Below are 72,089 nucleotides of genomic sequence, written 5' to 3' on the forward strand. Positions count from 1 at the left end.
ACTAAAGCCTAAAAGTTAAAAAGACTAAAACTATGGCACACTAAAGTATTATTCCTAAGAACTAAAATATCTTTTTGGAGGTATCCAATGTAGTGACCTAGGTATGTAGTGGAAAATAAGGAAAAATTAACTAAAAATTTACCTAAACAACTTTGTATTGCATTATTTGTTAGATACATGTGAGAAAAATGTGTTAAGAGGAGTCTAAAAAACTCATACAATCTAAGTTTGTCTTGTAGGGAAGTATTTGAGTTAAGTTCAAATAAGTTTGAACTCCCTTCAAGATCAAAAATAGAAGATTCAACACCATGAGATGTATCCAACAAACCATACAAACCAAAAGTTGGGTGCTTTATAAAGACAACAAAAGTAGAAAGAGTTTTAAAGAAAGAAGGCTTATCTACCCTGGGCACCACCAAGGAAGTAGCACAAGAAGTGGTACTAAGTGAAGTCCACTTCTTCTTCACTAAATCTTGAAGTTGAGATTCTTTTTCTTTAAAAGGACTCATTTTTGAATCTCCACTTCATGACTAGTGGCAACGTGAGAGAAAGAGTTAAGGTCTTGATGAATGAAAAGAGTCTTTAAATCATTTTCAATGGTAAAGTGACTCTCTTTAAGCATAAGCCCTTTGGAAGAAACATTATCCTCCTTACTCTTCTCTAAGAGTATTGTTTGTTGTTTTTCATTTTCTAACCACTCTTGAACTTTCCCTATACTTTTCTTTATTTTTCTTTCTTTTCTATTTTCTTTTCTTTTTCTTTTCTTCTAAGTTCTACCTCTCTTGTTGTATTTTCTTCCTCATGCATACTCCTAGGTCCTCTAACTTCTTTTCTTATTTGAGATCTAGTTGGAACAATCCTAGGTTTGGATCCACTAGTTTCTACTAACTTTGTAAGTAAATTTCTTATTTCCTCGTTATTCTTTGCATTTTCTTTTTATCTTTTTCTAATGTCTTCCTCTCTTTTTATGTTTTCCTCTTCTTTTTTTCTTATGTACTCCTTCAACTCTCTAATCTCATCTCTAACACTAGACCTAGTACTACAAGAATTATAACCATGTACACTAGAGTGATCACTCATCTTTGATCAAGAAAAGGTTTTCACAAATATGTTGTAAAAAGATTGGTACAAAATGTTTTCACAAAGAGTGAGTATGGTAAAAAAAGGTTTTTCACAAAAGGTTTTCAAGGTGGAAGATTGGTATGAAAAGGCCTAAGTGTACAAAGTGAACTATCAAGGGAGGTGGACTACTAAGAATCACTTAAAAACTAAGCCTTTTCAAGTAAAAATCACTAAGCCTTTTCACACTTTTCTCACAAAAACAATTTTCACAATACTAAGGTGTGTGATGTGCACGCCCCCCCTAGTAGGCAAATGAAGCCTTCTAAACGAAAACATATAAACAAAGTAAAGTCCTAGGCAAATATACTACCAAAGCTTTAAAGCATGCAAAGTAAAGCACTTAAAGCATATGCTAGTCGGTTTCCTAGGTGAAGGTTTTCAAATCACCTTCAAACTATACGAAACTACCACAAAAAATGAAGAGGTTTAAAATGGCCACTTACAACCCAAAATGAAAGAAAGCAAAGGCCAAATACAAAAAAGCCGAAATTAAAACAAGAAAGAATCAAGTAAGAAAAAGAAATTTTTGAATCTCCAAGTCTTCAAATCTCCACCCACTTCACAATGAACACCCAAGGTTAGCCTTTCAATGGTGTTTGCACTCTTTAATTTGGTGTGATCCTCCAAAGCTCCTTGAACTCAAATCGGACAGTCCCTCCACTCAATCCACCAAGAAAGTGTGTGGTGTTTAGAAGATTTCCTCACCTAGGTCAAGAAGAAACCAAAACCCAAAAGTACAAGAGGCCAAGAAATAAAAAATAAAAAGGCACAATTAAAAAGGCTAAACTCAAGTGGAATTTGATAAGACAAACTTAAGAGTAGAAAGAAGACACAAAACTAAAATTAAGGCACATTAAGAAAGGTAAGCACACAAGAGAATAAGTCCTAGAATGACACTAGAATGGAATTTATCAAATAGGCTTAAAAGAAAAATGATGCACTTAACATGTTTGATTTATTGTCTCATTCAGCCATTAAGCATTGTCCAATGGTCCAAAAATTAACTCCAAGTGCTAAGGTATGAAAATTGGTCTAAACTCCACAAGTCTAGCAAAGATTCCCTTTTTCTTTTGTCTGATTCTTTTTTTTTTTGTTGATTGTCTTGTTTCTCTTGTTTCTTTTTAGGCTTGGATAGGTCTCAGATTTTATGTCCAAAGGTCCAGCCACAATATTTTTTTTTATTTTGTACTCTTCCGTTGCTTGGGTTTTACACTTGTGTCTTGATAGTTTGATGAGCAAATCCTTGGAGTATTCTTTTAGAAACTTATAATCGCTTAATGAGACAAGTTTGAGTGTTTTCTTAAGGGTTTTAATGTGCAATGTCCAGCAATAAGAATATGCACATAAAAGCCATTTTCATACTCAAAACATCAAACAACATGTAGGCATGTAAGTGCACTAGGAGTTACACAAAGTTGGCCAAAAATTTCAAAAGAAGAATGTGCAAAGAATGTAATCACACATGATATTTTAGGAATGTAGAACATGCTAGAACTAATTAGCATGCATGATTGACTCTCTAAAGCACATATAAGTTCACGGCCAATTCATCAAACATATGGCATGCATGTCATATTTTTCTCATTTCAATGGTTAAGCATAAAAAATTGGAATTTCTTTTCAAGGTAGTTAAAAGAGACAAGCTTATGACAAAGCCGGATGGATTAAAAAAAATAAAAAGCATTAATATATCATGAAGCCCAAAATTTCCGGCAACTCAAAAATTTAAAGAAAAAGGCAATAACCTAAATAAGAAAGCCTAAAATGCCAAGATGATTCACAAGGAAGATATGGTATGAATCAATACAAGAAAGGATATTTATGGATCATCAAAATATGGAAATTATGATGATTCATTTAAGCACACTTAGAAGAAATTTAAGGAAGACATGACATGACCGAATATATTTAGAGATAAAGAGAATGTTACCCTTGAAGAACCAAGGCTCTAGATACCACACGATGGCATCCTTGCTAGCATGGATGTGAGATGATGAACAAGGAAGGACACTTTTGCTCCAAGGATCAAGTTATTCAAGGTGGCACAAGGTTTTAGGGAGGATGATGATGGAATGGAAAGGTTTGGAGGTTGGGTAGAAGGTGTTTGATGAAAGGCTTGAGAATGGTACTCTAGGGTTGGCTCACTTCATGGTGATGAAGGTCACTTCTAGGGTTTTTTCTCTCAAGGTGGAGATGGGAGGGTGGTGGCCAAAAATAGCCAAGGGGGACTAAGGAAAATATAAAGTCTCAAAGGCTCACTCTATATTCAATTTCCAAAGTATTTACAAGGTGTGGTGCCTAGGATATTTATAGGAGTGGGAGGCATCTAGGGTTACATTGGCCGAAATTTACAATGCCAAATGCACACCAAATGAAACCCAAATTAACCCTAGATGCAACTTGGTGGCCAAGGATGGAATCTTTGGGTTTAGTTAGGCTACATCTAGGTGCATGATAAGACCATGCAACCTTTGCCCTCCACTTGGGCCTAAGCCTTTCTAAGTCAAAAAATAGGTCCAAACACCACCAAAAAATGAGTCTAGCTCCCTAATTAAATACCTTATCCCAAAATTAAAAACCTATGATCTAAAGAACCCCATAATACAAGGGTAAAATGGGAAATTTAAAGATAAGGACAAAATAGGAATAAATTTTATGCTAATAAAAATGTGGGAGCTAAGGCCCAAAAGTAGGCCCACTCCTCTTAGGGTTTTCAAAACTAACCCATTATTCTTGCCTCTTTCAAAATGTCACCTTTTAGTCTTCTTGGCCTTAGTGTGATTCCATCAACAAGGTCATTATATCTAAAAGATTTATCGTCTACTAAAGAAAAATGTTTCATATAACAATAGTGATTAAGGCTCTTGCATTTTCCTTTTCAATATAGTTTCATTTAAGTATAAGCAGTAGGTAAAACTAGTCAGTGTATTAAATATATATTAAACAAGGTTTGCATCAGCGTCTGAAAGTTGATTTCACTAAGAGATTCTGGATGGACGAAGTTTTTCACAAACATTTAATCAGTAAAGAAGATATGCGTCTGAGAATAGGAATTAGCAGTGCAAGTTGTTTTATACTGGTTCACTTAGACTGAGCTACATCCAGTCTTCTTCAACTAAAGGGTTCCACTAAATATACAATTAAGTACATAGTATTATTGACCACTTCTGGCCCTGAGTATTCTCGACCACTCCTGGCTCGTTTGCTTCACTCACCAACGCTAGTATTCTTAAACCACTTCTAGTTCTCCAAATATTCTTGACCACTCCTGGCCCGTTGGCTTCACTCACCAACACTAGTATTCTTAAACCACTTCTGGTTCTCCAAGTATTCTTGACCACTCCTGGCCCGTTGGCTTCACTCACCAACGCTAGTATTCTTAAACGACTTTTGGTTCTCCAAGTATTCTCGACCACTCATGGCCCGTTGGCTTCACTCACCAACGCTAGTATTCTTAAACCACTTCTAGTTCTCCAAGTATTCTTGACCACTCCTGGCCCATTGGCTTCACTCACCAACGTTAGTATTCTCTTATCAGCCACTTCTGGCTAGTAGTGAGTATTCTTTGACAATCCCCTTCGAGCTTTACAAGTATTCTTTTCCTAGCCTCTTCAAGCTTTACAAATGTCAACTAGGCAAGTTTGGTTTGAGTGTTTAGGTTACTCTCACAGAGAGGATATAAAGGTTTCTACACTCACTAAGGTATTTAACCTTAGTCTTTACAATGATTGAGTATTTGGTTTACTCTCATGGAGAGGATACATAAGTTGATACACTCACTACAGTTTGTTCCTAAGAAGCACATATTTGGAACTCTGTAGTTTACAAAGAGGAATACATTAAGGTACATTTGACTTTATACGCTCTATCTTTGGTTTCATTATTTCATGGGCTTGAGATCACTTTGTTGAGAATGCATGGCCAACGACCAGCTTGAAAAGCCAACCTTTCAAGGTTTGAGGTAGTGATATATATATAGTCTTGTAGAATCTTCCTGTTGCAAGAGTCCATTGAAGCGGATATAGTGTTCAGGACTAGTTCAATCTACTCATTTAATGCTTGAGTTCTTGTATTAAATGTTGCTTCCTGTGATAGACCTTGCGTGAAGTCTTCTTCGTCTTGTTAGCAGCTGTGTCTGACTTTAGCAAAGACCTAGGAGCCTTTTTGTCCTTTTCTGGTCTCATAACTTGTAGAGTGTTGTCCTTTTCTGAAAAAGTGACACACTTTTTCTGACACATGCATGTTTCCTATTTTGACTCGTTTCTCTTCTCCTTTTTTCTTTCCCTTAACATTGAGAACTTCTTGTATGATTGTGGATGATGTCTGGGTCTTTTTCTGAGATCTGATTCTATTCTTCGTGATAATTTTCGTCTGCGTCTGTTCATTTCATGTGCTTCTCACGTTTTGGATCTTCGTTTGAGCATTGATGCAATGACTTCTCCATTAGTCTAGTCAACTCTGTAGATAGACTTTGTTTCCTAGAGTGTCTTTCGTCTTACGTGTTGTTGACTTTCTTCTTATCTTTGTCTCATGCTTGATCCATTTCTTGATGTTGCCCTGGAGGTTGCTCTTGAAACACATCTTTCTAATATTGGACTCATAGTCGTTTGGTGCACACATTGTACTCTATCTATTCAATTAGCTTGAATTGTCTGGCATTAAGATATCTTTGTACTTTCATGGTATTATAGCTATAGAGGCACTGTCCTTTGCTGACTGGTAGGTGTACTTGCTCTGAAACACGTAGCTTTGATTTGTGGATAAGCACTAGTCCATTTTTCTTTTCTTTCTTCTTCTGTTTTGATGACTTCATGTGTTCTTCTAAGAGTGTGAATGCTAGGTAGTTCATCTCGTTTGTGTCTTCAGACGCAATCCAGTATTCTTGATTTTCATCTATGTATTCGAGTCTCCGTCTGGTCAGCTGTGTAAGTTCTTGACTCCGTCTAGGATGCTTTGACTTAGTTTTTTCCATCGTCGATATTTGTCTCATTCAAAATCTTGTTGGGAATTGCTTTCGTCTTCGTCTGACTTAACAATCCCTCATAGGTTAGAGTTAAGGTATCCCACATCTGCTTGGCACTCTTGAAGTTGTGTACTTTGGTGTACTCTTCCTCAGTCAGAGCACACATGAGTGCATTTCGAGCTTTGGAGTTCAGCACGAATCTTTGCTTTTGTTCATCATTCCAACGTGCTTTAGGTATCTCCCTACTAGCCTCATCAAGTGGAATGTAATTTCCTTATTCTACGACATCCCACATGTCTATATGGCATGCATCAAAGAATTCAATCATTCTTTGTTTCCAGTAGTCGTAGTTTATTCCTTTAAAGAGAGGTGGGTGATTCATCCTCTATCCTTTGTTTTCCATTGATCGTTCCCCTGTAGTGTTAAATGTTCAACCCTAGGGGTCAAGTTCTGATACCAATTGAAGTTAGCGAAAAAACACACAGAACGGAAGGTTGAATGTGTTTGTGTGTGTGAGAACGAAGGAATTTTAAAAATATTTTCACAAAGGGACTCTTTTTTGTCTAATGAGAATATTACTTTAAACACTTAGAGATGGTGCAAGGTTGGCTCAGAAAAAAAAAATTTCGTCTGAGGGTTTATCGTCTGCTTGAAGAGAAAGTTTCTTATGAGAAAAATATTCTTTTAGATAACGAGTTGAACATGTTTTTCGTCTGAAAATTGTTGCTGTAAAAGGGATTTAACAATGGATGAAATTTTCAATATGATATATAAGCTAACCAAAAATTGCGTTTGAAAAAAAGATAAGAAGTGTTGTAGACACCCAATTTCGTCCGGGGGCATACAGCAAGGACATAGACCTCTGTTACGAAGGGAAGGAGCTCCCGAAGCATGCCGACAAGAAGACAGGACTTCAGGGGGCACAAATTAAATATTTTTTGGCCCGGAACGGGCCGTTCCGAGGACTAGAACGGGCCGTTCTGAGGCCCCCAAAAAGGCTAGTAACCCTAATTTGGAACGGGCTATTCTGAAATTGGAACGGGCCGTTCCAAGATTGGAACAGGCCGTTCCAAACTCCTCACAAAAGGGCCAAATGCTTAATTGGAACGGGGCCGGAACGGGCCGTTCCTAAAATGGAACGGGCCGTTCCGAAACCGGAACGGGCCGTTCTTAAGTCTGGAACGGTCCGTTCCAAGGCCGTTCTAGACCAGTCAAATGAGCTTAATGTGTACCCCCAGAACGGGCCATTCTGGTTCCCTGGAACGGGCCGTTCTGGTTTCAGAACGGGCCGTTCCAGGGCCCAAATTAACACATAACGGCCATATCCAGAACGGCCGTTCCGATTTTGGAACAGGCCGTTCTGGACCCCCTGCTTGAAACCTATAAATAGAGAGCTTGGGCACATTTCTGAGGGAGTCCAAATTTCGTCCAGAGCTCGAAATTTCTCTATTTTTCTCTCTTTTTCTTCCTTTTTCTCTCTCTTGTATTTCTTGAGATTTTGTGAGGCATTGTAGTGTGAAAGGTTGCCACAAAGCACCTATATTTGCCATATTTGAAGATCTAACAAAGCTTGCTACGAGGTATTTCATTTAATCTTCTTCTCTTTCTTTTACTTCTTATTTTTTTATTATAAACGCAATCATGTAGATATTTTAGGGTTAATCGTATAATTTAATTTTTCAATATGTAAATAATCATCAATAAAAGGGGATATAATATTTAAGTTATTATTTCTTATCACATTAACTTCATCATAGGGTACCGATTTAGGGCGTTGTAAGGGTGCTTAATACCTTCCTTACACGTAACCGACCCCCGAACCCAATTCTGGTTATCAAGGCCATTATTGGATCTTTTAAAAATCTTTTCTTTTTCCAATGTTTTGAGTAAAACATTGGTGGCGACTCCATAGAACCTATTTTCAAAACCATTGATTAAGGATTAGTCTGGTATCCGGGCATTCCTTAATTGATGAGATCTTTAAAAGGATGTCTAAACCATAGGTCGCAAGATCGAAAATTTTCGGGTTGCGACAAGTGCAAAGAGTGTTATACTGGTTCGCTCGACCTGAGCTACGTCCAGTCTCCTTCAATTGAAGGGTTCCACTAATCAAAATAGATTACATGTATTCTCAACCACTTCTGGTTCGTCAACTTCACTCGTTAACGCTAGTATTCTTAAACCACTTCTAGTTCCCCAAGTATTCTCAACCACTCCTGGTTCATCAACTTCACTCGTCGACACTAGTATTCTTAAACCACATCTGGTTTTCTAAGTATTCTTTCACTAGCCTCTTCAGGCTTTACAACGACAGATGTTTTGAGTCTGTATGCGTCTCTCACAGAGAGGATAGTATGGTTTCTACACTCGCTAAAGTATTCAACCTTAGTTTTACAAGTGATGGAGGACCATCCTTGGAGCTTCATATGGGACCCATCAATAGGTCCATGGCTAGGGGATTGGAAGAGGATAGAGAGCTAACAACCTATAGACATACTTCTTGTGGTTAAAGGATATTGATCAATCTCCTAAGCCTTATTAGCATAGAATTTATCTTTTATCCCTATTTTTACCTTGTCTTTATTTTTCCCATTTTTACCCTTGTATTTTGGGTATCTTAGACATAGGATTTATTTTACTTGTATTTCCCATTTTACCCTTATATTTCGGGGTGTTTTAGTCATAGGATTTAATTTCACTTGTATTTCCTATTTTACCCTTGTATTATGGGGTGCCTTAGATTATAGGATTTTATTTTTGGACTAAGGTATTCTATTAAGGTGAGAAATAGGCCTAGACATATTTTTTGGAGAACATTGATCTATTTTTGGACTTGGAAAGGCTTAGGCCCAAGTGGAGGGCACCTAGGTTGCATGGTTTTATCATGCACCTTGTTGTAGCTTATCCAAACCCAAAGATTCCATCCTTGGCCACCAAGTAGCATCTAGGGTTAATTTGGGTTTCATTTGAAATGCATTTGGCATGCAAATTTCGGCCATACACTTCCAAATGCAACCCTAGATGCTCCCTCCCCTATAAATACACTAAACCATGCAACTTGTAAATACTTTGGAATATATGAATTTGAGTGAGCATTTTTTTGTCTCAAATCCTCTCCTTAGTCACCTAGGTCATCACGGCCTAGACCACCCTTCTCCTCCCTTGAGTGAGTTTAGGGTTTATTGAGTGGCCTTCATCCCCACTTGGTGAAGTGAGCCAACCTAGAACCACCTAGACACATTTCCCTTCCACTTCCTCCTATTCACCCACCATAAACACCTTATGCCCATCATCCTTATTTCTCCACCCTTGAATGAACATCCACCATTGAGGTCATCACCTTGGCCTTAGCAAGGAGTCTCTCTCCCACCTTGGACGTCTTGGTCTCTCCCATGGTGGAAAGAGTCCATCAACAAGGATATGTGTTTAGAGTATGTATATAACTCTTACAGAGAGAATAGGATAGTTTCAACACTCACTAAGATAAGCTATCTTAGATCTACACAGATATACAAGACTATACAAGAAGAGATATGGGTTTGGTTTGATGTTTGCTTTTGCTTATTGCTCATTGATTCTCTTCTATCTTCTTCTCTTGTTTTGTCTTGATATTTATAGCCTCGTGGTAAATTTTCCCGTTGTTTGAATTTGAAAGTGTTCGTTGGAGCGGAGCTTCCCCGTTGGTGCAGATAGCAGTTCGTTCATGGCTATGTAGATCTTTCATTTAATGCATTTGATCTTGCATTAAATGTTTTCTTTTCAAATTTGTGTTACGTGAAGTCCTTTATGTAGTTTGTTTACTTTTATATCTGACTTCAATCATAACCTAGGTATGTCTGTCTTTTTTCCGTTATTGTAGCTGCAGAGGCATTGTCTTTTTCTAAAAAGTAGATGTACTTGCTCTGACACACGCAACTTTGACTTGTGGATTCGCGTTTTCCTATTTTCCTTAATATTTTTCACACTTTTGATGACTTTGTGTGCTCTTCTATGAGTGTAAACGATATGTGATATTCTTCATTATGAATAGTGGACTTTAGACGCTTTTCAATATTCTTTTTCTACGTCTAGAATTTAAGTATTCGTCTAAGAGATAAACTTTGACTTTTCCTTTCATGTGATCAGTCGTGAAGATGGAAGACCTTATTGGTTCCGTCTGGAATGCTTCTTCGTCTTTATGTTATCCAACGACTGATACTTTTCATGACCTTTGATGGGTAGAGCGCTTCGTCTTGTATGTATTGTATTTTCGTCTAGCTCTTCATCGTCTGATGTTTTGTGCAGCTCACACAGGCTACGCATGTGTAATGATGCGTACTTTGCTCTTCAAATTTGTCTGTCCTTATATTTATCTGAAACACTAACACACATGTTATAAATAACAATATGCATTATATTTGTCATGTACAAAACCTTGTTGGAAATTTCTTAGTCTAACTTAACAGGATCCTCTAAAATTTGGTAGTTAGGTTCTTAAACCTATTTCATATTTACAAAATTCAATCATAAGCTCCACATAATTCCCTTATGTACCCATGGAGAAAATGAAAGGAAAGAAAAAAAATGAATTTTGAGGAAATAACTCAGTCACTCAAATTATATTTATTTGTTAAGGTGATTAATCTTAATTCCTTATCCTTTTTAAATTAATGATGTTCTTATTAAGAAAATATATAGAAAGATATGGTAAAACCTTAGTAGTTACACACATGTTTGAAAAACGGTATGCGGTACATTTTTAATCTAATTCATGAGTATCTCGTTACTTGGACATTATAGTTTCTTTGTTGGTACCCTATTAGCATAGACATCAAAGAAACAGGCCAAGTACATCGACAAAGAAACCCTACCAAGATTCTAGTAAGAACGTTTGACGCTTTCTATGGAGTTTAAGATATTCTTATGTGACTATTCATTACTTAAGCTTCTAAGCTTGATTCTGCCAAATATCGAGTCTAAGTTTATTCATTATTTAAGCTTTTGGGCTTAATTTTGTTGACGGTCATGTCTGAGTCTATTCACTACTTAGCTTTTGAGCTTCATTTCACTAAAGTGCAAAAAATAGTTTTAAAATCAAGGATTTAAAATTGTTAATAGGAAACCGATTTTAAAAGTGACGCGGTGGCTGATCAATGTCGTACCTGATCAAACGAAAAGAGATTTTTATAGTACTAGGAAGTGATGGAATCATGCTTTGGAGTGCAAGAGGTGACATACTCAAAGAACCAAGAGGAGTTGGCTAGACATGAAGGTTTGGGCCAGTCAGGGCCCAATGGGCCTGATGGGCCTAGGAAGGCCCAAGTTGAACTTTTCATGGGCCATATTTTGTTATAGCTATTTTCATATGTTTTGTATACATCATGTTAGTATAGGTATCATATAATTTGGTCTTGTATTTTGGACCACATAGAGTAGCATTTTAGGTTTTAGGCTTGTTGGGCCTAGTTTTGGGTTTCATGGGCCTTTGGGCTTTTGGTACCCAATATTGGGCTCATTTTCATTCTTGTAATTTTTCCTTTCCATTGTATTTGTTTGACCATTGTATTTAGGTCATTAGATTAGGAAAATACAAGAAATACTAAAGTAGGTTAACTAGGTTTAATTAGGTTTAATTTGGAAGCCATTTAAGTTACATTTGAGTCACATGTTTTGCACCAATTGGTGGCTGAACATGTGACACTCAAATTAACCCTAAATGACTCTCAAATCAGACCTAGATGCACATTAGGTACCTAAACTCACGGCCACACCCATGTGCACCAAAATTTGAATTCAAATTTCCAATTTGAATTCAAATTTTAGGCGCCAACTTGTGTAGCTTAGTCTAGGCGCCAAAACCGTCCCTACTTAAGTGTTTCTCCTACACATTGTAATCACTTTTGATTATATGAGAATTTCTGAACAATTACTTCAGCTAATTCCCTCAAGAGTCACCGAAAATTCCAAGAGAGAAAACCTAAGAGAATGCCTTCAAAATCCCTAGGAAAACCTAGTTTTCCTTCCCTTTGAAGTGTGCAATCCTTTGAGTTCATGAGCTTGGATACTTCCTTCTTCCATTTCCGCAGATTGTTCTTCATCTTCACGAGTTCTTCAAGTGTGTTTCTATCTCCATTGAAGAAGATCCGAGCCTAGAAGGAGTTTAGGAAGAGTTTGAGCTTCACTCCTACTACTCACCTCCATCATTTTTGGTATCAAGAGCAAGGTTCTTCAAGGAGATAAGTTTTGCTTCATCCTTTTTGTGTCCGTGTTCTTCTTGTGTCTTTGTGTGTTCTTGTGTTTGTCTTTTTTGAGTTTCAAAATTCGGATCTATATTTTGATGTTATTGAGTTCATAGATCCATTGTTGATTGTCTTGATTTTTCTTCCATAATCAACTTGTTAGGAACTATTTGCTTTGTGCTAATTTTGAGTTTATTTTGAGTCTCTCCATTCCTTGTATGTGTCCGTGATTGGACCTCATGCATTGCATTTAGATTTTGGTTTTGAATCTATGTTTTGTCTTAGAAGTTTGTGTTTAGTCCTTATATGTTGCAAATTCCTTGAATAGCATGTTTAACCTAGTGTTATTTTGAATTTTGTGTCTACATTGTTGATTCGGTCATACTTCATTTGTGCCTACCTATATGTGCTTTTTCTTTTACCTTATTGTGTTCATGATTTGCTATTAGTCCTAGCAAGTTTCCTTAGAGTTAGGTTTCCATTGTGTTCTTAAGTTTTCAAATCACTTTCCATTGAAAATCTTATAAAAAAATTTTGACTCAAAATTTCAAGTGCTTAATTCTACTTCTAGTGCACTCTTTCTTGTGGATTCAATTTTAAAAAAATTAGAGGCTGAAAACAGAGATTAAACATAGCCTAAAACAAAAGAAAAGACCTAAAGTTCAAAAGAAAAAGAGTTCAAAAGGAATCCAAACCAAAACCTAAAGACTAGTGCACTAGTTTCTCAAGTTTACTTGAATTTTGACCTAATTTTTGGTTAACTTGTAGTCTCGGTTTCTATAGCTTGGAATCTTAGAAAAATTTGAAACAAAAGGCAAACACCTTCTCTGGAGTCTTAATTTGAGACTAGAAAAATAAATAATTAAAAAAAAATTATAAGACATTTTAAATTGAAAAAGCCGTGAGGTGTTCATTGATAAAAATTCATTTGATTCCTTGTTATTTGTTTTGACTACTATTTGTTCTATACTTATCCAATTGCTTTCAAATTTTTTTTGTTTTGTTCATCTACTCTAGTACCTATCTAGGAACATTCCTAACTGAGTGCTAGCTTTATTTGGAGTCTTATTTTCCAGTTTTACTTGTTGAACCTCTTTGAGTCTTGTCATATATACATATTACTCTTAACTTTTGGTATAAGCTTTCCAAATTGTGCTTTATTGCTTGTCTAGTTTTCTTTCAATAATTTCCCTGTGCTGGAAGTGGCCTCAAATCCTTGCTCAAGGATCAAGCATTGCTCAACAAAGAGTAGGAAAAGTTTGGACACTAAGACCTAAAAATTTGACCTAATTTAGTGACCAAAACTTCTCCTAAACTTCCTTCACTTGAGTGACCATTCCTTTCACCTTGTGAGGCAGCCACCATTAACCTCTTTGTTGTGTTTATTTTGCAGGTCCAGTAGCATCATATTGAAGGATTAGTGGCGGATTAAACACTTGATTAAGTGTTGGAAAATTTGCACAACAATCCGTCACTAGTTGGTCACCAAAACCGCCATTTATTGCTTTCTAGGCTAGTTTAAATTTTGCAATCTCTTTTGTATTTTAAAATCAATTTGTAAAGCTTGGAGGGAGTATTAAGAAGCTGGTCAGGTATATCTAAATCCTTGTTAGCATCCTCACGTGTAGTGCTAGTGGAAGTGGCTTGGAAATTTCATATGTTTCAAGCTTCCACTTAGGGAACCCGACTAGTTACTTATCTTGCTTCCTTTAAGTTCTTTGTCTTTTAATTGCTTTATTTTGCTGCCTTGAAACGTCTAGACTTGTGTAGTTTTACTTGCTCACGTTTAGTTTAGTCTCAAAAACAACACAAATTGTGAAAAAGCATTCAAAATTTTTGTGAAAAGTTTTGGGGAATTGGAAGTACCACAAAGGAGTTTAGTGATTTCCACTTGAAAAGGCTTGGTTATTAAGTGGCTCTTTGTAGCTCACCTCCCTTGATAGTGCAACTTGTACACTTAGACTTCCAAGTGTTATTTTCATTCCTAGAAAATACCAAAAACATTTTATAACTTTTTGCATAGCATATAAAATCTTATTGCTTAATCATGAGTCAACATTCTCAAAGTAGTAGTGACTTTGAATCTCCTAAAAGTTTTAAAAGAATTGTCAAGGAGGTTGAGGCACTAAAACTTTGGAAGCATGATGAAATACTTCAAAAACAAAAAGAAAAACTTGAAAAGGAAGTACAAATCATGGCTTTAGAACAAGAGATTCAAAAGATTAAGCAACGAGAAGAAAAACTTTTGAAAAGATTAAATAAAAATAAAAAAGGTTCTTCTAGGAGCTCAACCAAATGCTCCAATGATTCTCAAAGTCAAAATAATGATGGTAGTATACAAATGGATGCTTACTATCAACCCCCACCTAGGAGAGTCATTAAAGAACACAAAGTGAGGGAATCAAGGGTTGATCTCCCTTACTTTCATGGAAAAGAAGATGTGGATGCCTACTTGGATTGGGAAATGAAAGTGGAGCAAATCTTCACTTGTCACCAAGTAGGTGAAGAAAGAAAAGTTCCCTTGGCCACCTTAGCTTTCCAAGGACAAGCTATGTATTGGTGGAAACCCTTAGAGAGAGAGAGAAGACTTCACAATGACCCTCCAATCACTTATTGGAATGAGTTGAGGAGTGCTATGAGAAGAAGGCACATACCTTCTTATTATAGTAGGGAGCTTATGGATAAGCTCCAAAGACTCCAACAAAAGAATATGAGTGTTGAGGAGTATAGACAAAAGATGGAGTTGTATCTCATGAGGGCTGGCATAAGGGAAGAGGAAAGATTGACCATTGCTAGGTTTTTGAGTGGTCTAAATTTTGACATAAGAGATAGAGTTGAGTTACTCCCTTATAGGGACCTTGATGATTTGGTCCAACTTTGTATAAGGGTGGAACAACAAAATTTAAGGAAAAATTCTTTAAAAGGAAAAACTCAAGCTAACTCTTATATCAAGAATGACTACAAGAGGGAGGGTCAATATGACTCTTCTAAAAGCTCTAGTAAAAGTCAAGAAAAATAAAAAGAAAATGATAAAAATGTTGTCACTTCTAGTAGTAAAACTAGTGACATCAAATGCTTTAAATGTCTTGGGAGAGGCCATATAGCTTCTCAATGTCCAACTAAAAAGGTCATGATTTTGAGAGGACAAGACATTTATAGTAGTCTTGATGAATCTAGTTCTACCACTTCAAGTGGTAGTGAGACTAGTGAGGAAGATCCTAAAATTGAAAAGTTATATCCTGTGGATGGTGATCTTCTTATGATCAAAAGGCTTCTTGGAAGCCAACCTTGTCCCACTTCACTATCTCAAAGAGAGAACATCTTTCATACAAGATGTTTGGTTTCTAAAAGAACTTGTTCTCTCATTGTTGATAGTGGTTCATGTTCTAATTGTTGTAGTACAAGGTTGGTTAACAAGTTAGCCCTTACCACCATTCCTCACCCTCACCCTTATAAACTTCATTGGCTCAATGAAGGTGAGGAATTGGAGGTGAATCAACAAGTGAAGGTCAAGTTTTCTATAGGGGATTACAAAGACAAAGTTTTATGTGATGTGATCCCTATGGAAGCTTGTCATATTTTGCTTGGTAGGCCATGGAAATTTGATAAACAAACTATACATGATGGCCTCACTAACAAAATATCCTTCACTCATAAAAATAAGGAAATTGTTTTTAATCCTTTAACACCATCCCAAGTGTTTGAGGATCAAAAGCAAATGAAAAAGAAAAGAAACAAAGAAAAGAAAGAAGGAAAGAGTGTGGATAAAGGGGACTCCACTAAGACCTTTATGACAAAAGAGAGTTATTTTATGACCAAACAAGACTTGAAAAGAACTCTCTTTATTCACAAAAGTCTTGACTCTTATCCTAATGCTGCCACTTATCTTAAAGTTGAGAATGAGGAACAAAATGAATTTCAAGTAAAGAATTCTTCTCAACTTCGAGATATAGTGAAGAAGGAGTGGACTATACCTAGTGTTACTCCTTATACTACTTCCTTGAAGGTGCACAAGGAAGGAAGTATTTCTTTAGATTTCATAAAGCACCCAATTTTCGGTTTACATTGTTTAGTAGATATAACTTGTAATAATCTATATTCTATGTTTGATCTTATGGGAAGTTCTTATTTTTTTGAACTTAATATGTTTCCTTCCCTACAAGACAAAAATAGATTATATGACTATGAGTATCTAATAAACAATCAAATCCAAAATTGTTTAGGACATTTTTTAGTAGTATTTTCTTTATATTTTAGGAAAAGCCTAGGATACCATTTAGAGTACTTTAGGCAAGATATTGTAGTGTTTAAAAATCAGTCTTTTCATTGTCTTAGTCATAGTGTTCTTATATTTTTAGGTTTTACTTCTAGGTTATGCTTAGAAGAGGAGCCTATTTCTAGAGAGTCTAATATTTTATCTTTCTTTGTTAGGTTAGATACTAGGACTCCTCTTAGGATCCATGATCTTTTATCTTATCATGTTACTTCTTATTCCTTGCATGTTTTATATGTAGGTGTTAATTTTTCTTCTTCCATTCATCCTCGAGATTTGGGGACAAATCCTTTTCAAGAGGGAGGGGATGATGGAATCATGCTTTGGAGTGCAAGAGGTGACATACTCAAAGAACCAAGAGGAGTTGGCTAGACATGAAGGTTTGGGTCAGTCAGGGCCCAATGGGCCCGATGGGCCCGATGGGCCTAGGAAGGCCCAAGTTGAACTTTTCATGGGCCATATTTTGTTATAGCTATTTTCATATGTTTTGTATACATCATGTTAGTATAGGTATCATATAATTTGGTCTTGTATTTTGGACCACATAGAGTAGCATTTTAGGTTTTAGGCTTGTTGGGCCTAGTTTTGGGCTGCATGGGCCTTTGGGCTTTTGGTACCCAATATTGGGCTCATTTTCATTCTTGTAATTTTTCCTTTCCATTGTATTTGTTTGACCATTGTATTTAGGTCATTAGATTAGGAAAATACAAGAAATACTAAAGTAGGTTAACTAGGTTAAATTAGGTTTAATTTGGAAGCCATTTAAGTTACATTTGAGTCACATGTTTTGCACCAATTGGTGGCTGAACATGTGACACTCAAATTAACCCTAAATGACTCTCAAATCAGACCTAGATGCACATTAGGTACCTAAACTCACGGCCACACCCATGTGCACCAAAATTTGAATTCAAATTTTAGGCGCCAACTTGTGTAGCTTAGTCTAGGCGCCAAAACCGTCCCTACTTAAGTGTTTCTCCTACACATTGTAATCACTTTTGATTATATGAGAATTTCTGAACAATTACTTCAGCTAATTCCCTCAAGAGTCACCGAAAATTCCAAGAGAGAAAACCTAAGAGAATGCCTTCAAAATCCCTAGGAAAACCTAGTTTTCCTTCCCTTTGAAGTGTGCAATCCTTTGAGTTCATGAGCTTGGATACTTCCTTCTTCCATTTCCGCAGATTGTTCTTCATCTTCACGAGTTCTTCAAGTGTGTTTCTATCTCCATTGAAGAATATCCGAGCCTAGGAGGAGTTTAGGAAGAGTTTGAGCTTCACTCCTACTACTCACCTCCATCAGGAAGTCACTCCTAGGTCGTCTCTGAAGGAGCAAAAAACCACCAAGCAAAGTTTCTCTTGATGGAAACAAACACATGAAGGGGGGGTTCAGATTCGAATAAAATGAAACAGTAAGCAATAAAATAGTAAATTCTCCAAGTCAGTTACAACACCCATATCATTGGCTCACAAATTTATCTTTTACTGATCTAAACCTTGGTTCAGTTTTTAGTAATCACTAAGTGTTATTACCATTATTGAACGCATACAAATGGAGCATCAACATACATTCCTATATCTATTCACGGGATTAAGCAAACCATGAGCAGAGTCATTCAGTCCAGTGAATAAGAAACCATAAAGCATGGAGACAAATTGTACTAGTTAACAACGATTAGAACACAAGACACATTAAAATGAATAGACCTCAATGGTGCATTTAAACTAATTTCGAGAGTGTTACAGATTAGCCTTTCATGGAGGGAAGAAACAGAATAAGAAAATGAAAGAAGAAGAAGAATAACAAGCTAAACAAGTTGCAGCAAAGCCAAGCAAAAGTACAATATAAAAATGGTGTCTTTGTATAACTCGTCCAGGAACTAAAAGGAGGGTGGCAGCTGTCCCCATTGAATGTCCCCTTATTTGACCTAAAAACCTAATATTCCTTTTGTCCCCTCCAAAATTCAAATACAAAAATCTAAAAAATTGGGTTGGCCTAGTGCTAGCTCAACTGGCTCAAACAAGCAACAAAAAACGAAATTACAAAATAAAATAAAATTTAGTTTATGCTCAAATAGGTCCACTTGGCAGTGCTCCTAGTCAATTAAGTGCTTCCAAATTCTCTACAAATGATTATGAGATTAATTAGGCTAATAAATCCAATTAAATGCAATTCAGAATTAATAACTCAATAAACCTCAAAACAATAAAATATGGCAAGAGAGAACAATTAGGAATTAAAAATATTTAATAGGAGCTTACAAAGGTAAGACAATTCATTAAAATTATGATTCATCAGTGGTATTTTTGTAAATAATGGTATTACTTTTGAAATCGGTTCCTCTATAATCGATCTTAAAAGTTTCTACGAAATTGATTATTTGTTTAGTCAAATGGGTGCCTGTACACCCAATTTTATAAATATTTTCTAAATCGGTTTTTTAAATAACCAATTTAGAAAGGTATTCCAAGAGAACCCTTTTTGGCACATTCTCAACCCATTCTGTTTTGTGCATTCTTCCATTTTTACCTCTTGCGGTTTTTGACCTGCTTTCCCTCTTCATGACCCATTTTTTCTTCTCCATTACCTACTGCCACCATTTTCTATTGCCTCCACTCGCCTTTGCCGCCATTCCCAACCTGTGTATTAGCTCCCATTCGTCACCGTTGCCATTCTTCTCTATTTTGCGCCATGGCATTCCCCATCGGTGGTGTTGTTCTTCTTTATTTTCTTCGCTCACCATCACTAACATTCCTGTTTTCCGCTATCACTCTTCTTTGTCATCGTTGTCGCTCCTGTTCTCATTCGTGCGTTGTCATCTCTCACATTTGTCTTCATAAAGTATGTGATCTATTACCATATTGTGTTGCTATTTTTGTTGTTCCTAATCAATTTTGTAGTTTTATTGTTTATGTGTCTCATATTATGTTTTCTGAATATGTAAAATCCTATGATGCACGGATACGATACGCGTATCGGATACGATACGTATCCGATACAGCGATACGTCAAATTTTGAAAATATAGGATACGATACGTTTAGGATACGTATTAAAAATAAATAAATTAACATATATAAAATAATAATTGCAAATAAATATCATTCAAAAATTAAAATTAAGAATACATTTTTTTCTTTTTAATTTTTAAACATTACTAAAAAAATTATAAATCATTTTTTTATTGTCGAGAAATAGGAATAGTATCAATTTCATCCCCTCCTTGACCATCATCTGTAAATAAGACAGCTTCCATTTCTGGTTCATCAAGAGATAATGACGCCACTTCAAGATTTTCAACACCATCAAAGCTACCCCATGCATCTCCACCAATGTCCCACATTCTAGTACTCCCTTACATATATTCTTCACTTTTCCTAGATAAGAGTCGCAAATTAGTATGTACATAAACCAAGTCTTCTGCTCTTTTAGGATTCAACTTATTTCTTTTCAAGGAGTGAATGAAGGAATAAGTACTCCAATTCCTTTCGCAACAAGATGAAGAACTAGGTTGTACAAGAAGCTTTAAAGAAAGCTTTTGAAGGAGAGGGGCAGAAGAACCATGCATTACCCACCAGGATTTAGCATCTAATGTCCATCTATCTTCAATTGAGTCAAAAGAAGCAAAATTATGAGCTTTTGATGAAAAATCAGCATATTCAAGAGAAACCTTTCTTCTTTCTTCAGCTGTAGTGAAAAGCTTTTTTAAACATTTATTTCTTTCCATAGAAATTTCTTCATCCTCATGTGGGGAAATTCTATTTTGAGCCTCTTGAAGCCATTCATCACTGTAGTACCTGTGAATAGATAAAAAAATTAATAAATAAAAAAAATTAGTAACTATCAAATTATTTATAAATAAATACTAAAAATAAATAAATATTTAATAAGCTAATTTTACCTAGGATTCAAAGAGTGAGTCATGCAGTGGAGAGGGGTGCAACTCTTAGTCCACCTATCAATTAGTATAGAATAAACAACTTCATAAAATGTTGATGTATCATTTAACTCTTTTCCTTCATATCTATATATAGACTTCTTTACTTTTTCTATCATACTATCCCACATCTCATAGACCAAATGAAGCGTGGGACTATCTGTGTCACAAGCTCTAAGCATACTATAAATAGGCTCGGTGAAATTAAGAATATATGTAATTTTGTCCCACCACACATCATTCAAAATAAATTCTTTTGCAGCTTGGGCCTTACCCACATCATCTTCTCTATAAGAATTCCATTCTTCACTAATAACCATCGATTGCAAAGCACCTTTCAAAAGTTTAAATCTCTTTAACATCACTAGAATAGATGCAAAGCGTGTTTCAGCTATAGCAAGCAATTTTAGAGGTGAAAAGTGATTAAAAATTGCCAATCTCATTGAGTGATTCATGATAAAGTTCCTAACAAAAGAAACATCATCAACAACTTGAGTAATCCAATTACATTCAGCATAAGCTACCTTATTCCTTTCAATGTTTTTGGCAGCACATATATTCTTCAACGCAAGGTTCAATGTGTGAACAACACAAGGAGTCCAAAAAATTTTAGGAAAAGAAATTTCAACAATCATGCCAGCACCTTTGCATACAGGAGCATTATCTGTTATAATTTGAACAACATTTTGTTCTCCTACTTCTTTTATAACTTCTATCATCTTATCAGCCATATAATGTTTGTTTTTAATCTCATCAGAAGCATTAATAGCTTTTAAAAATATTGGACCCCCTTCACTTGTAGCCATAAAATTAATTAAAGGTCTTCTTTGGACATCTGTCCATCCATCAGATACTATGCTAACACCTTTTGCATTCCAAGTCGATTTAATAGGTTTAAGCAACCTCTCAACATGTGCCTTCTCTTGTTGTAAGAGAGTTGTCCTCAAGGCATTGTATCCAGGAGGGAGAAAACCATTAAGCATGTGATTTGCAGCAAATGAATAAGAATTCACATAATAGGGATTTCTAGCAAGGTTGAAGGGCAATCCAGAGGAATAAAACATTCTAGCAATAAGAGCTTTGAGATTATCTCTATTTTCTAAATTAAATGCTTTCTCTAAAGGACCAACTTTTCTCTTTTTCAATAAAGAACTCTGATGCATTTTCTCTGTAGGCAATGGGACATGCTTAGCTTTCACTTTATTTTCAGCCAATTCAACAATTGATTTCAATTCAACCAAATATTGATCATTTACACTTGCACACACAGAAATTCCAGTTCCATAAATCCTCAACAAATGAGCTTTAACTCTTGAATAAGAACTTCTATAAACCTTTTGACAAAAATTACAAGACCAACTCTTATTTCCTCCCCCTTCTGAATTTTTATCTAATATGCTAACATAACACCAAAGAGGAGCATGATCATCTTGTACAACATCATCAGAAACGAACTTACTTGGAATTTTAGAATTGATATTAGAATCAGAACCAGAAGCATTTGCTGTTGACATTATAAATAAATAATTTTTATGCTTCTGCAAAAAAAAAAGTATATCTATGTTAAATTGCTAATTGTTAAATGAATTATACAACTTAAAAATTTTAATCACTCTAAATCATACAAATATAAACTATAAAAAAAGTATATCTATGTTAAATTTCTAATTGTTACAATTTTTTTATACATTTTACTATTTTAGAGATGCTAAAAAAGAATTAATTTTTTTTAATTATTATTAATTTACAATTTACATAAAGTTAAATTTTTTTTAAATAAATCATAAAATTAAATGAAAAAAATAATAAGTAATTATTTTAAATGTTTAAAGTTGCAAGAATAATTATATTTTTAATAATTATAAAATCATCATAAAATTATAATTTTATATTAATCCTTTTTACAATTTAAATAAGAAGAAAATAAAAGACACGTTGCAGAGGACTCGCTCATTTTATATTAACCCTTACTCACTCACTGCGGGGAAGACATGCTTTTTAGTTTTTACAATTTTATATTAACCCTTTTTACATAAGGCCCTTATCATTTAAAAAAGAAAAAGTTCAGTTCCCCAATGCCTCCGCAAAAGACATACACGTTGCAGAGGACTCACTCACTGTCCAACGTCCAGCCCCTTCTCACTCACTGCGGCTGCGGGGAAGAATAATGAAGAAACTCACTTCGCGAAGACGAGACTCACTGCCCAGCCCCTTCTCACTGACTGCGGGGAAGAATAATGAAGAAACGGAGTTACCTGGATGAGTGGGTCTGGTGCTCACTGCTTGGAAACTCTGTTGTTTGACTGGGTCTGGCGCTCGGAAACTCTGGTGTTTGGCAGCGCAACACATCAACACATCTCTGTATTCTTCGTCTCAAATTTCTTAATTTTTCTGCTTATTTATGGTTGATTTTTTATCAATCGAATCGTAGAACATTAAATCTGCAAAAATGTTTTTTCTTTTTTTCTTTTTTTAACAAAATCATTCTAGATACGTTTGAGATACGTATCCTAGGCGTATCAAAACGTATCCGTATCATATTCGTATCCGATACGGATACGGGATAGAAATTGGCGTATCTGTGCTTCCGAGGTAAAATCCCTAAACCCTAAACATGCTGCTTTGGATATGTTTTCTAACTCTGTATTTTCATTCTTAATGGCATGTTAATAATTTTTGTGTGATATTTTAACCCCTTGATTGCATGCAGTACCTTGGGTTGGAAGGATGCCACCAAAATCAGATAAACAGGAGTGGAAGCATGTTAGTGTATTTGGTGGGTTTGATAAGGGAAGTGGTACAAAAAGATGGAAATGTAATCATATATTTGATTTCATAGGGGTTGTTTATCTAAATTGTATAACATTGTTTTAACTACTCATAATTTTTGTAAATGAATTTTTCCAAAGAGGTAATTAAGTTAGGAATCATAACTAGTTAATTACTGTAATTGGAGTTCTTTTTTGTTTGGGTGGATTTAAGGAAACACAGGATACCTCTCTTTGGGATAAATGTTTCAATTTAATATCTATGTTTCTTACTGGTATGGCTATTCTAATGGTCTTATACGAGTAGGATTTGGGGAAGACTGGACAAAGATTTTAAGCTTGGGTGTTAGTATAATTGAAAAGTTCTTGGTTGGTTACTTCCTATTTAATCTACTATGTATGTTACTAATTCTTTGTAGTGGCTAAGCACATGGTTACTGTACTATTTCTGAATTTTGAGTTGTATATCGGTTGTGAAACCCTTGTACCAATATAATATATTTTTGTTTTTTCTATCCCAAAAAAATGTAACTAAGGTGATGAACTTCGCAAGGAGGTAGTTCAGATAGCAAGAAATACTAGTAAAATCATTATCTTTTATCAATTTTCTGCAGATATATACTTTTACATCGTAGAATAGGTATTTAGAATCCTTGACAGTTGGCATGATTATCCCTATTTTGACCATTTCTCCTTATTGTATTGAGTTTAGGTCTTGCAACCTTTGAGAAAACCAATCTTGTAGTTTATGTCTTTTCTCTTTATTACAATGACCATTTCAAGGTCAATCTAGGAATGGCTGAATAGTTTAATAAGTTTGTTTCCTTTCTCCTCTACCCCAATGTCTTAATGTTATACACTAAAAAGAAATATTGGAGTAAGAGTTGTTTATGAATGCAACAACTCCTTTAAAGGCATAGTTTATGCAGAATTAGTCTAAAAATTATTGGTTTAAATTTTATGTTAATTGGTGATCAAGGTTAGAAAATATGTTTTGTTAACAATAAGGTTATGTTAACAAGTAGAAAAGGTTATGTTAGAAAAGTGTTACCAAAAATAATATATGCATGATGTGAGATTTATGGAAAAGTGTATATCATATATTGATGGAGGGCCACCCTTGGAGCTTCATGTTGGACCCATTACTAGGTCCATGGCTAGGAGAATGGAGGAAGATGAAGGAGATACCATGCCTAGAACCATACTCATCATGAGTGTGGAGTATTGATCCATCTCCTAGGCCCATTTTGAGTAGTATAGGATTTTATTGCTTTATTTCCTTTTTAACCCTTGTATTTTGGGGTACTTCAGATAATAGAATTTTATTATGTATTTTCATTTAGCCTTTGTATTATGGGGCAAATTAGTTTAGGATTTATTTTAGGGCTTAAACCTTGACTTGTGAGGTTAAAGTCCATTTTTTTTGTATTTTTTAGGTCAAAGGGTATTTTGGTCTTTTGGTAGGAAGGAACCCACACATCATCTAGGGTTCATTTAGGATGCATTTGGCTTGCATTTGGGCTGCATTACATGGCCATTCAACCCTAAATTCAACCCTAGATGTCTTCCACCCCTATAAATACCCTTAGCCTAGCACCTTGTACGCACTTTGGATTATATGAATTTGAGAGAACATTTTGCCTCAAATCCTTTCCTTAGTCACTTGGTCTCCACGGCCTACCTCTCCTATCTCCTCCCTAGAGTGAGTTTAGGGTTCCCTTGAGTGGCCTTCACCTTCACTTGGTGAAAAGAGCCAACTAGAACACCCAAAAACACCATTCTCCCTTCATTTCTCCTATTCGCCCAAGCCTCCACCATTCACGCCCACCATCATTTTACCTCACCCTTGAAGGAACGTCCACCCTCTAAGGTCACCATCTTGGCCTTGGCAAGGAGCTCCTCTTCACCATTGACGTTTTGATCACCCCCTTGGTGGAAGGAGTCCATCATATATGGAGAGCAACGTAGGTGGCAATGACATATGCTTTAGAAAATCTTCATTTTAAATAGCCAAATTTATTGCACACTTCTACACCAATTCTGAAGTTAAAGATGTAATATCCCTCTGTCCCTCCCTAATCCCATAGATAATAAATAAATAATTAACAAAGTTTGCACAAAATTTAATCGTCAATTCTACATCACTTAATTATAACCTTGTAGAAAAATCATTATTGACTACCATAAATGCAAATAGTAATCATGAAACTTAACTAAACAATGTTAAAAGATTTAGGAATTACTATTAATCAATAAATATTATTTTGTAAATAGCAATTATCCATAAGGTAAACTAGTTACTATAAGGCAAAACACCTAATTTGTTCCCTTATAATAATTAATAGTTTTAATTTCGTCCTTCTATAATTTTTTGTTTCAATTTGGTCCCCAATAATTTAAAAAATGTCAATGTGGGACTTTCTGTCCAAATTTTACAAACGGTGTCAAATGTAGATGACATGGATGCCACGTAGATTCATACGTGGCAAGTTTCCATAATCCTTCTTTAATGAACCTAGAACGGCCCGTTATGAAACCGGAACGGGCCGTTCTAATCCCACTTGTTGTGTGTTAATTTTGTAACTGAAACGGCCCATTCCAGATGCAAATGTAACACACAATGAGTGAATCAGAACAGGGGATTTTGGTTTAAGAACGACCCGTTCTGGATTCAGAACGGGCCGTTCTGGAACGCCAACCAGGATTGATGTTTAAATTTAAGTGTTACATTTCAACAAAATGTAGCAATGTGGTTTAAAGATTAAAAACAAAAATTCATAACATAACATAAATTCAAATATTAAAATATGCACCAGAGTTGATCTTTTCATCCTTATTTTTCATCATTGCCCATATAAATAATAAATCAATTAGGTGTAGTTTACCATCTGAGCCGCCACGACCTAGAACAGTAGATGTAATAAACTTATGCATAATTTTAATGGTAGCATAACGAATGTAGATGAATTGCATTAACCAACCTCCCATTGTGTATGACATGTTACAACTCCCCAAAACATGTATGAATTAAATGATCTTGGATTTTTTTCCCTTATGGTTTGAAATCCAAAGATACCATTAAATTCCTCCAAATTGAGACGATACTCTATATTAAAAAGTTTAAAGAAAATCAATCCTGGTTCACAATTTTCCCCAGTTAAAATTAAAATATGGAGAGAACTAAGATATTCAAGAACAATCCTTGGATCTGGAACGACCCATTCTGAAACCAAAACGACCCGTTCCTCTTGCATTCTTTGTGTGTTTTTTTTAATCTGGAACGGCCCATTCTAGATGCAAAATTAACACACAGGGAATGCAAGCGAAACGGACCATTCTGGTTTCAGAATGGGCCGTTCCAGGTCATTAAAAAAGGGGGAGAGGAGGCATGCCACCTATGCATCTACGTGGCATCCGCGTCATCACCTTTAACGTCGTTTGTGGAATTTGGACAGAAAGTCCCACATTGACATTTTTTAAATTATTGGAGACTAAATTGAAATAAAAAATCATTGAGTGACGAAATTGAAACTATTAATTATTATAAGGGACCAAATTAGGTGTTTTGCCTTACTATAACTTGTTAATTGCCACAATTGCATATTATTATAAAGGAAAGATTTAACATTAAAGTGACCACCAAATTACTATAACTTTCTAGTTGCAATAATGCCTTAAATCTGACAGCACTTGTTGTAATTACTTAGAGAATTAATGATCTTAGATGACTACATAGATATTTGCTAGTTTATGTAATTACCAAAATTAGAAATTAGAAATTAAAATGTAATTTAGGCTAAGTTAGTTTAAAGAAATTAAATACCAAGTTAGTTAAGAATTAAAAAATAAAATTTGTAAGTTTCCTTATAAATTAGTAATTCAAGCTAAGTTAGCATAAATCAGCACCATAATCAGAAATTTAGGTAATTGTTTAGTCTATAATAGATAGTATAGTATAAGTTAGATAAAAATACTAAGTTAGTAATTTAGGACAAGTTAGTTAAAAATTGCTTAGTTAACTTGTGTAAGACAAAATTTAAAATTAATTAAAATTTTAACTAACAAATAAAAATTTTAATTATTTTTTGTTTTTTAAAATATAAATTACCAAATTTGGATAACTTGATCTATAGTAAGTTAGTTAAAAATGACTAATTTATCATAACTTAATCTTTTTTACTAAGTTATATGGAGGACCATCCATGGAGCTTCATGTGAGACCCATCACTAAGCCAATGGCTAGGAGAGTGGAAGAGGATAGGGAAGTCAAAACCTTAGAAGACATGCTTCTCAAGATTAAAATACACTAATCACTCTCCTAAGCTTTGATAGCCTAGAATTTATCTCTATGCCTATTTTTCCCTTATCTTTGATTTTCCATTTTTACCCTTGTATTTTGGGGTATCTTAGACATAGGATCTATTTTACTTGTATTTCCAATTTCACCCTTGTATTTTGGGGTATTTTAGTCATAGGATTTATTTTCTTTTATATTTTCCATTTTACCATTGTATTATAGGGTGCTTTAGATCATAGGTTTTTATTTTTGGGCTAAGGTATTTGATTAGGGTGGGAACAAAACCTAGACATATTTTTTGTGGCTCTTGGACCTATTTTTGGTGTTAGAAAGGCTTAGGCCCAAGTGGAGGGCAAAGGTTGCATGGTCTTATCATGCACCTAGATGTAGCCTAACTAATCTCAAAGATTCCATCCTTGGCCACCAAGCTGCATCTAGGGTTCATTTGCATTTCATTTGGTGTGCATTTGGCTTGTGAATTTCGTCCATGCACTCTCCAAATGCAACCCTAGATGCCTCCCACTCCTATAAATACCCTAGGTTATGCATCATGTAAATACTTTGGAATATATGAATTTGAGTGAGCATTTTTGCCTCAAATCCTCTCCTTAGTCACTAGGTCTACACGGCCTACCTCTCCTATCTCCTCCTTAGAGTGAGTTTAGGGTTACCTTGAGTGGCCTTCATCTCCACTTGGTGAAGAGAGCCAACTAGAACACCCAAAAACACCATCCTCCCAACCTTTCTCCTATTCGCCCAAGACTCCACCTTTCACGCCCACCATCACTTAGCCTCACCCTTGAAGGAACGTCCACCCTCTAAGGTCACCATCTTGGCCTTGGAAAGGAGCTCCTCTTCACCATTGAACGTATGATCATCCCCTTGGTGGAAGGAGTCCATCAAGTTATCACTAGTGTAGCCACTCATTCTTGCACTAATGAGATATAATTTTTGGACTATGTTAGCTGGCTTCTAAGTTGTGTGCTGACAATTTAGGATTGCATCATTTTTTTTTAAAAATATCATGATCTTCAATCTAATAGCACATTAGTTAAGCATATGGATAATTGTATATGTTGCTTTGAGTTGAAATGACTTTCTTAAAACACTAGGGGTCTTTCTATGAATACTTATCTCATTAAAATACTAAGGGTTTTCTATGCATACTAAGTTATAGTGATGGAATTATGCCTAGGAAGGCAAGGGGTGACATCTTGAAGGAACTAAGAGGAATGGGCTAGACATGAAGATTTGGGCTAGTCAAAGCCCAATGGGCCCGATGGGCTTGGAAGGCCCAAGTTGATCCTCATATGGGCCACACCTTGAGTTACTCATTTTCTTCTATTCTGTATACATTATATTAGTATAGGTTTCATATATTTTGGTCTTATATTTTGGACCACATAGTGATGGAATCACACTAAGGCCAAGAAGACCAAGAGGTGATATTTTGAAAGAGGCAAGAAGAATGGGTTAGTTTTGAAAACTATAAGAGGAGTGGGCCTACTTTTGGGCCTTAGCTCCTACATTTTTATTAGCATAAAATTTATTCCTATTTTGCCCTTATCTTTAAATTTTCCATTTTCACCCTTGTATTTTGGGTATCTTAGACATAGGATTTCTTTTACTTGTATTTCCATTTTTACCCTTGTATTTTGGGGTATCTTAGTCATAGGATTTATTTTCTTTTGTATTTCCCATTTTACCTTTATATTATAGGGTGCTTTAGATCATAGGTTTTTAATTTTAGGCTAAGGTATTTAATTAGGGAGCTAGACGCATTTTTTGGTGGTGTTTGGGCCTATTTTTGGACTTAGAAAAGCTTAGGCCCAAGTGGAGGGAAAAGTTTGCATGGTCTTATCCTGCACCTAGATGTAGCCTAACTAAACCCAAAGATTCTATCCTTGGCCACCAAGTTGCATCTAGGGTTAATTTAGGTTTCATTTGGTGTGCATTTGGCATTGTAAATTTCAGCCAATACAACCCTAAATGCAACCCTAGATGTCTCCCACTCCTATAAATACCCTAGGGACCACACCTTGTAAATACTTTGGAAATAAATATAGAGTGATCCTTTTTTGCCTTTATATTTTCCTTAGTCTCTCTTGGTCATTTTCGGCCAAGAACCCTACCTATCTCCACTTTGAGTAAAAACCCTAGGAGTGGCCTTCATCTACCTTTGGAGTGAGCCAAACCCTAGAGTACCTCTCAAGCATTCCATCAAACACCTTATATCCAACCTCCATTTTCATCCTTTCCTCCATCAAAGAGTCAATCTTGAAGAACTTGATCCAAGGATTCAAGGGTTCCTTCACATTGGTCATCATCTCTCCACCAATACTAGTAAGGATGTCATCATGTGGTATCTAGAGCCAAAAGTTCTTCAAGGGTAATTTCTAGTTTATTTTCAATTCCGGTCATGTCTTTGTGTCTTCTTGATTGTCTAAAATGTTGTGCTAAAATGGATCATCATCTTCCCATATCTTCATGATCCATATTTCTTCTTTCATGTGTTGATTCATGCTACATTCATTCCTGTGAATCATTTTGGTGTTTTAGGCTTCTTTGCTTAAGTTTCTACCATTTTCTTTTTAAGTTTAAGTTGCTGGAAATTTTGGGCTGCATGTGAAACATTGATGAAATGATATATTTTTCTTTTTAATCCATCCAGTTTTGTCATTAACTTGTCTCTTTTAAACCCACCTTGAAAGAATTCCAAGTATTCATGCTTAAACATGGAAATGAGTAAAATATGACATGCATGCCACTTATTTGATGAAATGGTCATGAGTCCTTGATGTGCTTTAGAGAGTCAATCATGCATGCTAATTAGTTTTAACATGTTCTACATTCCTAAAATATCATGTGTGATTAATTTCTTTGCACATATTTGATCAAAAATTTTCGGCCACTTTGTGTATTCCTTTGTGCACTTGACATGCATATGTATTGTTTAATGTTTGAGTATGAAAATGACTTTCATGTGCATATTCTTGTTGTTGGACATTCAATATTAAAAACCTTAAGAAAACACTCAAACTTGTCTCATTAAGCCTTTGTAAGTGACTAAGATAATACTCCAAAAAGTTGCTAACCCAATCAACTTTGACAAGTGTAAAACCCAAGCAAAAGAGAACTATAAATTCAAAAAAAAAAAAAAAGAGAGAGAGAGAATTGGCTGGACTTTTTGGACCTCAAAACCATGACCTAGTGAAGTATAAATAAAAAAAAAGGAACAAAAGAAACCAAGGACAAAAGAAAAAGGGAACCCTTGCTAGACTTGTTGAGTTTTGGACCAAATTTCATACCTTAGCACTTGGAGTTATTTTTGGACTATTGGACAAAGATTAATGGCCAAATGAGACATTAAATCAAACATGTTAAGTGCATCATTTTTCCTTTAAGCCTACTTCATAAATTCTATTATAGTGCCATTCTTAGACTTATTCTTTTGTGTGCTTGCGTTTCTTTATATGCCTTAATTTTAGTTTTGTGTCTTCTTTCTACTCTTAAGTTTTTCTCATCAATTCCACTTGAGTTTAGCCTTTTTAATTATGCCTTTTTAATTATGCCTTTTTAATTATGCCTTTTTATTTTTTATTTATTGGCCTCTTATACTCTTAGGTTTTGGTTTCTTCTTGACCTAGGTGAGGAAAGCTTCTAAACACCACACACTCTCTTGGTGGATTGAGTGGAGGGGCTGTCCGATTTGAGTTCAAGGAGCTTTGGAGAATTACACCAAATCAAAGAGTGCAAACACCATTGAAAGGCTAACCTTGGGTGTTCCATGTGAAGGGGTGGAGAATTGAAGACTTGAAGAGTTGCAACTTTCTTTCTTACTCGTTCTTTCTTGTTAAACTTTCGGCCTTTTTGTATTTTGGGCCTTTATTTTCATTCATTTTGGTTTATAATTGGCCATTTTTAAACCTCTTCATATTAGGGTAACCCGAGTAGTGCTTGTGGGAGTGGCTTGAATACCACCAAGGTCACTTCAAGCTCCCACCCTAGGGAATCTGACTAGCATATGCTTTAAGTTGTTTTTCTTTGCATGTTTTATAGCTTTAGTAGTATAATTTCTTGGGTTTTCTTTATCTTACTTGTTCTTTTTAGAAGGCTACAAGTTGCCTACTAGGGGGCCGTGCACACATACACTTAACTTTGTGCAAAAGAAAAAATTGTTTTGTAAGAAAAGTGTGAAAGGACTTAGTGATTTCTACTTGAAAAGGCTTGGTTTTTAAGTGATTCTTAGTAGTCCACCTCCCTTGATAGTTCACTTTGTGCACTTAAACCTTTTTACACCAATCTTACACCTTAAAACTTTTTGTGAAAACTTTTTCATCACTCACTCTTTGTGAAAACTTTTTCATCACTCACTCTTTGTGAAAACCTTTTGAACTCTATTTTTGAAAACCTTTTCTTGATCAAAGATGAGTGATCATTCTAGTGTACATGGTCATAATTCATATAGTAATAGACTTAGTGTTAGGGATGAGATTAGGGAATTGAAGGAGTACATAAGAAAAAAAAAGAAAAGGAAAACATAAAGAGAGAGGGAGACATTAGAAAAAGAAAAAAAAAAGAAAATGCAAAGAATAATAAGGAAATAAGGAATTTACTTGCCAATTTGGTAGAAACTAGTGGATCCCAACCTAGGATTGTTCCAACTAGATCTCAAAAAGGCAAAGAAGTTAGAGTTCCTAGGAGTATGCATGAGGAAGAAAATACAACAAGAGAGGAGGAACTTAGAAGAAAAGAAAATAGAAAAGAAAGAAAAAATGAAGAAAAGTATAGAGAAAGTTAAAAAGTGGTTAGAAAATGAAAAACAAATAATACTCTTAGAGAAGAGTAAGGAGGATAATGTTTCTTCCAAAGGGCTTATGCTTCAAGAAAGTCACTTTACTATTGAAAATAATTTAAAAAAGACTTTCTTCATTCATCAAGACCTTAATTCTTTCTCTTACGTTGCCACTAGTCATGAAGTGGAGATTCAAACACAAGTCCTTTTTAAAGAAAAAGAATCTCAACTTCAAGATTTAGTGAAGAAGAAGTGGACTTCACTTAGTACCACCTCTTGTGCTACTTCCTTGGTGGTGCCCAAGGTAGATAAGCCTTCTTTCTTTAAGACTCTTTCTACTTTAGTTGTCTTCATAAAGCACCCAACTTTTGGTTTGTATGATTTGTTGGATACATCTCATGGTGTTGTATCTTCTATTTTTGATCTTGAAGGAAGTTCAAACTTATTTGAACTTACCTTAGATACTTCCCTACAAGACAAACTTAGATTATATGAGTTTTCTAGACTCCTCTTAACACCTTTTTCTCATATGTATCTAACAGATAATGCAATACAAAGTTGTTTAGGTAATTTTTTTAATTGTTTTCTTTATTTTCCAATACATACCTAGGTCACTACATTGGATACCTCTAACAAGATATTTTAGTTCTTAGGAATAATTCTTTAGTGTGCTATAGTTTTAGTCTTTATAACTTTTTAGGCTTTAGTTATACACCTAGACTTCATCATGGGGAGGATCCTATCCTCAGCATTAGAGACTCTAGTCCTTTTAGTTTAGAAAATCTTTTTAGCATTTTTTGTGGAACTCTTATTAGGATGAACTTTCCATCTATATCATATACTACTGCCTCTTATGCTTATTTTTATGTTTTTGTTGGTCATGACGTCCACCATGAAGAACCTCTTGATTTGAGATCAAATCCTTTTCAAGAGGGAAGGAATGATGGAATCACACTAAGGCCAAGAAGACTAAGATGTGATATTTTGAAAGAGGCAACAGGAATGGGTTAGTTTTGAAAACCCAAAGAGGAATGGGTCTACTTTTGGGCCTTAGCTCCTACGTTTTTATTAGCATAAAATTTATTCCTATTTTGCCCTTATCTTTAAATTTCCCATTTTCACCCTTGTATTTTGGGTATCTTAGATATAGGATTTATTTTACTTGTATTTCCATTTTTACCCTTGTATTTTGGGGTATCTTAGTCATAAGATTTATTTTCTTTTGTATTTCCCATTTTACCCTTGTATTATGGGATGCTTTAGATCATAGGTTTTTAATTTTAGGCTAAGGTATTTAATTAGGGAGCTAGACACATTTTTTTAGGGGTGTTTGGACCTATTTTTGGACTTAAAAAGGCTGAGGCCCAAGTGGAGGGAAAAGGTTGCATGGTCTTATCATGCACCTAGATGTAGCCTAACTAAACCCAAGGATTCCATCCTTGGCCACCAAGTTGCATCTAGGGTTGATTTGGGTTTCATTTGGTGTGCATTTGGCATTGTAAATTTCAGCCAATACAACCCTAAATGCAACCCTGGATGCCTCACACTCCTATAAATACCCTAGGCACCACACCTTGTAAATACTTTGGAAATTAATATAGAGTGAGCCTTTTGTTCCTTTATATTTTCCTTAGTCTCTCTTGGTCATTTTCGGCCAAGAACCCTACCTATCTTCACCTTGAGTAAAAACCCTAGGAGTGGCCTTCATCTACCTTGGAGTGAGCCAAACCCTAGAGTACCTCTCAAGCATTCCATCAAACACCTTATATCTAACCTCCATTTTCATCCTTTCCTCCATCAAAGATGTCAATCTTGAAGAACTTGATCCAAGGAGTCAAGGGTTCCTTCACATTGGTCATCATTTCTCCACCAGTGCTAGTAAGGATGCCATCACATAGGGTAGCATTTTGAACCATAGGCTTATTGGGCCTAGTTTTGGGTTTCCTGGGCCTTTGGGATTTTGGTACCCAATATTGGGCTCATTTTCATTCTTGTAATTTTTCCTTTCCATTGTATTTGCTTGGCCATTGTATTTAGGCCTTTAAAATGGGAATTTACAAGGAATAAGTATTAGGCATAAATCATAGAAATCTAATTACATTTAGAAGTAATTAGAGTTGCATTTGAGTGACATGTTTTGCCAAAGTTGGCTGCACATGTGATCACTCAAATGAACCCTAAATTACACTTAAATGTAATTAAGGTTTATAGAAGGAGGGGTTACACACGGGAAGCCAAAGTGGACGTTCAAAATTTGAATTCAAATTTTGGCACCACTTTTGTGTCTTAGGAGTTGGCGCCACTTTCTTGATTTCTATGCCTATATATGCTTAGTTCCTTCCATTGTGTAATGACTTTGACATATATGAGAATTTCTGAAAATATTTCAGCCTTGTTCTCTCCCTCAAAGTCACCTAGAGCTCATAGTTTTACCCTTAGGAACCCTAGTTTCTAAGCTTGGCCGTGAGCACTCTTTTTGGAGTTCTTGCTTGGATGCTTCCATCCTAGCTTAAGCTTCTCTCAATTTTGATTCATCTTCACTCTTCAAATCCGAATTTGCTCATCAAGGAAGAAGATCTGATTTCTTGGAGGAGAATAAGGAAGCCAATCTCTTCACTTCACTTATCTCACTCCATCATTTTTGGTATCAAGAGCAAGGTTATCTTCCTTGAGTTAAGTGTTTCTTGTCTACTGATTGGATTCTGCATTTTTGTGTTTGAATTTGTCACACTTTGAGTTTCCTTTGTGGATCTAAATTTTTTGAAAACAATTCTTGATAGATCCAAAGGTTTGATTGCTTTTCACTTCAATCCGCAATCACCTTGAGTATAAGAATCAACTTGTGCTAAATTTTGTTTGATTTGAGTCTTTTTCATTTTGTGTTGAATTGATTCGGTCATCTTCATTCAATTTCATGTGTTTCTTTTGAATTTTGAATCTAAAGTTTGTATTAGTTCATTTTTATTCTTTATCATGTCAAATATATTCAAGATGTGCTTGGTTGATCTTGTGCTGAAAAAATTTTGAGAAATTTTTTTAAGTTTGGCCGAGACTTATTTTTGTTCATGAGTGCTTTTATTTTTACATAATTGAGTTCATATTCATCATTAGATCATTGGTGAATTCTTTAGAGTTAGGTTTCTATGATGTCTTGTTGAGTTTTCAAATTGAAATTTTCTTCCATAAATGTCATTGAAATTTTGTGATCTAAAAGTATAACTCATTGATCTAGTGATTTACTTTGGTTAATTTCAACAAATTTTGGCAAATTTGAGTTTCTAGAAACAGAGGAAAAACAGAGACATTTGATCTCAATTTGAATTAAAAAAAACAAAAAGAATAAAAAAAAAACCAAAGCATGAACTAGAACACTAGAATTTGAGTTCTACTTGAAGTTGTTTAAATTTTGTTGATCCGGTTGTTTGATTTAATTGATGCACTTATTGTATTTGTAAAAGGAAAATCTTTCTCTGAGTTTGTGATTCAAATTTTAAAAAAAATATCAAAGAAAATTACAAAAGCCGAGAAGCATATTAAAAAAAAATAAAAATTACAATACATTAATTTGTGGATCAAGCAACTTGCCTCAAATTCTTGTTTGTCTTTTAAAGTCTTTTGGTTTTTTTAATCTACTCTAGAGACTTTCTAAGAACATTCTTAATTGAGTGCTAGCATTCAATTGGAGTCTTAATTTCTAGTTTTATTTTTATGGCTTTCTTTGAGTCTTGTCATTATACACCTATTCTTTTGTTTGGTATAAGCTTGTTAATTGAACTTTTGTTTCTTGTCAAGTTTTCTTTCAAAATTTCCAGTGCTGGAAGTAGCATCAAATCCTTGCAAGAAATCCAAACATTGACTCAACAAGACTAGAAAAGAAGGGTTGCCAAGTCTAAGGCCAATGCACTTGAAAATTTGACCAAATTTGTAACCTAAACTTCTAAATCTCCATTCACAAGAGTGACCATTCCTACCATCATTGTGAGAAGCCTATTTTTTTTGGAATTATTGTGTTCATTGTGCAGGTTACAAGAAGGAACAAAGATCTCAAGATTAGAGACGGATTAGAGTTACAAAATTGTTGCTGGAAAATTGGTCACTAAATCCATCTCTAAAGTTGTCTCCATTTCTGTCTCTAAATTCTGTTTTAGGCTAGTTTAATTTTCTTGCATTTTCTTTGATTCCAATCAATTGGTAATAGCTTGGAGGGAGTATTAAGAAGCTGGTCAGGTATATCTCAAACCTTTTAGATCACTCACGTGTAGATCTAGTGGAAGTGGCTTGAAAATTTCATATGATTTCAAGCTTCCACTTAGGAAATCGACTAGCTTGTTAATCTTTGATCTTTGCTATTGTTTAATTATCTTTAATTGCTGTATTTTGGTTGATTCGACTAGCTTGTGTAAATTTTTTTAATTTCTCACGTTTAGACAGAGTCAAGAAAAACTTTTGAAAATCATAAAGCATTAAAATTTTTGTGAAAAGTTTTGTGGAATTGAGATTACCATAAGGAGGTTTAGTAATTTCCACTTGAAAAGGCTTGGTTATTAAGTGGCTCTTTGTAGCTCACCTCCCTTGATAGTGCAATTGGTATACTTAGACCTCCAAGTGTTAGTCTTGTTCCTAGAAAATTCGAAAAACATTTTCTTTTTGCATTACATATCAAAATCTTCTTGAAACTTAACCATGAGTAATCATTCTCAAAGTAATAGTGATTTGGAATCTCCAAAAAGTTTTTTCTCATATTGTTAAAGATATGAAATCACTAAAACTTTGGAGGAAGAAAGAAGTAAAAGAAAGAATTGAAAGAGAAATACAACTTGCTTTGCTCAAAGAAGAAATACAATAGGTTAAGCAAAGAGAAGCAAAAATTTTAGAAAAATTGAAACACAAAAAGAGTCATAAAAGTTCCCATGGCTCCACAAGCCAAGAGGAAGCAGGGAGTTTAAATTTGGATGATTATTATCAACCTACTCCTAGAAGAATCATAAGTGAGCCAAAAATTAGGGAATCACGAGTTGATCTCCCTTCCTTTCATGGCAAAGAGGATGTGGATGCTTACTTGGATTGGGAAATGAAAGTGGAGCAAATCTTCACTTATTGTCACCAAGTAAAGGAAGAAAGAAAAGTTCCCTTAGCCACCTTAGCTTTCCAAGGACAAGCTATGTATTGGTGGACAACCTTGGTTAGAGAAAGAGGACTTCATAATGACCCACCCATTGAGTATTGCAATGATTTAAGGAGTGCTATGAGAAGAAGGCACATACCTTCTTATTATAGTAGGGAGCTTATGGATAAGCTCCAAAGACTCCAACAAAAGATCATGAGTGTGGAAGAATATAGACAAAAAATAGAGTTGTATTTAATGAGGGCTTGAATAAGGGAAGAGGAGAGATTAAGAATTGCAAGATTCTTGAGTGGTCTCAACTTTGATATAAGAGATAGAGTTGAATTACTCCCTTATAGGGACCTTGATGACTTGGTCCAACTTTGTATAAGGGTAGAGCAACAAAAACTTAGAAAATCTTCTAAAAATATCAACTCTAAATCTTATAGCAAGGAAGATCTCAAGAGGGAGGGAAGTTCATTCAAGAGTTACTCTAAAGAAAATCCCTCTAAAACTCAAGAAATTTAAAAAGATGTGGAAAAGAAAAAGATCACCTCACGCACTAGCTCACGGACAAGTAAAATAAAATGTTTCAAATGTCTATGAAGAGGCCACATTGCCTCTCAATGCCCCACCAAAAAGATCATGATACTTAGGGGTAAAGACATTTATAATGACGAGTCCTCATCATCTTCATCTTCTTCTAGTGAGAGTGAAGAAAAAGCTAGTGATCATGAAGAGAAAGTAGAAAAACTTTATCTCGTTGATGGTGATCTCCTTATGGTCAAAAGGCTTCTTGGAAGTCAACCTTGTCCTAATTCATTATCACAAAGAGAGAACACCTTTCATACAAGATGTTTAGTTTCCAAAAGATCTTGTTCTCTCATTGTTGATAGTGGATCATGCTCTAATTGTTATAGTACAAGGTTGGTTAACAAGTTAGCTCTCACCACTGTTAGAAAAGAATGGCACAATCCAAGAGGGGGGGTGAAATGGATTCAATGACCCTTTAAAAATTTATCAGAGTATTTTGGATCTTAAATTCAATCAAAACTTTTCTATGACAGAATCTCCAAATGAAGCTCTTCTAAAGACTTGTTACGAAAATATGAATGCAATATGCTCACTTGATTACAACATAATGAGGTTCAACAATAATGTTCAATTACAGATTTAAACCATCAAGATTCACATACACTTGTTAATCAAGTTTTATCTTCTTTAAAGTTTAACCAAGAAATTACACAAAGTAAAAGATAAGGTAGAAGAAGATTGCACAAGTCTTTTATACTGGTTCAGCCACTCCACTTGTGACCTACATCCAGTCCTTAATCAACACCTGATTAAGATTTGTTCCACTATCTTTAAGCAAGAAGGTTTACAAGCACACACACATGCATATCCTTCAACACTAAAAGATAACCACTTTCTTGACCCCAAGAAAGCACCCCTTGTAGAACCCACTACAAGAAACCTTATTACTTGAGAAACCCTTCTCAAGATTTTCCACAAAGATTCACAAAGAATAAAAGGAACGAATTCACCTAGAATTCTTGAACAAATCTTTATCTTCCCCTTTCAAGAATATGATGATGATGATCTTCTATCAAAGCTTTTCACAAATGTTTTCACTCTTGGATTTCACAAAGAAAACTCTCCAAGATGTCACAAAGACTCACAAAAATGTTTTTCACAAATTGATTATCAGTTCTAACTCATGTCTGAAGTTTCTCAAAGTTCAAACTATTTATAAAAGTTTCAGACACAGATAATCGATTATTTTAAAGAATAATCGATTATTTTGTTCTTCAGATTTTCTGGAAATCAACCAAGAACAATATAATCGATTATTTAGCTGGATAATCGATTATTCCAGAGAGTTGTTCCTGGGATAATCGATTATTTTGGCAAATAATCGATTATTACAGCAAGGCATTCCACTTAGCCTATTAGCTGAAATTATCGATTATATTTAACAATAATCGATTATTTTGAGTTAGTTCTTAAAACTTCATTTTAAGACTCAAAATAACTTTCCAATATTTTTAACTCATCATCATATACTCTCTACTTAGTTTAGATAAGATTTGCTCATGCACAAAGCATACTAAACACACAAAATATAGAAACTCATTCAAAACAATCTATATCCTAAGTTCTATTACATAGCTCCATCTCATAGCATTTTCTTGATTCTTCTTTGACTTTGTTTTTGTGCTCCAAGTTGTTGTTCTCATGTTGTGATCATCAAAACTCTTTAAGCTTTTCCAAAGCTCAACAACCACCATTCCTCACCCTCAACCTTATAAACTTCATTGGCTCAATGAAGGTGAGGAATTGGAGGTAAATCAACAAGTGAAGCTCAAGTTTTCTATAGGTGATTATAAAGATAAAGTGTTATGTGATGTGATCCCTATGAAGGCTTGTCATATTTTGCTAGGTAGGCCATGGCAATTTGACAAACATGCTATACATGATGGCCTTACGAACAAAATATCCTTCACTCATAAAAATAGAAAATTTGTTTTTCATCCTCTAACACCACCCCAAGTGTTCGAGGATCAAAAACAAATAAAAAGAAAAAGAAAGAAAGAAATAAAAGAAAAAGATTTATTAGGGAAGAGTGAGGATGAAGGGACTTCCTCTAAAGAACTTGTGATTAAAGAAAGTTACTTTATCACCAAACAACAAATGAAAAATACTCTCTTTATACATAAGGATCTTGACTCTTATCCTAATGTTGCCACTAGTCATGAAGTTGAAAATAAGCAACAAAAAAATTTTCAAACAAATATTTCTCAACTTCAAGATATAGTGAAGAAGGAATGGACTATCCCTAGTCCTATTTCTTATACTACTTCCTTGGAGGTGCCCAAGGAAGAAAGTATCCTATTTTTAGGACTCTCTCTTCTTTAGCTGATCTAATAAAGCGCCCACTTTTTGGTTTATATTGTTTGGTAGATATCACTCGTAGTGTTCTATATTCTATGTTTGATCTTAAGGGAAGTCTATCTTCAATTGAACTTAATTTGACTTCTTCCCTACAGGCCAAATATAGTTTATGTGAGTTTTCAAAACTCCATTGGACACCAACCTTCCATGATAATCTATCAAATAATAAAATCCAAAATTGTTTAGGAAATTTCTTTGTTTTTTTGTCTTTGTATTCTAGGAAACGCCTAGGTCACCATTTAGGGTACCTTAGGCAAGATGTTTTAGTCTTTAGAAATAACATTTTCCATTGTATTAGTCTTAGTTTTATTACACTTTTGCGATTTCATTCTAGACTATGCTTAGGAAAGGATGTTATCCATAATTTTGGGGAGATTAGTTTCATTAGTGTAAGTTTCATTACTAGGCTAGATAGAAGGATTCCTCTTAGGATACACAATCCATTTCCCTCCTTTTAACATATCACCTCGTATACATGGTATTTTGTGCATGTAGGTGATGATTTCTATCATATAGATCCTCGTGATTTGAGGACCAATCCTTTTCAAGAGGGAGTGGATGATGGAATCATGCCTAGGAAGGTAAGTGGTGACATCTTTAAGGAACCAAGAGGAATGGGCTAGACATGAAGATTTGGGCCAGTCAAAGTCCAATGGGCCTGATGGGCTTGGAAGTCCCAAGTTGATCCTCATATGGGCAACACCTTGAGTTACTCATTTTCTTATATTTTGTATATATTATATTAGTATAGGTTTCATATATTTTGGTCTTCTATTTTAGACCACATAGGGTAGCATTTTGAACCATAGGCTTATTGGGCCTAGTTTTGGGCTTCCTAGGCCTTTGGACTTTTGGTACCCAATATTGCGCTCATTTTCATTCTTGTAATTTTTCCTTTCCATTGTATTTTATTGGCCATTGTATTTAGGCCATTGGAATAGGAATTTACAAGTAATAAGTATTAGGCATAAATCATAAAAATATAATTACATTTAAGAGTAATTAGAGTTTCATTTGAGTCACATGTTTTGTGCCAAAGGTGGTTGCACATGTGATCACTCAAATGAACCCTAAATTAAACTTAAATGTAATTAAGGTTTCTAGAAGGAGGGGCTTCACATGGGAAGCCAAAGTGGACGTTCAAAATCTGAATTCAAATTCAAATTTGAATTCAAATTTTGGCGCCACTTTTGTGTCTTTGGAGTTGGCGCCACTTTCTTGATTTCTATGCCTATATATGCTTAGTTCCTTCGATTGTGTAATGACTTTGACATAAATAAGAATTTCTGAAAATATTTCAGCCTTGTTCTCTCCCTCAAAGTCACCTAGAGCTCATAGTTTTAGCCTTAGGAACCCTAGTTTCTAAGCTTGGCCGTGAGCACTCTTTTGGAGTTCTTGCTCGGATGCTTCCATCCTAGCTTAAGCTTCTCTCAATTTTGATTCATATTCACTCTTCAAATCCGAATTTTCACATCAAGGAAGAAGATAGGAGAAAAAGGAAGCCAATCTCTTCACTTCACTTATCTCACTCCATCATATAGTCTATTCTAATTTAACTAAAAATTACTTAGTTAAAAATAAGTGTATGATAAATAAATAAAATTTTAAAATTACCATAAACCAATTAGTTTATTAAGTTAGCTATATAAATTAATTAATTGTCTTTTAATTAATTAGGTACCTCTTATAGACAAATTAGGTATCCAACTTAAAAAATTAGGTACCTCTTATATATATATATATATTTTTTTTTTTATAATTTCAGCAATAATATTTTTTTTAAGTTATTTTATTTTGAATTACCGTTACTATTGAAATTGATTTTGTATTATTTTTGTAGTCCCATAAACAAAAAGAAAATTATGAGTGTGGATACTATATAATGAAAACAATGCATACTATTGTCAATTCACAAATAATATTTGGGTGGATTAGAGTAAGTTTTATAATTTTGAAAGCTCTTATTTTATGTTTTATTTTACATGTTTTATGAAATATTACTAATTGTTCTAATTTTTCTTAACAAATATTTATATATCGATCACCATTACCGCTAAAACACATAAATACCATAAGGTAGTAATGAGACACATTTTTCATTGACCATTACATTAACTAGCTAGGATGACCTATGTTTTAGTATTGCATTGATTAGGTAGTGTAGACACCCAATTTCGTTTGGGGTACCCAAACCAAGGATAGAGGTCTACTAGAGCGAGACAAACAACCCTCGAAGGGACCAACACATTGGGTAGCAGTTTTGTTATGATAACATCTCTCATTACAAAACTAATTTTGACAATCCAACCGTTGAGATTAAAGATAAATTTATTGAGAAGATATTATCAAAATTCTAGCATGATCCAACAGTTAGCAAGTTTTCTAAAAGCCTCGTACTGCAATTGGAAAAAGTAGTATGTATGGCCCCTAAGGGCCCAATAGAGCACCAAAATGGGCCAAGATGGCTCATAAGTCCCAAAAAAACTCAAGAAAACTGATATGGAGCGTGGAACGGCCGTTCCCAAATTGGAACGGCCCGTTCCGAAACTGGAACGGGTAGTTCTTCCCTCCAAAAAGTTTTGTGTTGAGCAGCATTTTTGTTCCAATAATATCACCCTCTAAAGACCTAATATTCACAATTCGACCGTTGAATTTAAAGATAAATGTCTTAAGAATATACATCATCAAAGTTTTAGCATGATCCAACGGTTAATAATTTCTATAGAGGTCTCACATTGCAGCCGGAAAATATGAATCCTGTACCGGACAACGTTTTGTTATGATAGTATCTGTCACTACAAACCTAATTTCAACGATCCAACCGTTGAAATTGAAGACCAATGTATTGTGAGGATACCATAAAAGAACCAGCACTATCCGACGGTTAACAAGTTCTCTAGAGGTCCTGCATGGTGCCTAGGAAAAGATGGTATTTTTTATAAAATTTAGTCCCACATCGGATAACTCTCTTATGCTTTTATCTCCTAGTTGGCTATATAAGAAACCCTCTGGCCAAGGGATTTGGAGGAAAGAAAAAAGCTACATAGCTTCCCCCCTCTCTATATGAACCTTTGAGTGATAGTGAGGTTTTGTAGAGCGAAGGGCTACCAAATGCGCCCCCGCACGCATTTGGGAAAGTCCCCTTATAAAATGCTTGCTTTAGAGGTTCTAAATTCTTCTCTTTTATTTATTATTTTATTTATTGTTTTATTTATTATTTCATTTATTATTCTATTTATTTCTTTATTTATCATTTTATTTATAATTCTTAGATACCGATAAATAATCATGTAGATAATAGATATTTTTTTATCATGTAAACAATATTAAATAATAAAAAAGGGATAAGATATTTAAAATATTATTTACTATTATGCTGATTTTACCATAGGGTACCAATTTAGGGCGTTGTCGGGGTGCCTAATACCTTTCCTACAGGTAACCGACCTCCAAACCCAATTTTGGCTATGAAGACCTTTATTTCTAATTTCAAAATCTTTTCTTTTTCCAATGTTTTGAGTTAAACATTGGTGGCGACTCCATGAACTCATTTTTCAAAACTATTAATTAAGGATTAGTCTGGTTTCTAGGCATATCCTAATTGAAGAGATTTTTCAAAAGGTAGTCCAAACGATTGGTCGTAAGATCAAAATTTTTTTGGTTATGACAGATAGGACTTATGTATAACATATATTTAAAACTTTTGTTTATCATTTTTTCTCATTTATATTCAATTTGGTCCATTGAGAAGTAATATAGGAAATGTAGACATTTTGCTTCATTGAAAACATATGAATTGTCTAGTATTTATTAATTTATAGGTTTTATTCTGGAAAGCTCCTAAATAAATCAGATTTAAAAAAAAATCACCACTTTTAAGAAGATCGGTTATTGCATAATCATTTTAAGATCGGTTATGAAATAATCGATCTCAAAAGTGAACTTTTAAAATCGATTAATAATCGATTTTAAAAGTCAAGCTTTTAAAATCGTCTATTTTAAGATTGGTTAAAAATCGATTTTAATTATCTATAATAACCGATTTTAAAAGTCTTTTTTTCACTAATAAAAGTAAAGATCAACTTTGAGACTACTCACTACTTAAGTATTAATTGAACTTAATTTTGACGACAAGCTGACCTATTTAGCTTCCGAGCTTAATTTTGAGCCTACAAACTACTTAGCTTCCAAGTTAAATTTCACCAAAGGACAAGTTTGAGCCTATATACTATTTAAGCTTCTGAGCTTAATTTCAGCCAAATGATTGAGTCCAAATCCTTCTCTATATATATATATTAAAGATAAGATAAAGAACTATTGTCATTTCTTTTTTTTCCATAATCAGATTATTTGAGTAACTTAAATAGAGTCATACAAATAGAAATAGATTTAGCAATCACATTAACAGATGATTAAGCAAAAGTTGAACACTTTCAGATCCCGTTCGAGGCTAGCTAACGTGCCACAAGATAAAAAGTTGTAAATCACAATGTGACATAGTCCAGTCTCGATAAGAATGCAGTTCAAGTAGTGTGCATTTTGTTTAAGAGTTAGCTACATGACATCACCACCAAAAGCATATATTGAGGATTAAAAGGGGGCAAACAGCGTATGTACCATGTTGTTACGCTGAATACAGTGGACGCCTATATTCATCAAAATACTGATCACGATCAATGAAGACAATAGCATACAGGGCATAAATTATTCCTGGAATATACCCAAGTATGGTCAGGAGCAAGCAGATCATGAACTCCACCTGCATTAATGCAACCACAGTCTCCGTCACAATCAAGTCGATCGGAGCAAATTCTAGCACACTTTCTAGTTGGTATAACAAACTCAAATTATGTTATTAATACTTATCTTTTTTTTTTTTTTGGGAAAATATGTAAATTTTAAATCTGGTTCCTCTTGTTTATCTTTTATTCATTTTTATACTCGTACTTAACAAAAGTTAAAGTACAAAGTAATTTCTTCAATACAATTTGAAATAGTTGAAATAGGTCCCTATACTATTTTTTTTAATTGAGTTTTCCGTGATATTTCTATATTAATATTTTAGTTTGTATAATGTACTGAGTAAATATTTATTATATGTAACTAAAATTTATAATAAATTATAAACAAAAAAATATTATATTTTAATACATAAATTATATTTAAAATTATTGGAAAAATAATCCAAATTTTCAAATTCAAATATCTAAGATAGTATTTAGATTTTAAAAAATATTGATTCTTTTAGGATATTATTTAGAATTGAAATATATTATATTTATTTTAGAAATTTGTTTCCTATTTTACGATTGTGATGTAAGGTTAATAAATAGAGACTCTTGAGATGAGAAGAATTACCCGACCTGTAGGGAGTCACCGCCTTAAATGAGAGAGGAGGTCATACGAATGAGGGTTTCCAAGTTTCGCCAAAAAACTTGTAAATGAGAGTTTCCAAGTTTCACCCATAAAACTTGTGAGAAAGGGTGATGGAAACTTGTTTAGAGAATCCGGATTGATGTGAATCCTCTTCAAGTTCCTCCCTAGACCTTTGGCTCCTTGATTCTTCTTAAGCTTCTCTAAGGTCTCCAATGGATAAGCTACAAAGATTGAAACAAGGGTCCTCTAGTGTGGAAGAATATAGGCAATCTATGGAGTTGCTAATGATGAGGGCTGGGATTAGGGAGGAAGAGAGGACCACAATCTCTAGATTTCAAAGTGGTCTTAATCTTGAGATAAGAGACAAAGTTGAACTTTTACCTTATAGGGATTTAAATGAACTAGTTCAACTTTGTTCAAGAGTGGAGCATCAACTTACAAGAAAAACTTTTCGAAAAGAATCCACTCCCTCTTATTCCAAGAATTTTAAGAAGGAGGGCCACTCTTCGCTACCTTATCCCAAAGAAGAAAAAGAAAAAGAAAAAGAAAAAGAAAAATCATCTTTTAAAGCACCTTCCAAAGAGTCTAAGTCAAGTGAAATCAAGTGCTTCAAGTGTCTTGGAAGAGGACATATTGCTTCCCAATGTCCTACAAAGAAAACTATGGTTTTAAAAGCCCAAGACCACTATAGTAGCCTTGATGAAGCTACTTCTTTCTCCTCTAGTAGTGAAGAAGAAGCCATAGATTCCGAGGAAGAAATTTTACCTTGTGAAGGAGACCTATTGTTGGTTAGAAGGCTCCTTAACAATCAATCTAGTGAAATTGACCAATCACAAAGAGAGAACTTGTTTCAAACAAAATGCAAGGTCTTAGAAAGTACTTGTTCTCTCATTGTCGATAGTGGGTCTACTTCTAATTGTTGTAGTATTAGATTGGTTGATAAGCTAGCCTTAACTACAAAACCTCATCCTAAACCTTACAAAATGCAATGGATCAATGAGGAAAGAGGTGTTGTAGTTAACCAACAAGCAAACATACCAATCTCTATTGGCAACTATAAAGAAAATGTTTTGTGTGACATAGTGCCATTAGAGGTTAGTCATGTCTTGCTTGGGAGGCCATGGCAATTTGACAAGCACATAATCCATGATGGCCTCACAAATAAAATAAGTTTCCAACACTTAGGTAAGAAGTTTGTGTGGTGTCCTCTATCACCCTCTCAAGTGAATAAGGACCAACTCAAACTAAAGGCTAAGAAAGATGATGAAGAGAAAAGTAAAAACAAAAACAAAAAGAAAAGAAAAGAAAAAAAGAATTTTTCCTTTGAAGAAAAAGGGCTAGGTTCAAGTGAACCTTAACCCTTGTGCCATCCTCCTTCTTTTGGTGCCAAAGAAAGATGGAAATGGAGGATGAACACCTTTTTAAAAGCCATCATTGCATAAAAGGCACCCAATCCCTAAGTTAGATGATTTGGTGAATGAATTGCATAGGGCCAATAATTTTTAAATGGTGATGCCTCTTTGGCTTTCTCCTTTCCCTAGCACTTTCATTTCAACAAATTGTGTACTTAAGGATTGCATAGCTAAGTTTTAGTATTTTTACTTCCCTAATTGTGGTTTCACATCTTTTGAAGGATCAATGGAATGGAAGGGCTTAAAGATTTGAGGTCAAATCCTTCTCAAGAAGGAGGGTATGATGGAGGACCATCCTTGGTACTTCACTTCATGTGAGACCCATCACATGGTTCATGGCTATGGCTAATTTGAGTAGTATAGAATTTATTGCTTTATTCCAATTTTACCCTTGTATTTTGGGGTATTTTAGTCATAGGATTTATTTTCCTTGTATTTCCCATTTTACCCTTGTATTATGGGGTGCTTTAGATAATTAGGGTTTTTCAATTTTTGGGCTAAGGTGTTTTAGAGGAGGTGACGCAATTTTTGGCAAAGTTTGGACCTATTTTTGGTGTTAGAAAGGCTTAGGCCCAAGTGGAGGGCAAAGGTTGCATGGTCTTATCATGCACCTTGTTATAGCCAATCTAAACCCATAGATTCCAAACTTGGCCACCAAGTTGCATCTAGGGTTAATTTGGCATTGCATTTGGAGTGCATTTGGCCTTGGCATTTTCGGCCATACAACCCTAAATGCAACCCTAAATGCAACTCCTCCTATAAAAACCCCACACCCCACCACTTGTAAACACTTTGGATTATATAGAATTTGAGTGAGCTTTTATGCCTCAAGTCCTTATCCTTAGTCCCTAGGGTTACTTCGGCTAGCCTTCCTTCATTCTCCACCCTTGGAGAGTGAAACCTAGAGTGGCCTCCAACTACTTTGGAGTGAGCCAACTTTGAGCCACCAAACACCTTCTCCTAAATAGCTTCCGCCAAACTCCTCCCTTCTCACGCCAGCTTCCTTTCCTTCACCAAGTACCTACCTTTTGTCTACCTTGTTGAACCTAGATCAAGGGCCAAGGCTTCCTCTCTACATTCCCTACGTCAAGCATGGAGGAGGAACCCATCAAGTGGTATCAAGAGCCAAGGTTCTTCAAGGGTAACATCTAGTACTTTTGTGTCTTCTTTGAGTCTTCTTCTTGTTTTTTTTTGCTTTCGGTCATTTTCTTTCTCCTTGCTTTCTTTGTTTGGCCGAATAGCTTTAGGGTTCACACCTTGTCCTTGTGAGCCTTCCTTGCCATTTTAGGTTTCCATGTTTTTTTAGGGTTGCCATGCTTTTCATTTTTCTTGAGTCTCATATGAACATGAAGAACATGCTTTTTGATTTTTGAATCCACCTAAAGTTTTGTCATTTTTTTTGTTTCCTATATTTTGTCAACATAAATTCCATGTATGTGCCAAACACTTTGCATGAAACACATGAACAAAATATGCCATATTGCATTATATAGTGGGCGTGACATATATCTTTCCTTTTAGAAGTCATTCATGCATGCTAAATAGTCCTAGCATGTTCCTTGTATTTTGTTGAGTTTCCATGTGTGAAATGCTTCCTTGCACATGCATATAACTTGCTGCCCACTTTTCCCTTGCATTCCACTTGTTTTGGTTAATTTTGTATGCTTAAAGGAACCCTAAAAGAATCTAAGAGGTGGCTGAAAAAAAAAAAAAAAAAAATTGTGCCAACAACTTGTACCAACTAGTACAAACCTTTCCCACTAAAAAGATTCCTTAAGGAACCACTAAGAAACGCCACTTGTCATCCTCTCTTCTCCTAAATTTTTAACCTAATTTTTGACCAACCATAAGTGCAAAACCTAAGCAACATTTGGGCTTAATTTTAAAAAAAAAATTCGGACCCAAGATATATTAAAAACAAGATTTCCGTGAGCAACAAAGAACAACATCAAAGAACAAAAAAAAAAAAAATTTCTTGGACCAAAAAGGACTTGTTGCTAGACTTGTGGACTTGGACAAATACCTATGCATTTGGGAGTTGGACTTATGACAATTTGACCTTATTTTGGGACTTTCCTTTGGCTGGACCGAAACACAAAAAGAACTTAATCAAGTGGACTAAACACTAACCTAATTCTAGTGCCTTTCTAGGATTATTCTTTGTGTGCTTCCTTTCTTTGATTGAGTCTTAATTTTTTTTGCTTGTCTTTCTTGGCCTCTTTTGTTTTGTCATCTTAAATTCTTTTTTAGTTTAGCCTTTCTTAATTGTGCTTTTCAGTTTTTATTTCTTGGACTCTTGCTTTGGGTTGGTTTTAATTTCATTGTAGGTCAAAACCCACTCTAGTCAATTTTCACACCTTTGGTGGATTTGAGTGGAGGGGTGAACCGAATCCAAGCCTAGCCTTTGGAGGGACTTACACCACACATAAAGGAGTGAACAAACACTTGGAGAGGTCTAACACGTTTGTTCATTGTGAAGGAACCCCATTGGAGGAGTTTGAAGACTTAAATTCTTGTTTTTGTCTAATTTTTTTTTGCTTACTTTTCTCTCTCGGCCTCTTTGTTGTTTCTGGCCTTAGTTTCATTCTTTTGGTTTGTAATTTGGCCATTTCTAAACCTCTTCAACTTGGTTTTAGTTCGTGTAGTTGAAGGTGATTTGAAAACCTTCACCTAGGACCTCGACTAGAACATGTTTTAAGTGCTTTCCTTTTGCATGTTTTAAAGCTTTTAGTAGTATAATTGCTTAGGACTTTATCTTTGTGCAATTACGTTTAGAAGGCTTGTTTTGCCTACTAGGGGTAACGTGCACACACTCACCTTTGATTGTGCCAATTCGTTTTTGTAAGAGAAAGTAGCAAAAAGGCTTAGTGATTTTTACTTGATAGGGCTTGGTTATTAAGTGATTCATTGTAGTCCACCTCCCCTTGAAAGTTCATTTTTGTACACTTAGGCCTTTTTCCTACCTATCTTGCACCTTGAAAACCTTTTGTGAAAACTCTTTTATCACTCACTCTTTGTGAAAACCTTTTCAAACCTTTTTGAAAACAATTTGTGAAAACCTTTTCTTGATCAAAGATGAGTGATCATTCTAGTGTCCATGGTCGTAATTCTTGTAGTACTAGGTCTAGTGTTAGGGATGAGCTTAGGCAACTCAAAGAGTACCTAAGAAAAAAAGAAGAGGAAAATATAAAAATAGAGGAAGAGTTGAGAAGAAAAGAAAAGGAGTTTGAAAAAAATAATGAAGAAATAAAAGGATTGCTTGCTAGGCTAGTTATGGGAGGAGAGGCTAGTGGTTCAAAACCAAGAGTCACTTCTCCTCAACCCTCAAGAGGTAAGGGGCATATGTATGCAAGTGTTCATGAGGAGGAAGGGCATCATACCCAACCTCTAAGTGATATCTTCCATAGTAGTCATCACAATAATGATTACTATCAAAGACCCCCAAGGCATCATAGAAATAGGGAGTCTTCCAATAGGGAACCCAACATCAATCTTCCCTCATTTCATGGCAAAGATAATGTTGAAACTTATCTAGATTGGGAAATGAAAGTGGAGCAAATTTTCTCTTGCCATGGAATAAGTGAGGATAGAAAGGTTTCTTTAGCAACCCTTAGCTTCCAAGGGCATGCTATGTATTGGTGGACTTCCTTAGAAAAAGAAAAAAGAATAAACCATGAGCCTCCAATTCAATATTGGAATGAGCTCCGTAGTGCCTTAAGAAGGAGGCATATTCCTCCATACTATGATCGAGAGCTTATGGATAAGCTACAAAGATTGAAACAAGGGTCCTCTAGTGTGGAAGAATATAGGCAATCTATGGAGTTGCTAATGATGAGGGCTGGGATTAGGGAGGAAGAGAGGACCACAATCTCTAGATTTCAAAGTGGTCTTAATCTTGAGATAAGAGACAAAGTTGAACTTTTACCTTATAGGGATTTAAATGAACTAGTTCAACTTTGTTCAAGAGTGGAGCATCAACTTACAAGAAAAACTTTTCGAAAAGAATCCACTCCCTCTTATTCCAAGAATTTTAAGAAGGAGGGCCACTCTTCCCTACCTTATCCCAAAGAAGAAAAAGAAAAAGAAAAAGAAAAAGAAAAATCATCTTTTAAAGCACCTTCCAAAGAGTCTAAGTCAAGTGAAATCAAGTGCTTCAAGTGTCTTGGAAGAGGACATATTGCTTCCCAATGTCCTACAAAGAAAACTATGGTTTTAAAAGCCCAAGACCACTATAGTAGCCTTGATGAAGCTACTTCTTTCTCCTCTAGTAGTGAAGAAGAAGCCATAGATTCCGAGGAAGAAATTTTACCTTGTGAAGGAGACCTATTGTTGGTTAGAAGGCTCCTTAACAATCAATCTAGTGAAATTGACCAATCACAAAGAGAGAACTTGTTTCAAACAAAATGCAAGGTCTTAGAAAGTACTTGTTCTCTCATTGTCGATAGTGGGTCTACTTCTAATTGTTGTAGTATTAGATTGGTTGATAAGCTAGCCTTAACTACAAAACCTCATCCTAAACCTTACAAAATGCAATGGATCAATGAGGAAAGAGGTGTTGTAGTTAACCAACAAGCAAACATACCAATCTCTATTGGCAACTATAAAGAAAATGTTTTGTGTGACATAGTGCCATTAGAGGTTAGTCATGTCTTGCTTGGGAGGCCATGGCAATTTGACAAGCACATAATCCATGATGGCCTCACAAATAAAATAAGTTTCCAACACTTAGGTAAGAAGTTTGTGTGGTGTCCTCTATCACCCTCTCAAGTGAATAAGGACCAACTCAACCTAAAGGCTAAGAAAGATGATGAAGAGAAAAGTAAAAACAAAAACAAAAAGAAAAGAAAAGAAAAAAAGAATTTTTCCTTTGAAGAAAAAGGGCTAGGTTCAAGTGAACCTTAACCCTTGTGCCATCCTCCTTCTTTTGGTGCCAAAAAAAGATGGCAATGGAGGATGAGCACCTTTTTAAAAGCCATCATTGCATAAAAGGCACCCAATCCCTAAGTTAGATGATTTGGTGAATGAATTGCATAGGGCCAATAATTTTTAAATGGTGATGCCTCTTTGGCTTTCTCCTTTCCCTAGCACTTTCATTTCAACAAATTGTGTACTTAAGGATTGCATAGCTAAGTTTTAGTATTTTTACTTCCCTAATTGTGGTTTCACATCTTTTGAAGGATCAATGGAATGGAAGGGCTTAAAGATTTGAGGTCAAATCCTTCTCAAGAAGGAGGGTATGATGGAGGACCATCCTTGGTACTTCACTTCATGTGAGACCCATCACATGGTTCATGGCTATGGCTAATTTGAGTAGTATAGAATTTATTGCTTTATTCCAATTTTACCCTTGTATTTTGGGGTATTTTAGTCATAGGATTTATTTTCCTTGTATTTCCCATTTTACCCTTGTATTATGGGGTGCTTTAGATAATTAGGGTTTTTCAATTTTTGGGCTAAGGTGTTTTAGAGGAGGTGACGCAATTTTTGGCAAAGTTTGGACCTATTTTTGGTGTTAGAAAGGCTTAGGCCCAAGTGGAGGGCAAAGGTTGCATGGTCTTATCATGCACCTTGTTATAGCCAATCTAAACCCATAGATTCCAAACTTGGCCACCAAGTTGCATCTAGGGTTAATTTGGCATTGCATTTGGAGTGCATTTGGCCTTGGCATTTTCGGCCATACAACCCTAAATGCAACCCTAAATGCAACTCCTCCTATAAAAACCCCACACCCCACCACTTGTAAACACTTTGGATTATATAGAATTTGAGTGAGCTTTTATGCCTCAAGTCCTTATCCTTAGTCCCTAGGGTTACTTCGGCTAGCCTTCCTTCATTCTCCACCCTTGGAGAGTGAAACCTAGAGTGGCCTCCAACTACTTTGGAGTGAGCCAACTTTGAGCCACCAAACACCTTCTCCTAAATAGCTTCCGCCAAACTCCTCCCTTCTCACGCCAACTTCCTTTCCTTCACCAAGTACCTACCTTTTGTCTACCTTGTTGAACCTAGATCAAGGGCCAAGGCTTCCTCTCTACATTCCCTACGTCAAGCATGGAGGAGGAACCCATCAAGAAGCTTGTGCTTCAAGCTTCTAAGCTTGTGCTTCAAGCTTCTAAGCTTGTGCTTCAAGCTTCTAAGCTTGAGTGTGAACAAGCAATGTGAACACAAATCAAGGTGGGCGGCTCATGGACTTTATTTTACTCCAACTGGTTTTGAAAAAATGTTGATTTGGTTTAGTTAGGTTCATCCAATGTGAATGAAACCTAGCTAAATCAAATCTATGAAAAATTAGGAGTAAAATGAGTCTAATATGTAAAATTTTGCCTAGGCCCATCTCTAGGCCCAATTGCTAGTAACACTCTCTAGCTTGCTAGTTACACTCTCTAGCTTGCTAATGCCACTCCCAATCCTACTACTAGAAAACTAAGAAAAGAGTGTATTTCTAGATTAGGTTAAACGGAGTCAAAGTGTCCAAGTAACCTACCCTAGAAACAATATACAATAGCTAATAAAAGGAAATAAAGTGCCTCACAAATACAAAGGCAAAAATACACCTATACAAGTATCTACTATATACAAGGTACAAGAAATCAAACTATACAATGTATGTACAATAGAGACTATGAGACTAAAAAGAGGAATCATACTCAATACTCATATTGAGCATAGGTCTAAGAAGCACCTCCTCTCTAGAAACCTCCTCTAGCCTCCTAACCATGGACCTAGTTAAAGGCCCAATGGTCTTCAAGTGTGAGCCTCCTTGGATCAACCTTCACCCTTCTTGGTCTTACCTCTTCCAAAGGGATCCTTGGGGATTAGATTTCCATCAAAGGGGTTTTCTAGTTTAACCCACAAAACTTGAAGGGAGGATTTTCAGGATATATGTAATACATTTTGAGATAAATAATGAACATCCTCGTGGACGTAGGCATGAGGGGCTGAACCATGTTAAATAAATTTTTGTGATATTTTCTTATTTCTTTTATGGTGTTATTTTAATATGTTTCTCATCATTATTATTGTGCAAAAAGAAAAGAATATTTTTTTGTTCCTAACAGTGGTATCAGAGCTCATGGCTCATGGACCCTGGTGGCCTGTCACTTCAGTATTGAAGATTAACATACAACTATTTCAATACCCAAGAAATGGAGATAAGAAAAACTATAGAGTAAAAGTATGATTGAAGATGATTGTGACAAACATCCATGACAATAAGGTCAAATTTGAAAATTTTAATTGAGGGAGGAATAGTTAGAAAAATTCAAATTTTCAAATTCAAATCTGTAAGATAGTATTATATTTTAAAAGATATTGATTCTTTTAGGATATTGCTTTATAATTGAAATATATTGTATTTCTTTTAGAGATTTGTTTCCTCTTTTAAGAGTGTGATGTAATTTCAATAAATAGAAACTCTTGAGATGAGAAGAATCACCCGACTTGTAGGAGGGTCACCCTCTTAAATGAGAGAGGAGGTCATATGAAGGTGGATTTTCAAGTTTCGCCAGAATACTTGTGAATGAGGGTTTTCAAGTTTCACCATAAAACCCTTGAGAAAGTGGTTTTCAAGTTTAACCCACAAAACATGAAGGGGGACTTTTAGGATATATGTAATACATTTTGAGATAAATAATAAATATTCTTGTGGACATAGGCATGAGGGATTGAACCACGTTAAATAAATTTGTGTGATATTTTCCTATTTCTTTTATGGTGTTATTTGAATATGTTTTTCATCATTATTATTGTGGGAAAAGAAAAGAATATTTTTTTGTTCCCAACGGTGGTATTAGAGCTCATGGTTCATGGAGCATGGTGACTTGTCACTTAAGTATTGAAGATTGACATACAACAATTTCAATACCCAAGAAATGGAGACAAGAAAAACTGCAAAGTAAAATTTTGATTGAAGATGATTGTGACAAGCATCCATGACTACAAGGTCAAATTTTAAAATTTTCAATTAAGGGAGGAATTGTTGGGAAAATAATTCAAGTTTTCAAATTCAAATCTCTATAGAGTAAAAGTATGATTGAAGATGATTGTGACAAGCATCCATGACAACAAGGTCAAATATGAAAATTTTAATTGAGGGAAAAACAATTCAAATTTTCAAATTCAAATCTCTAAGATAGTATTTAGATTTTAAAAGATATTGATTCTTTTAGGATATTGTTTAGAATTGAAATATATTATATTATTTTAGATATTTTTTTTCCTCTTTTAAGATTGTGATGTAAGGTCATTAAATGGAGACTCTTGAGATGAGAAGAATCATCCGACCTGTAGGGGGTCACCACCTTAAATGAGAGAGGAGGTCATATGAATGAGAGTTTCCAAGTTTCGCCAGAATACTTGTGAATGAGGGTTTTCAACTTTCTTCAGAAAACTTGTAAGGAAAGGGTTTCCAAATTTTACCAATAAAACTTGTGAGGAATGAGTTTTCAAGTTTAACCCACAAAACTCGAAGGACGATTTTCAGGATACATGTAATACATTTTAAAATAAATAATGAACATCCTTGTGGACGTAATCATGAGGGACTGAACCACATTAAATAAATTTGTATGATATTTTTCTATTTTTTTTATCATTTTATTTTAATGTTTCTCATCATTATTATTGTGCGAAAAGAAAATAAGATTTTTTTGTTCACAACAAAAATTTGTATAAATAGATATTTTAAACATATAAGTTATATTTTATATTTGTGATAAATAATTTATATTATAACACACTATTATTTTTATTTATTAAAAATGTTAAAATTTAATTTATGAATAATTAAGATAAATAAAAGCTAAATTAGATTAGAAGTTAAAAATATTTTAAAACTTTCTTGTAAAAAAAACTCTTAAAAATATTTAATATATAGATTTTAATTAAATAAATATCTATGATTTTTAAATAGACCAGAATTTTCTCGCTAATTCCAATCCCAGAAAATTAACTCCAGTATTTTGTTTTCTTAGTCTAGAGACTTAATGAAAAAAGGTTTAGAACCTATTTAAAAATTTCAAATAATGTAGAAATCAATTTATTAATTTAACCTTTAATAGAATTAATATATCTCAAGTCCCTTGCTAGTCGCTTGAAACTAAAAATATTAAATTTTTTATAATTTAAAATTTAAAATAAAATAAATTAAAAATGCATCGTATTTAACTTGAATATTTGTGTGTTTTTTACATTGCCAACAAATTAAAAAACTACCATGCATATGAATTTTAATATAATTATTACAAGATAACAGTTTTCAATTATAGGGCGTTTTATGGTTAGATAACATATAAATCATTGGTATAATTTAATTAATTCTACATTTATTTTTAAATTTAAAATTATATTTATACCATAAAATACAGAATAAAAAATATACACCAAAATAATGTATTTTTTAATATCATTTGACGTAAAGTATCTTATATTAAAAAGATTATTTGTTTTAATAATTATTCTAAATTTCATATTAAGAATAATTTTTTGATTAATTTAGTCTATTCCACAAAAGTATAATACAAAATCGTTAATTTGACAAAATGTTCAAGATAAAATGCTCAAATAGACATTACTAGAATGCTAAAATTACTTTGATGCACAAAATTCAATGAAGATGATCAAAAGCAGAGAAATGATTAACAGATCAGGAACTTCCTTTTCTAATGAGTTGTAACATGATATGAATCATATGATATGGGGTGTTTATATTTTATAAAAATGGAAAATAAAAACTCTAGCCATGACCTAATGTTGGTATATATGTTATGTGTATATAGAAATATAGTAATAAAAGAAAGGGATGCATACACTGCAGCATCCATGGCGAAAGCAAACTCCAATTGGAGGGAGTAAGATGGCTATCATAATCTCACAGCATATTTCACAGCGATTGGGCATTTTCAATTCTCGTACAGTGCCTGTTGTCGATGAATCTGTGTTACAAGATATATAGATATCTTGCACTTCTTTCCTTTCACATCTGAGATGATAGTAAATCAAACGTGGATGGTTACGTTTTCTATTTATATACTTTTATGGCTGCATTGAATTAATCGCCTTTCATCATGGAAGAGCACGTGTAATTTCTTTTATAATTAATGTCAACATTTTCTGCAAATTTGTTGCGTTCTAGTATTGTTAATTAAATTATGATGTAAATTCTAGAAAAGAAAAAGAAAAATCTAGAAACATAAGATAAAATATATAAAAAAGAAAAAGAAAATTCTAGAAATATAAGATAAGATATATAAGTCTCTAGAAAAATCTAAAAAAGTGTAGAGACTTGAAGAGTCTAAAAAATTCTATATATTTCCACCATCATCTAGAGACGGTGCTCTATAAATAAGTAAATTGTGACTTCATTGTAACAACAATGACAATTATCACAACTACGTACTACTACTCTCTAAATACAAATAAATTTCTATTATTCCACCAACTATTCCCTTGAAAACTATTATATACTAACAGTGGTACCAGAGCTACGTTCGGTCATCTACTGGCGAAGAAAAATCACCCAACTACTTCTCAAATTCCTTTTTATACTTATAAACATTTATCTTTGATCTATGGCCTCCAATACCGTTAATTTTTCATCTGTCCCTTTACCTGTTTTTACTGGTGAAAATTTTGATCTTTGGAAGCTCAAACTAAAGACATATTTTATCTAGAGATGGTGCTCTATAAATAGGCAAATTGTGACTTCATTATAACAACAATGACAATTATCACAACTACGTACTACTACTCTCTAAATACAAATAAATTTCTATTATTCCACCAACTATTCCCTTGAAAACTATTATATACTAACAGTGGTACCAGAGCTACGTTCGGTCATCTACTGGCGAAGAAAAATCACCCAACTACTTCTCAAATTCCTTTTTATACTTATAAACATTTTTCTTTGATCTATGGCCTCCAATACCGTTAATTTTTCATCTGTCCCTTTACCTGTTTTTACTGGTGAAAATTTTGATCTTTGGAAGCTCAAACTAAAGACATATTTTATCTCACAAAAACTATGGGATATCGTTCAATCTGGTTATACAAAACCAGATAATACTATCACTTTGTCTAAGAAGGAGCAGAAGAAGTTAGAAGATTGTGAACAAAAGGATGCACAAGCACTGTTTGTTCTTCAACAAATTGTGCGAGAAACTATCGTTAGAAGGATCATGGATGCCGATACTGCAAAAAAGGCATGGGATATTTTGGAAGAAGAATTTGAAGGTAATGAACAGGTACGCTCTGTCAATCTACACTATCTAAGAAGAGAATTTGAGACCATTAAAATGAAGGAATCTGAGACCATTGAAGAATACTATGGAAGAATAAAAGAAATAGTTAATAAAATGAAATTATATGGAAAAGAAATTAAGGAGAAAAGAGTGGTAGAAAAAATTCTTATCACTCTCACAGAAAAATATGATTCCATTATAGCTTCCATAGAAACTTCCTCAGACCCATCTTCTCTATCGGTGAATAAATTAATTAGTCTCCTCGGAGCACACGAAGCAAGATTAAATAGCTGTGTCGATAGAAATTTAGTTGAAAATGCATTTCAATCAAAACTTAAATTACAGTCTAGAAATAAAGAAGATGGAGAAAAGAAAAATGCTGGAGAATATTCTAGAAACAAAGATTCTAGAAATTTCTCTACAAACAAAAAAGATAAATACGTACCCTTCATGTGGTATTTGCAATAATTCGGGACTTGTAGAAAAAGATTGTTGGCATCGTGGAAAACCAATATGTCACTATTGCAATAAACCCGGTCACGTGGAGAAGTACTGTCATAACAAAAATAAACATCAAGCAAATTTTGCCGAAGAGCATAATCAAGAGCAACGTCTTTTCTATGCTAACCAAGAATCTTGTGATAACGGAGATGGAAGCTGGTACTTGGATAGTGGATGCAACAATCACATGGCCAAGGACCAAAGCATCTTCAAAGACATTGATAAATCTGTCAAAGTCAAAGTTCGATTGGGAAACGGCACCATGGTGGAGTCTCAAGGAAAAAACATTGTCATGGTGGAGACAAAGAAAGGTACGAGACTCATCAAGGACATGTTACTAGTTCCCAATCTTAAAGAAAATCCTTTAAGCATTAGCCAAATGATGGAAAATGGGTATTCTCTTCACTTTGAAAGAGATATATGAAAAATTTATGATAGTAAAAGGATAGAGATTGACCAAGTAAAAATGGAGAAGAGAAATATAAGTTTTCCTTTAAGCTTCAACCGTGGCACAAATATTGCCATGAAGGTAGAAGTTGATGACTCATTGCTTTGGCATCGGAGATTTGGCCATTTCAATATTCATGCCTTAAAGCTTCTATATCAGAAAGGTATGATGAGAGATCTACCCAGCCTAAAGGAAAATATTGAAGCTTGTGAAGGATGCCTTCTCGGAAAGCAACATAGATTACTGTTCTCAAGTAGTAATGCATGGAGAGCCAAGGACTTGTTGGAGCTAATTCATACAGATGTTTGTGGACCGATGAGGAAACCATCACACACCAACAACAGGTATTTCATCCTCTTCATTGATGAATTTTCTAGAATGAAGTGGGTCTATTTTCTGAAGACAAAGTCAAAAGTCTTTGGAATATTTAAGAAATTCAAGGCCCTTGTCGAAAAGAAAAGTGGAAAACAGATAAAAGTACTTAGAAGTGATCATGGCAAGGAGTATACATCTCGTGAGTTTGACAAATTTTAATTTGCGAAGATGAAGGCATAGAGCAACAACTTACAGTCGCATATACTCCACAACAAAATGGTGTGTTAGAGAGAAAGAATCGCACAGTCATGGAGATGGCGAGATCGATGTTGAAGGATGTGACACCTTTACTATCCCAACACATATATAATATAATTTAATTAAGAAGAATAAACTTTCAAAGGGTTCGTAAAAGGGTTCACATAAAACTTCAAAACTGTTCTTTCTTCAATATAAGAAAATGACTGAAAAATAAAACTTGAAAGGTAAAATTTAAGAGTTTACAATTTTAAAATCATTTATTACAATACCAAATCCATATAAATATTCTGTCATAGAAATCCTCTGCCCTGATGTCACACTATCAGAGCATTCCCATAATTTAACTGTTGGCATTCTAGATGCCACTCGTAGCCGGATCTTCTTCACCTAAAATATCCACAGTTTATACAGTGAGAAAAGAAAAAATATATATGCAAAGTACATACAAACACATCACAATATAATCTCATCATAATTCATTATTTAATAAAATATATATATATATATATATATATATATATATATATATATATATATATATATATATATATCAATCATTCATCATCTTCACATCTCAATTCACATTTAACATATCTCATTTCACATACATATCTCAATCCATCATAATCCACCCCAATTATACAATTTACAACATCATTTCCATATTCATGTCAATCTTACAATTAACAATATCATTTCCACATCCATAATTCACACCAATCTTACAATTAACACTATGCCAAGACCTCGCCACATCTGACACAAGTGATACAGGTTAATTGCCTCCCACACCAAACCAGGGTCACGCCCTCCCTGTAGCATCACTTACCCAGGGGCCGTGCCATCCCTAGTCATTAAGGAGTACGCTCGTCCCTGAAGCATCACCTACCCAGGGTTCGTATCATCCCTGATCATCTAGGAGTACGCTCATCCCCGAAACATCAACTACCAGGGTTCGTATCATCCTTGATCCTTTAGTGTGAGGAACCACAATCAAATTACAATCCATACAGTCTCTTGCAATTAACCCTATGTCAGGGCTGCCATAATCGACATAAATGGTGTGTGTTAACTGTCTTACTCATCCCACACCATGCTAGGGTCACGCCCTCCCTGTAGCACCACTTACCCAGGGGCCGTGCCATCCCTAGTCACTGATGTGAGGCACCATAATCACAATCATAATCACATCCATACAACATCTCATCTCATAATTCAAATTCACATCACGTACACAATTCCACCTCACATACACAACAGATAAGCCCAACAAAATAAGGGTTTACACACCCCTCAAGTAATTCACATCAAGATCATTCATTCTTATCAATCAATACAATAATAACATTCATAAATTAATATTATAAACAATGGATTTATCAATTTCATATAACTTTAACATAAACAATAAAACCCCCAATTCTTTCAAAACCTAACTCACAGGCACTTTTCTACAGTATCGTTCTCCCTCTCAGATCATCATTCTTACAAATTAAATATATATTTCTAATCCTCCACACATACAGAATCTAATGGTATCATTAATTCCTCAAACAGAAATATTTCAATTTTTCCAAAACCTAGCCTACAGGCACTTTTCTATAATTTCGTTCTCTCTCCCAGAGCATCATTTTTACAAATAAATCATATATTCGTAATCCTAAATTCATACAGAATCAAATAATGCCAATAATTTTTCAAACAGAAATAATTATAAAATTACTCATAATCCTAAGGGCTCTTCTTCTATCCAATTCCCTCATGTAACTCCACATATAAATAATCCCCTTTTCCCCCGTACCTGGATAAACAGCAGTTGAAACTACAACAGGGATCTCTTGGTCTCCTCCTCTAAGTGCCCCATGGTCTTCAGAGAGAAGAAGAGGGGAAGAAAAAAGAATAGAAGAGAATAGGAAGAGAGAATGAGAGATGTGAGAAAATGAGAGGTAAGGCCTCCTATTTATAGGAATCTGCCTCAGCTAATCTGGAACGGCCCGTTCCAAAAGTGGAACGGCCGTTCTGGACCCTCCAGAACCAAGCAAAAATCTCAATTGGAACGGCTCGTTCCAAAACCGGAACGGCCCATTCCAAAACCCAGCAGAACGGCCCGTTCTAGTTTTAGAACGACCCGTTCTCTACTACGTTTTTTAGGCAAATTCTTTATTCCAGAACGACCCGTTTCACTTTCGAAACGGCCCGTTCCAGGCAACGAATTGGGCCCACGGACCAGTAAAAATTTGGGTTGTTACAATACTCCCCTCCTTTAAGAAATTTCGTCCCTGAAATTTTTGTAATGGTAGCCTCCTCGCTTCTTACTTTCTAATTCTTATGCAACCTCACTACCTTATTGATGTACAACTCTATCACTTTCACCAAAGGATATCTAAGGATAAAACAAGTAAATTTGGTGAGCCTATCCACTAAAACACAAATAGAATCGATCTCTTAAGCGTCTCAGACAAACCTACAATAAGTCTATCCACTCACCATTACAGTTCCAAAATGGGACATCTAAGTGCTACACAAATTCCTAAAGACTTCTTGCATACTAAACGCGAGCATACAATTTCTCTACTCCTCTCTTCACCTTAGGCCACCATGCTTCCGCTGCACCACTCTGATACATCCCCTAAGGTCCCAATACATCTCAGTAGCTCCTAAATGAATGTCCTTCCTCTAAAATCATCTTTCTTAATTGAAGGTTACTAAGCACTCAAATTTGTTCTTGCACCTCCAAACAACATCGATTCTACTCAGAAAAGTTATCTATACTCCTACCAATCTTTTCCACTTGGTTCTCTAAGAAAGACTCTAACTCCTAGGCTTCTCTAATCTCATTCATTAATTCACTAGTCACTTTCAACATAATCAATTCAATGCTCCTAAGGATAATCTCACACACAAAGCATAAGTCTCTAAATTCTTCAATCAAATCCAACCCTTAAATCGTCATAAATGATATACCAGAGGTCATCATAATCAAGGCATCTGCCACAATATTGGTTTTACTTCTATGATCATCTTTAAAGATTAAGCACCTAAGCGTAAGTTCACTAGGTATACATATCAGATCTCTAATTTCACCACTCCATCTACACCCAAGTCAAACTCTTATCTATCACCTTATCCTATAGCGTCATATCTTGTCACCAAAATTATGCCTCTCCAATTTCCTTCAACAATCCATTCATTACCCAAGTCATACTTAGTCTCACACTACTAAGGGTAACCTTATAAGCCAAACTTAAATCTCTAATTTGAGCCAAAAGGATTCATCTCTCTAATCATAAGGAAAGATAAATATAAGGGTTTCCTACACAAAACATCGGTCACCACAATGACTTTACTCAAATAACAACTAAGTTTGAAATATTAGTCCTCCAGAAAGTTAAAATATCTCTTTTGTCTAAGAATTAACTCCTTCAGTCAACCAATAATTAAGGCTCTAATTATCAATAAATACCTCAAGCTTAGATTCATATAGGCAGTATCTCTAAATATTACAACTGTTAACTTAAAAAAATCATAGGTAAGGTAATTCCTCTAATGAGTTTTCAATTGCCTAGAATCACAAGCTACTACCTTTCCTTCCTGCATCAACACTCCACCCAAACCTATCTTAGAAACATCAACCCATACCACAAAAGGATTACTAAGATTGGCCAATGCTCACACTAGTGCACTAGTCAATCTTTCCTTAAGAATTTGGAAACTACTCTCACACTTACTATCTCACACAAAAATAACACTCTTCTTACTCAATCTGTTCAAAGGTAGTGCTATCTTAGAAAGTTACTCAATCAATATCCAACAACAATGAGCTAATCCAAGACACTCATAACCTCGCTAATAGACTCAAGTATCTCTCACTTAAGCACAACTTCTATCTTTGATAGATCTACGTTTTACCTCCACAAGAAATTACATGGCTTAGAAAACTCTTCTTATACAACCAAAATTCATACTTAGATAACTTAGCCTAAAGCTATCTTGAATAAATCCTCACTCTCAATTCCAATTTGATGATAGCACACCTTAAGGTCAACCTTACTGAACACCCGCTAATTGATCCATAAGGTCACCTATCCTCATATCAACATACATGCATATCAAATCATATTAGAATACCTATTTAAACCTTCATATATATCCTTCCCAATCATATATATGAATCTATCACTATTTTACACCATATAACATGTGCATGAACTTAACTTTACCACATAGCATCATACAACCTTTAACAACCTTACAATCCATATGACAACACCTAAGAACATCATAACAAAATCATTTTTATCCTTGCATTGCCTAGTAACTCAAAAACATCATGATAACATATACCTCCCTTCAACAATGACAAAGCAAATGACACATAAAGAGTTATACTCATCAAAATGATCTCAAACCTATTTCAAAAGAAATCTAAGGGAATAAGTTATAACTCTTATGAAGTCATAAGACTAAAAAAAATCATCTTCTTAGCTAAAAATTCAAAAACCATAACAAATATATTCAGCGCTTACAACTAGACTTTTGATCACCAAAGTAGTTATAACTGAAGTTCTAGACCTCTATTTTATCTTTTTCTAGTTCCATTGGAAAGATAATATCCAAAGTCACATTCTTCATGAAGACCACAAAAATCTAATTCTGTCAATACGATACTCATACAGTCACAACAAAACTACAGCGAAAATATCTTCTACACCAAATAGCAATAGTGTATCAATATATCTAATACCACAAAAATACCTCAACTCTTCCAAACTCACACCTCAATTTCCATTCAAGCCTCTCATTACAATCCAAACCAAAACAACTCACATGCTACCTAAACCATAAATGGTTAACATGCCAGTACTAACACTCAAGGGAATTACCGTCATTTCAATCTCTCACCAAGGAGACAACCACCTTAGATTCAACCGCTACAACTATAGATGTCAGGAACTCCACCAATCGCAAACTCTTAGTACACTCAAAAAATCAATGTATCACTCACATCTAAGGTTCTAATAGTTCTAGTTGGCTTGCAAAAGGCTCCTTCCACTATTACCGGCACATGTGCTCGCAACACGAGCAATACTATTCAACCACTACTTCTTACATAAGTAAGAAGTATCAAAACCAATGAGTAATCATCAACTAAGCTATATCATGTCTTTCAGTCAAATTCTAAGAAAATAATACATAGGTACGACACTAACAACATAAGAGACCATCATCATCATATCATTATCCTCATCCTAAAGCAAAACATTTAGAGTACACAACAACAACAAACATAATCAATCATTATACTAACATATCAATAAGTTTCACAATTCATTTCATCATTCATCTACCAAACAAACATAGTAGACTCATAACTCACGGTCGATTGGATCGACCTGCTCTGATACCACTAAATGTGACACCTTTACTATCCCAACACATATATAATATAATTTAATTAAGAAGAATAAACTTTCAAAGGGTTCGTAAAAGGGTTCACATAAAACTTCAAAACTGTTCTTTCTTCAATATAAGAAAATGACTGAAAAATAAAACTTGAAAGGTAAAATTTAAGAGTTTACAATTTTAAAATCATTTATTACAATACCAAATCCATATAAATATTCTGTCCTAGAAATCCTCTGCCCCGATGTCACACTATCAGAGCATTCCCATAATTTAACTGTTGGCATTCTAGATGCCACTCGTAGCCGGATCTTCTTCACCTAAAATATCCACAGTTTATACGGTGAGAAAAGAAAATATCTATATGTAAAGTACATACAAACACATCACAATATAATCTCATCATAATTCATTATTTAATAATATATATATATATATATATATATATATATATATATATCAATCATTCATCATCTTCACATCTCAATTCACATTTAACATATCTCATTTCACATACATATCTCAATCCATCATAATCCACACCAATTATACAATTTACAACATCATTTCCATATTCATGTCAATCTTACAATTAACAATATCATTTCCACATCCATCATTCACACCAATCTTACAATTAACACTATGCCAAGACCTTGCCACATCTGACACAAGTGATACAGGTTAATTGCCTCCCACACCAAACCAGGGTCACGCCCTCCCTGTAGCATCACTTACCCAGGGGCCGTGCCATCCCTAGTCATTAAGGAGTACGCTCGTCCCTGAAGCATCACCTACCCAGGGTTCGTATCATCCCTAATCATCCGGGAGTACGCTCGTCCCTGAAACATCAACTACCAGGGTTCGTATCATCCTTGATCCTTTAGTGTGAGGAACCACAATCAAATTACAATCCATACAGTCTCTTGCAATTAACCCTATGTCAGGGATGCCATAATCGACATAAGTGGTGTGTGTTAACTGTCTTACTCATCCCACACCATGCTAGGGTGACGCCCTCCTTGTAGCACCACTTACCCAGGGGCCTTGCCATCCCTAGTCACTGATGTGAGGCACCACAATCACAATCATAATCACATCCATACAACATCTCATCTCATAATTTAAATTCACATCACGTACACAATTCCACCTCACATACACAACAGATAAGCCCAACAAAATAAGGGTTTACACACCCCTCAAGTAATTCACATCAAGATCATTCATTCTTATCAATCAATACAATAATAACATTCATAAATTAATATTATAAACAATGGAATTATCAATTTCATATAACTTTAACATAAACAATAAAACCCCCAATTCTTTTGAAACCTAACTCACAGGCACTTTTCTACAGTTCGTTCTCCCTCTCAGATCATCATTCTTACAAATTAAATATATATTTCTAATCCTCCACACATATAGAATCTAATGGTATCATTAATTCCTCAAACAAAAATATTTCAATTTTTCCAAAACCTAGCCTACAGGCACTTTTCTATAATTTCGTTCTCTCTCCTAGAGCATCATTTTTACAAATAAATCATATATTCATAATCCTAAATTCATACAGAATCAAATAATGCCAATAATTTTTCAAACAGAAATAATTATAAAATTACTCATAATCCTAAGGGCTCTTCTTCTATCCAATTCCCTCATGTAACTCCACATATAAATAATCCCCTTTTCCCCCGTACCTGGATAAACAGCAGTTGAAACTACAACAGGATCTCTTGGTCTCCTCCTCTAAGTGCCCCATGGTCTTCAGAGAGAAGAAGAGGGGAAGAAAAAAGAACAGAAGAGAATAGGAAGAGAGAATGAGAGATGTGAGAAAATGAGAGGTAAGGTCTCCTATTTATAGGAATCTGCCTCAGCTAATCCGGAACGGCCCGTTCCAAAAGTGGAATGGCCGTTCTGGACCCTCTAGAACCAAGAAAAAATCTCAATTGGAACGGCCCCTTCCAAAACCGGAACGGCCCGTTCCAAAACCCAGCAGAACGACCCGTTCTACTTTCAGAACGGCCCGTTCTCCAAACCAGAACGGCCCGTTCTCCAACCGAAACGACCCGTTCTCTACTACGTTTTTCAGGCAAATTCTTTATTCCGGAACGGACCGTTTCACTTTTGAAATGGCTCGTTCCAGGCAATGAATTGGGCCCATGGCCCAGTAAAAATTTGGGTTGTTACAAAGGAGAAAGGATTGCCAAATACATTGTGGGCTGAAGTAGTCTACATAGCAGTCTACCTACTCAATAGATGTCCTACTAAGGCAGTTCGGGACAAGACTCCAATAGAAGCTTGGAGCGGGAAGAAACCATCAGCTAAGCACCTAAGGGTCTTTGGATCTATCTACTACATTCATGTGCCAGATGAAAAAAGGTATAAGTTAGAAGACAAGACCGTATGAGGCATATTCTTGGGATACAACTCACAATCAAAAGGATACCTAGTCTACAATCTTCAGACAAACAAGCTAACAATCAATAGAGATATTGAAGTAGATGAAAATTCTACTTGGAACTGGGAAGAAGTACAAATTGAGAAGAAGACTATATACATGCCCATCAATCAACCAACTACATTAAGTCTGAAAAACAAAAATCAAGACATTGTTATCTCTCTAGAATCTCCAATAATAGTTCCATAACAAGAAGAATCATCACCTGAGTCTACTCCGAGACGAGTTAGATCACTGGTAGATATATATGAAACCTACAACTTGGCCATACTTGAACCAGGAAGCTTTGTAGAGGCAGCAAACCAAGAAGTATGGGTTAAGGCTTTGGAAGAAGAGATTAAAATGATTGAGAAGAATAATACATGGGATCTTGTAGATTGCCCTCATGGAAAAGATATCATTGGAGTAAAATGGGTATTTAAAACAAAGCTTAATCTTGATGGAACTATACAAAAGCACAAAGCAAGGTTGGTTATTAAAGGCTACTCACAATAGCCAGGAGTGGACTACAATGAGATATTTTCTCCAGTCGCATGCCTAGACACAATAAGAGCTTTAATAGCTCTTGCAGCACATAAAGGATTGTCGCAACCCAAAATTTTTTGATCTCGCGACTAATGGTTTAGACATCCTTTTGAAAATCTCATCAATTAAGGAATGTCCGGACACCAGACTAATCCTTAATTAATGGTTTTGAAAATAGGTTCATGGAGTCGCCACCAATGTTTTACTCAAAACATTGGAAAAAGAAAAGGTTTTTAAAAGTCCAATAATGTCCTTGATAGCCAGATTTGGGTTCGGGGGTCGGTTACGTGTAGGGAAGGTATTAAGCACCCCTACAATGCCCTTAATCGGTACCCTATGATGAAGTTAACATTATAAATTATAATAATAGAAATATTAAATCCCCTTTTATTAATAATTATTTACATTCTTGAAATTTAAATTATACAATTAACCCTAAAATGTCTACATGATTATTTTTATTATAACAATATTGATTATAGATAAGAAATAAAAAAAAGAGAGAAAGAGATTAACTGGAATACCTCTTGAATGAGCTCTTCTGAATCTTCAAAATAGGAAGATTTTAGGTGCTTTGTGGCAACCTTTCACACTACAATGTGCCTCACAAAATCTCAAGAAATACAAAAGAGAGAGAGAAAAAAAGAGAGAAACTTCGAGCTCTAAGGAGTATCGACAATATTTGGAGCCCAGAGAACTGTGCCCAAGCTATCTATTTATAGGCATTAGAAAGTGGCCAGAACGGCCCGTTCCAAAACCGGAACGGTGCATTTTGGATCTGAACGTTGTGTGTTAATTTTGTGACTGGAACGACCCGTTCTAAAACTAGAACGGCCGGTTCCAAAAGTGAGATTAACACATAATTTCCTAGACTGGAACAGCCGTTCCAAACAAGAGTTTGTAGGCCATTTTAATAACTTGGAATGGCCCGTTCCAGTTTAGGAACGACCCGTTCCAGTTTAGGTTTTAGTTCTTTTTTGAGGAATTTGGAACGACTCGTTCCAATCTTGGAAAGGCCCGTTCCAATCTTAGAACGACCCGTTCCAATCTTGTAACGGCTCGTTCCAAACTAGGGTTTTAGGCCCTTTTAGGAACTTGGAACAACCCGTTCCAAATTGGGAACGACCCGTTCCGATTTTCAACAGCCCGTTCCAGTCTACTAAAACTAGCTTGTTTGGGCTTTTAGGCCTCCTTATGTCTTGTCTTGTTATTTCCATGCTTGGGAGCTCTATTTCTTTGATGATAAACATCTATTTCATTGCTATTGTTGGTCCGGACGAAATTAGGTGTCTACAGCTGCCCCTCTTTACTTGTCCTTTGGAATAGCTATGTGTTGCTTTTCCAAAGGCAAGTAAAGACGTAGACATTTAGTCTGGGTCTTCTCTTCTTCTCTTTGGTGCTGGAGCTTCTACGTTGTTTCCCTTGGATAGGTGTATTTGCTCGTATCCTCACCCTTTAGAGCAGTTGAGTATTCTATTGGGTAACAAGGCTGACAAACTGTACACCTGATCTTCAGTCTTTGAGTAGAAGCTCCATTGTCTCTCTTGTGATAATGTATTCCTTTATTTGTAGCTTGTTGAATAGGGAGTATTTTCATAGCTCAGCCTCTCCAGGCTGGACTGATATTTAGGGCTTCAGCTGGCCCACTCTAAGGTCAAATAACCCTCTTTGTTGTTGAAGTAGTTTCGTAGCTCAACCTCTCCAAGCTAGAATGATATTTTAATGCTTCATCCGACCCACTCTAAGGTCAGGTAACCCTCTTTGTTGTTGAAGTAGTTTCGTAGCTTAGGCTGTCCAAGCTGGACTGATATTTGAAGGCTTCAGCCGGCCTCCTCTAAGGTCAGGTAACCCTCTTTGTTGTTAAAGTAGTTTCGTAGCTCAGCCTCTCCAAGCTGGTCTGATATTTTAAGGCTTCAGTCGGCCTCCTCTAAGGTTAGGTAACGCTCTTTGTTGTTGAAGTAGTTTCGTAGCTCAGCCTCTCCAAGTTGGACTGATATTTTAAGGCTTTAGCGGCCTCCTCTAAGGTCAGGTAACCCTCTTTGTTCTTTTACTAGTTTTAGGGATCTAGCAACCCTTTCCGTGCTTGTACTTGATGTCTTCTTGTTGGTGTTGTGGGATGAAAGACTGCCCCCAGGTGGATGGGCAGGAGATGTTTGATGTGCCCCTGTGTTGGTGGGCAGAGAAGTGGATGGCTGGCAGGGATTCCAATGTCACCCCTGCCACTTAAGTATTGTGATGCCTCTCCAGGCGCCTTCATTGTGGGATGGTTGGTAAGATTTTGGTGTTGTTCTTGTCAAGGTGAGCATTGTAATGCCTCTCCAGGCATCTGCTTGTAATAGGGTTTTTTCTAAATTTTGTTTTCTTAGCTTCAGCTTTTTCAACATGTACGAAGCTTGCCTTTTTTCTGTTTTATTTTTATAAATGCTTCAGCTTTTTCATCATGTACGAATCTTGCCTTTTTTTTGTTTTATTTTTCTAAATGCTTCGGCTTTTTCAACATGTATGAAGCTTGCCTTTTTTGATTTTATATTTTTTTGTCATCATTGGTGGAGGGATCACATCCCATGATGTTATTTGCTGAATCTTTATTGATGAGTATTATTTTGGAAGCCACTCCTGGCTTTGGTTAGGAAGTCATTCCTGGTCTTGACATTCTCTTGGATCATCCTTCATTTAGTTGAGGAGTAGGGCGCGATGGCCTCTTCATGCTTATGGGCTTGTTTATTCGGTCGATTCTAGTTCTATCCCATCTTGCTGTTGACATGTCTTTCTTTTCTTGGTGGTTATATGAAACCACTAGTACGGAATGCCCTTGTTGGGACTATGCCTTTTGACATGATCTTAGCTCTTAAGGCACCGTCTAGTTGTTGATCTTTTTTACGAGTGCTTTGGCCTCTTGATTCCTCCAACAAGTGATGGATAGACACACACAAAGAATGCAAGAATGCAAAAGAAAATGCAAAGAAAGAATGGATTGGATTTTTCAAAATTTTTTTTTTTTAAATGAACTTATACCCTTTAGTGCACGCCTATGCCATATGCATGTTATGCAATGATGCTTCTATGCTAATGCTTAAAATGCAAATTTATTTTTACTTCTTTGAATAATTTCCATTGGATAAAGAAAGTTTTCTAAGTGTGTGAAATGCTTGTTGGATGCATGCAATGCATGTTTTGATTTTAGTGTTTTTTTTAGAAGGTGGTTTTCCTTTTCTCCTTCTCACGAATAAACTGCTCTAATTGATGCATAACTTCAGTTGTATTGGCCACTTGATATCAAACTGCCTTGGGGTTTTCTCTCTTTTCTTTTTTTTTTTTTTTTGTTCAAAAACCCTAACTTTTTCCTAGGATGTATTCTAGCGAGTATTTTTGCTCTTTTTATTTGCCCTAATTTTTGCCTGGGACGCCCTTTACGGGTTTTCATCCCAGGGGGTCATTTTCATTTTTTTGCTAATATTTTTTTTTGTAGTTGTTTAAATTTTGACAACCATCAACAATATACGTCATTAAGATTGGACAAGACAGAAATGAAAGAAAAATATGATTTAGAATGAATGGTTAATGGAGGTAGGATGATTTAGAATGAATGAGTAGTGGAGGTAGAATGATTTAAAATGAATGGGTAGTTGAGGTAGATGAGTGTTTAAGTTTTTTAAACAAACATTTCCTTGGATAATTATTACAATCATTCTCCTAATTATCTTGAACTACAT

At 35.0% G+C, this 72,089-nt stretch overlaps 2 protein-coding genes across 3 annotated transcripts; both read right to left on the reverse strand.

Moving 5' to 3' along the window:
• Positions 1-18,001: 18,001 nt before the first annotated feature.
• On the reverse strand, positions 18,002-57,227 carry LOC109806930 (PMP3 family protein At4g30660). Of its 2 annotated transcripts, XM_083068061.1 has the most exons (3): positions 57,021-57,227; positions 45,046-45,187; positions 18,002-18,698 (listed from the first exon to the last, which is right to left on the reverse strand). In XM_083068061.1, the coding sequence occupies exons 1-2, from the start codon at positions 57,108-57,110 to the stop codon at positions 45,053-45,055; spliced, it is 225 nt and encodes a 74-aa protein (XP_082924187.1). In that variant the 5' UTR covers positions 57,111-57,227; the 3' UTR covers positions 18,002-18,698; positions 45,046-45,052. The 2 variants fall into 2 exon arrangements, with proteins under 2 accessions (XP_082924187.1, XP_020225049.1); XM_020369460.3 differs by lacking the exon at positions 18,002-18,698 and having other exon boundaries at positions 43,308-45,187; positions 57,021-57,222.
• Positions 19,931-21,576, reverse strand: LOC145954847 (uncharacterized). The gene is made up of 2 exons (XM_083069530.1): positions 20,477-21,576; positions 19,931-20,372 (listed from the first exon to the last, which is right to left on the reverse strand). The coding sequence occupies exons 1-2, from the start codon at positions 21,574-21,576 to the stop codon at positions 19,931-19,933; spliced, it is 1,542 nt and encodes a 513-aa protein (XP_082925656.1).
• Positions 57,228-72,089: the final 14,862 nt, after the last annotated feature.

This window comes from Cajanus cajan, chromosome 2 (genome assembly GCF_000230855.2).
Source record: "Cajanus cajan strain Asha chromosome 2, NIPB_CcT2T_4, whole genome shotgun sequence".
Lineage (NCBI taxonomy): Eukaryota > Viridiplantae > Streptophyta > Magnoliopsida > Fabales > Fabaceae > Cajanus > Cajanus cajan.

Excerpts from the sequence above, each read along its gene's own strand:
- LOC109806930 (XM_083068061.1), bottom strand. The coding sequence starts at position 57,110 with ATGCCCAATCGCTGTGAAATATGCTGTGAGATTATGATAGCCATCTTA. Across the intron at positions 45,188-57,020 it reads TTCGCCATGGATGCTGCAGT|GTGGAGTTCATGATCTGCTT; the intron begins GTATGCATCCCT and ends GCATTAATGCAG.
- LOC145954847 (XM_083069530.1), bottom strand. The coding sequence starts at position 21,576 with ATGTTTTATTCCTCTGGATTGCCCTTCAACCTTGCTAGAAATCCCTAT. Across the intron at positions 20,373-20,476 it reads ACTCACTCTTTGAATCCTAG|GTACTACAGTGATGAATGGC; the intron begins GTAAAATTAGCT and ends ATCTATTCACAG.